At 47.6% G+C, this 60,948-nt stretch overlaps 1 protein-coding gene and 1 long non-coding RNA gene across 20 annotated transcripts; both read left to right on the top strand.

The window, feature by feature from the left end:
* Positions 1 to 1,185: 1,185 nt before the first annotated feature.
* TMEM44 (transmembrane protein 44) lies at positions 1,186 to 50,547 on the top strand. 19 transcript variants are annotated; one of them, XR_015134217.1, is made up of 13 exons: positions 1,214 to 1,748; positions 4,145 to 4,271; positions 6,093 to 6,186; positions 7,287 to 7,453; positions 7,659 to 7,745; positions 12,559 to 12,729; positions 14,098 to 14,238; positions 15,859 to 15,963; positions 28,722 to 28,880; positions 41,473 to 41,505; positions 44,025 to 44,740; positions 48,733 to 48,911; positions 49,072 to 50,547. XR_015134217.1 is itself a non-coding variant. In XM_086320457.1 (12 exons), exons 1-12 carry the CDS (start codon positions 1,594 to 1,596, stop codon positions 44,133 to 44,135), a joined length of 1,440 nt encoding a protein of 479 aa, XP_086176583.1. In that variant the 5' UTR covers positions 1,248 to 1,593; the 3' UTR covers positions 44,136 to 44,951. The 19 variants fall into 19 exon arrangements, 9 of the variants coding, with proteins under 9 accessions (XP_086176485.1, XP_086176557.1, XP_086176520.1 ...); XR_015134211.1 differs by having other exon boundaries at positions 44,025 to 44,840; XR_015134243.1 differs by having other exon boundaries at positions 1,248 to 1,748; positions 15,859 to 16,801; positions 49,072 to 49,245.
* A 6,068-nt stretch (positions 50,548 to 56,615) lies between these two features.
* LOC147379785 (uncharacterized) lies at positions 56,616 to 58,537 on the top strand. The gene is made up of 2 exons (XR_015134258.1): positions 56,616 to 56,752; positions 58,401 to 58,537. It is a non-coding gene; the product is annotated as an uncharacterized LOC147379785 (long non-coding RNA).
* Positions 58,538 to 60,948: the final 2,411 nt, after the last annotated feature.

The raw sequence follows: 60,948 nt of genomic DNA, 5'->3' as shown, positions 1-60,948 counted from the left end.
ATTTCACACCCAGGTATATGCCCAAGAGACTGAAAACCTGTATCCACACAAAAACTTGTACACAAGTGTTCGTAATAGCATCGTTCATAATGTCCCCAAAGTGGAAACAACTCAATTGTCCATCAAGTGATGAAAAGATAAATAAAATGTGGTACACCCATACAGTGGATTATTTTTTAGTCGTGAAAAAAAAATGGGGACTTCTCTGGTGGTCCAGTCCCTAAGACTCCGAACTCCCAAGGTAGGGGACCCCACTTCAATCCCTGTCAGAGAACTAAATCCCTGCATGCCTCAATGAAGATGGAAGTTTCTGAGTACCGCAACCACCGGTGCAGTCAAATAAATAAAAAACAAAGAAATGACCCTCTGATACATGCCACAATGTAGATGAACCTTAAAAACATCATGCTGAGTGAAAGAAGTCAGTCACAAAAAGGTTATCTATTGGATGATTCCATTTATAAGGAATGTCCGGCATAGACAAATCCATAGAGACACAGGCTGCTGAGGGCTGGGAGTGCTTGAGGGGGACGGAGAGTAACTAAACGCTAGTGGGTACTAGGTTTTTTGCCAGGTAATGAAAACGTTCTACAATTCGATAATGATGGTGGCTGCAGCAACTCGGTGGATATGTTAAAAACCACTGGCTTGTACACTTTAAAAGGGTGAATTTTCTATGGTATATGAATGGGATCTCCATAGAGCTATCTTTAAAAATAAAAAAAGAAATGATACAGACAAGTCCTTCTTTAAGTTATTAAAAATCAACAAGGAAAATTTTAAATTATAATAGTTTATTTTCAAGAAAAATAGTCCCATGTACTTGAGTGGCCGTGTGTCTGAATGGGAGGGGGCAGATTGCAAAAATCACGGGGCTCCCTGACTGCGGGGGTCGCCGCCTAGGAGGACTTCACTTCTAGAGCCCCGCTTGAGCAAATGGTGGGGACGCAGGGTGCAGCCACAGCCTCAGAAAAGAGGGTGAGAGAGGATGACGGGGAGCGCGTGCGATTCCTCTTTCCTGGCCGCCCACCGCACCCTTTGTATCGTGCCATTTTAATGATTTCACACCTCTCGAGATCACCAGAGCCCAAGCGGCTCGCCGGGAGCGAAGTGTGTATTGTTTGGCTCAGGAAATGTCGGGTAATGAAGGTGCCTCCCACTGGGCTGGCAGGTCACTGTATTCCGCTCTGGCCTCCGGTTTGGGGGATGGGTGACAGCGAAGGGGTCCGCGGAGCCGCGCCCCTTCTGTCTGCGGGGCAGGGAGCGCAGCCATTGTGCCGAGGCTGCTCCGGGCTCCCGCCGCTGGGGGGCGGCCTCTCGCCCGCAGACCCCCGACAATAGCGGGAGGGGTGGGGAGCAGCACGGTTCCGGAAACTTTTCCCTGGAGTCCTGACCGCCGCCGCCCGCCCCCGGGAGCGCGGAGCTGGGCGCGCCCATCTCCGGCCGGCCGACGGTGTGCTCGGGCTGGCCTGGTGCGGCGGAACAGAACACAGAAGGGGGCGTGCGGGGCGGCAGCGCCGGGGCCGCGGGCAGCAAGGAAGGCTGCACGCGGGTCCCTGGCCACGCGAAGGCGCGGGCACCGGACTGGGCGGAATGGAGCTTGCCATGGGGGAGGCTCCCAGCCGCGCACCGGCGCTCGCGCTCTGGGACTGGGACTACCTGGACCGCTGCTTCGCCCGCCACCGTGTCTGCATCTCCTTCGGCCTGTGGATCTGCTCCTCTTCCTGCTGGATCGCCGTCCACGCGCTGTAATGGGGGCCGGGGCGGCTGCGGGGGGAACGGGGCGCTGGCCCTGCTGACTCGCTCTTGGGCACCTAGAAGGAGGAGGGCAGAAAGGGAGGATCCAAGAGGCAAGACAATTCCAGGGTTGAAAGGAACATTTTGCTGTAGACTGAAATCAGATCCTTCTTTCCGGATTCCACGAACGAGGAGGCTGGGCTGGGAGCCCACAGAAGGCTGGGTGGTATGGTGGGCGGGACCGTGGACTGGAAGCCGCCAGTCCTGGGTTCTCTTGTTAGCCTTTCCCCACTGACTGGCCCTGTGAGCTGGGCGAGGTGTAAAGTCCCTGGGACTCACTTATCCTCACATAAATGGGGATGTTAGCACATAGGACTGAATGGGAGGATCCAATGAGTTAGTGCTGGTAGAGCTCTTCTTAAGTGCTCATTAAACAGCATTATTATTGCTCCCGCACTGCCATCCACCCTTGGCAGAGAACGTGAGCCTGTCTCTCCATGTTTCTGGACTCAGTTTACCCAAGGCCCTCCTAGCTGAGAAGGGGAGAGGTAATTATATAACTCTGGCTACAAACTTTGCCAACACTGGAAGTGATCTGGCTGAGTGATCACCGTAACCTGGGTTCTAAGGGTGATGTCTGGCTAAAGGTGGCCTCTAGGTCTTCTGCCACCCTGTCCCAAGCTCTGAAGGATGGTGCCCCCCACCATGTATTCCCTAGGTGGAGGGGGAGGGAGAGAAGGACCACCACCAGGGAGGCTGGCACCTGCCCACCTTTAGCACTCACTCCCGTTTACTTCAGGTCTGATGTTGTTGGAGAGAGTCTGCAGGCCATGAATAAGAAAACACTTGGAACATTTGCTGAGGGCCTAGTCCTGCCATCGTTAACTCACCAATCGCTGCCACCACCCCGTGAGGCAGGGACTGTCACTGACTCTGTTTAAATGAGGACGCCTGAGGTTCTGACAAGCTAACTAACTTGCCTGAGTGAATGGGTAGAACTGAAACCCCAGGACCTACTGGAAGGGGCAGGCTTGTGAGGTGACTACCCAGACCAGAGGATGGGAACTAAGGAGGCAGTTTACCTGCATTGTCTCACATGTTCATCACCGCCACCCTCTGAGATGGGTGTTATCAGACAGCTTACCCTCCGTTACAGAGCTTCTGTGAGAATGCCCACTGGCTGGGCTGAGAGCAGAGCCTCTGTTTCCACCCTGCCTCAGCTGTGTAGGGGCTGGATCAGGGCCAACTCAGGGTCCCTGACCCCTGAGAACTGGAGATCAGCAGGGCACACGCAGGGCCTCCGCAGGTAAAGTGGAAGGCCTGCCGTTAACTCACCTTTCACCATAGCCCTCAGTTTTCTCCTCTCTCAAATAGGAGGGTTGAAATGAATTATTTCTAACTTGGGTCCAACTTGGAGAGTCTCTAGTGTAGAGTCTTCACTCTCAGTCCTTCAGTTTCAGGACTCAAAATTAACAGTTGACATTCCCACTGGGAGCTCTGGGCTTTGTCTGGCCAGTCAGGAATGTTTGGGAGCCCAGTCGTCTTCTGTCCACATCAATTTGTCCCAAGGGCTGATGCTCAGAACTGGCCAAATGGTCCTAATGATGTGGAGTAAGTCCTACCCTGTGGTTAAAGGAAATGAAACCAGAGCTGCAACTGTGCCTCAGTCTCCCTGTAGAAACGTTGGCAGGAAAACATCTCAGACAAAGTATTTCCAAGATCCGACTGATGATGCTGACAAAGAGACATCTGCCCCTTCCAGCTTGTCCTGCCTTCCTGCACTTATTCCTGGGGGAATGAGAGGGTAGAAAGTGAGCAGTAAGGGAGAGAGAAGCCAGCAGTGGCAATCCAAAGTGCCACAGCATCTTTGAGGAGTCTTCCCTGGTGTGCAAAGAACGTGCACCCAAAATGAAATCAACTCAGATGCAGCTGGCAGAAACTGAGCCATCTCACTGCACAGATGGATTAGAAGGATTTCATGTTAATTGCAAAGAAACAAGTTGCCTTTTTAATTTAGGCAATTAACTCTGCTCTGCAGTAAAACTGCAATGATTGGATTACTTTTATAACTCTCCTGTTTCCTTTCAAAAAAAGAAAAGCTGACAGCTCGTTTGTCAGCACTGAGAGGTGGGTCGTGAATTTGAGGCAGCCAGATTGATAGGGGGAAAGAAACTCCTCCTTTTGTGAGGCCTGGCTCTTGCTGTGGGCTTGTTGGTCAGAGGCTCAGAGTCCTTTCCATCCTTTACTTTTTGCATCTGTAAACTAAGGTCAAAAACACCTGGTGAATATCTGGGGAAGAAAGTGATTCGTAAGGACACCAAGTCACAACTGCCTTTTTCAGACACCTGCTCTGGGAGCCCAGCCTTACATTTCTGTATTCTGTCCACACTCCTGTCTGTCTCCTCAGGCTTCTGTATCTGAGATGTGGGAGGAAATCTGGACGGGACCAGTCAGCGTTGTGGGCTGCGTGCTGCCTCCTGATCAGTCTGTGTGACACCATTGGGGCGATTTTGGCCAAACAGCTCACCATTCAGGTGGGTTGGGCCCACAGGTGACTGTGGCCTCTGCTTTGTTCCTTCCCCACGCAAAGCAGCTTTGACCTAGGGTCTGTGCCCCTGCTGGCCTTTCTGCTCCTCCAATAACCACGTGACTCGCTGCTTACCTCCTTCAAGTCTTTGCTCAAAAATCTCCTCTCAATAAGACCTCCTGACCATCTGTTAAAAATTGTGCCCTGCGTCTCCCACAGCTGCTCCAGACCCCTTATCCTGCTCATTTCCCCCTTAATATACCATCTGCTTTACTTTATTCATTATGTCTATTCTTTATTGCGTGTTAACCCTTACTAGCATGTCAGCTTCATAAGGGCAACAACTTTAATTCAGTGCCATCTCCCCAGCACTTAAAACAGGAGCTGGCACATAGTAGATGTCCAATTAAAAAAAAAAAAGGATGGTTGCTGTTACTGTTTTTTAGAGCCCAGGCACTGTCCCCACTCATGCAGGGGTATCTGAATCCTTTCCCAGGTGGTGATGTGGGCTTTGGAGCAAATGAGAAACATTTCAAGTTTTTCCAAAGTCTGGGACCTTAAACAAATCTGTGTAGAAAGGGGCCTATCTCAAAACACATATCCCAAGGAAGAAGGACCTGTGGGCCCCACTTCAGGAGGCTGGTCCTGGCCTTTTGCCACCCAGGGAGATGCGATGGAGGGCAGCCTGGTGGTCGCACACAGATTTGGAGAGTTCTAGACCCTGCTGTGAGCAGCATTCTATCAGAAACAAATCACCTTTCGTTTTGGAGGCAATTCTCACTAGCTGATAAAAGATAATGAAGTTCAGCTCAAGTCCAATAATAATAGCTGATATTTATTAAATAGTAAGGGTTTTTCATATATTAAATCACTTAATCCTTAAATTATGGGTGCTTGCATCATCCCTGTTTTACATACGAGGTGTAAAAGAGGTGTGGAGAGGTGTAGAGAGGTTAAATAACCATGCTAAAGTCACTCTCTTGTAAGTAGCAGTGTCAGGATTCAAACCCTAGAACACATGCTGTTAAGCACTAAATACAGTGGACCCTTGAACAACACGGGTTTGAACTGTGTGCATTCACTTATACGTGGATTTTTTCAAATAATACACACTATGGCACCCCACGGTCCATGGGTGGTTGAATCTGTGGATGCAGAACACAGGATACAGAGGACCTACTGCAAAGTGACACTCAGAATTTCCACTGCAAGGAAGTGGGCGCCCCAACCCCTGAGCTGTTCAAGTGTCAACTATAGTGTCAGTAGCGAGTGCAAGTTTCGGCAGGTGCATCTTGCTGCTGCTGCTGCTAAGTCGCTTCATTCGTGTCCGACTCTGTGTGACCCCATAGACAGCAGCCCACCAGGCTCCCCCGTCCCTGGAATTCTCCAGGCAAGAACACTGGAGTGGGCCAGGTGCATCTTACTTTCCTCCAATCACTGGCCTAAGCAACTTTCCACAGGTCAGCTCATATCATCTACTTCACACTGAGAGAAGTGCTGTTATTATCCCTGCTTTACAGATGAGGAAACAGAGGCCCTGGGAAGGTCAGTGGCTGGGCCAAAGTTGCATAAGACTACGCCGTACTATGGAAAGTGTGGCGGGCTGGGATCCTGTCCCATCTCTATGATGAACGTTTTCATAATGGCTTTGATCACTTGAGCAAAACCCCATTTCCTCAAATGGAGGTGATAACCAACCTTTATGGGTTGGGAAGTATCCCTGGAAACCCTGTTTCAGTGGAACATATGTGGTGGAGGAGATCCAGAACAAGAGGTACTTCAGTTGTTTAAAGAGGTTTGAACACCAAGACCTTTCCTTTGCTCGCAGGTCTTCACTGGTACCTACCTAGCAGCTGTCGACCTGGTGAACTTTGTGTCCGTTCTCTTCCCAGTCTGTGGCTCCAAATTCAAGTCTAATTCGGGTGAGTGTGCTGCCACCTGTTCCTGACTTCATCACCCACTCATTTCATTCATCAGCACCTCTCCCTGTCGTGCCCGAGCTGGGCCCCTGCCAGGCACAGATGAATGGGCGAGCTCCCCGGCCTCAGCCAGAGCAGGGAGTCAGGGCCCTAAAAGGTAGTCAGCACTGCTAGTGAGGGGTGTGCGCATGGTGGGCAGCAGAGGAGGGGAGGGTCTGCAGGTGTCTGGAGAAGGTGACGTTGGAACTGGGACTGCAGGAAAGGGCCTTCCAGATGAAAGAGCAGCCTGGGAAGAGGTCGGGAAGAAGGAGGGGGCAGGGCTTAGGGGACAGATGGTGATACTCAGTGTGCAAGTCCGGGGGCTCAGGTGAAGCCCCACCACTTCTGGAAATGGAGTCCAGGAACCGGCCTGCACGGCCTCAGGCAGAGCAGGGGCTGGAGGTGGCTGAGATGGGATGAGTAGGCTGGGAATATGTGGGATCAGACATTCCTGACAAGGGGCAGCAACACGCTCGGACCCTTATCTGAAAAGGAAATGCTTGTACCAGGGCGTAATGTAAGATGTCCTTGGGCTCAATGCTGCCCAGAGGAGGAATGCTGTTTTTGGAATTGTTCAGCGGAGGATCTGTCTTCTATTTCAAGGAGTCTTTCAAAGTCGATGCTTCTCCTGTTCACAGTTTTGATGCCTTGGCCCCACTCCACCCACTCATGGTGCATTCACCAAGCTTGTGCGGGTTCTGCTCAGTGCCAGGCTCTGTGCAGACTCTAGAGCTGCCTAGGCACAGTGCCTGCCCTTAGGGGGCTCCAGTCTAGGATGAATAGCACTGTGTGCACGCAGATGTATGTGATAAAGGATAACGCTGACCTGCCTTGAAACAAAACTACGTGAAAGGCTGAGAAGGGGAAGAGCACCAGGCATGGGGGATGGGAGGAATGAGGGGGCACGACCACAGGCCCTTCAAGAGTGGGCAAGGTCTGGCCTGTGGAACAACGTGGGAGCCCCTGCTGGCCTCGTGGCCAGGGTCAACACCAGTTCTTCCCACGCAGCTGTCTGTCAGGTTCCAGATCCTGGCAGCCGAGCAGGATCTTGGTGTCTGTTGCAGGACGGGGCTCCCGGGCGAGGAAGAGGAGGCGGCGGCTCCAGGCCAGCATGTTTGCCCTGGTCCTGCCACTGAGCCTGGGCCCAGGCTGGGCTCTGTGGGCTGCCATCCCATGGGCTTCAGGCCGTGACCGAGGGCCGCAGAGGAGGCTGCTGGGCATCCTGGTGCAGGTGAGGCCAGGCCTGCTCGGGCTGGGGGAGAGTGGTATGATGTCGGGGAATGCGGGTGCCTCCCCTCCACACAGTCCCAACCAGTGTCCTGGGGGTGGGGCCAGGTCTAGGCCTTGCTGGGAAGAACCACCTAAAAGCAGAAAAGGGTGGGCCAAGGGTGCCTGGGTGTCTTCCCAGGGTGCTGAGTGTATCACTGTTCCCACAGGACAATACAGAAATCCTCGGCTTCCTGCTGGGTGGCATCGCGGCCTTGGGCTCCTGGGTTTCCCGGATCCCCCCACTCTCCAGAATCGTGAGCCTGGGGCTGGGACTGTGGGGTCACTCCTGCAGGTCTTAGGGTATCTGGGACCATCCTCCTAGCTCCAGGTCACTGGGGTGGAGAGGTGGTGTCCCCATGTGCCCAGCCGTGTGTGTATGTATGGGGTGGGTATGTTTGTGTATATGTGTGTGCGGGGCAGAGGACAGCTGGCCCCAGCCTCCAGGGATCCTGAGGCTCACAGTGGGAGGGCTCTGTGTTCACTCCATTTCTTGTAGCAAATGAGAAGCAGGTTCTCAGGAAGGAGCCCCTGGGTTTGGATGAACAAGCATCCTAGGAATGAAAAGGTTTGAGGTTTTGGAAGATAGGATTGTTCAGCTCTTGGGCTCTTTATATTCAAGAGTGTCTTGTTGGCAGATATTTTCCCAGTGTCTGGGGTAAAGGAAACCCTATGTTGGCCAATCCCCTGGGGGAAACAGACATGACTTGAGATGTCCTGCTTGCCCTTGGCAAGCTCAGTCTCAAGAAGACACAGAAATGGAAAACAAGGTGTTCGAATGCTCTAAGAAAGAGAATCAAATGTTTGGGGTTTTGGAAAAGAGGGAGAGAAACCTCTGCGTTGTGCAAATGAATGAGGGTGGAAACTGTTGACACCACTGGGTGCTGGAGTGCCTGGGCTGGCAGGAAGGCAGGGTGGGGCCTGAGGAAGCAGAGGTGAGGGGAGGCACTAGGGGCAGCGGAGAGCACGGGAAAGGCCACCAAGGCAAGAGGGCACCTGCAAGAGAGCCACATATTACGTGACCCCAGGAATGTGCCAGCCCATCATTTAGTCTTAAAATAGTCACTTGCCCAAGAGCACTGTGTTTCTTTATATTAATTTATTTATTCAGCAGGGCCGGGTCTTAACCACAGCACTCAGGACCTTTGACCTTTGTTGTGGCTCATGGGATCTTTAGTTGTGGCATGCAAACTGTTAGTTGCAGCATTTGGGATCTAGTTCCCTGACCAGGGATCGAACTGGGGCCCGCTGCACTGGGAGTGCAGAGCCTTAGCCACCTGACCACCAGGGAAGTCCCAGCGCTGTGATTTAATAGCAGTTCCAGGAGAACAGGATTTGGGGATGGCGGGGGCTTAGTTGAGCACTCTGAGAGCAGCAGTGAAACCTCCCAGGGCACCGGGCCTCCTCCTCAGCAAAGGTGTGATCTCCAGAGTGTGGGGAGTACTGTGCTCAGTTCAGCCCCCCTGGGATGGGTCTTCAGGGTGGTGTGGGGGCTGGGAAGCTGTGTCACGTGACAACCTTTGAAGAAATTGCTGCAGTGCCCTGACCACCTGTATTGTAAAAGTTTCCTACGCCTGCAGTAACAAAGTATCACAGACTTGGAACAACAGAAATGTATTGTCTTAAGTCTCAGCGGCCAGAGGCCCGACCCCAAAGTGTCAGGGCCACGCTCCCTCTGAAGGTCCTAGAGAGGGATCTGTTTCAGGCCCTTCCCTGAGCTTCTGCTAGTTCCCTGATTGGTGGCAGCACAACTCCAGGATTTGTGTGGTGTTCTCCATGTGTGTGTGTGAGTGTGCATGCACACGCACACACACCAATGCATGTAGTCTTCACGTGGCCTTTCCTCCATACGTTCCTGTATCTGACTTTCCCCTTTTCATAAGGACATAGTCATCTTGGACTAAGGCTCATTCTAACAACCTCAGCTTAACCTGATCATCTACAAAGACCCTACTTCTAAATAAAGCTACATTTACTAGCTCTGGGAGTTGGATTCCAATGTCTTTTTGGGGAAACTCAATCCAACCCATAACACCAGCCCCCCTAAAATACCTCAGGCCAGCCCCACCTCTGGGTCCCTCCCTCTGCTTCATTTTCTTGATCACATTTATCACAGCCTGAAATTAGCTCCTTTAGCTATTTGCCTAGTGGCTGCCTGGTTCCCCAGCAGAGGGTGGGCACCGTGAGAGCAGTGGCCCTTTCAGTTTTACTTCTTGCTGTGTGCCCGACATTTGGGGTCTGCCCAGGGTAGTGCCAGGAGACATTTCTTACTGAGCAACTGTATCTGGCCTAGAAAATAGGGAGTTCATGGATACCGGAAATGGAGGGCTGTCTTGAGGCAGAAAGAGTAGCCTTGTTCTCTGCAGTCTTAGTGATCAGAACCAAGACCGAAACCAATAACCAGGAGGTTACTGGGAGGGCCACTTCCCATTCAGTGGGAAAAAAGACTCCATGGGTTAGACACTTTGCCCAGTGGCTGGCATGTTGACAGCAATTGGTATTGTTATTCCTGCTTTAGTAGGTAGTGAGCTCCTCATCACTAGAGGCATTCAAGCCAGATGACCCCTTGGCAGGAAGATAGAGGGAGATTGCAGGGACTGAGCTGGGTAATCTAGGGGGGACTGCCAGCCCTGAGTGTGTCTGGCCCAGTGAACAAAAGCCCAGAGCTAGGGTTCCCTCATTAGGAAGAAAGCCAGCAGGACTGGGGTGTAATGGAAGCTGAGCCAGCATGGCCTCAGACCCTGGATCCCCCAGAAGCTGCTTCTAACTTACCCCTGGTGGGGGCACTGAGCAGTCCAGCTGGGTAGCTTTGATGGGAGAAGATCCCATTTTTCCAGGGGCAAGTCCTTGAATGGGACAAGGAGTGTGAAACATGCTCTGATTAGCAGAGCACTGTGCTGATGACATGGGGAATCATTGCTGCTGCAGGAGCGGCTGAGGCATGGCCCACTTCCAACCCCCAGCACAAATTTGCCAGGAAACCACCAGGTGGGTTGTCCCCTCAACCATCAGTCCTGAACTGTTAGGCAGGCCTGAGTGTGCTGGAGAAGCTCCTGCCACATCTTGAGTCACCAAGCCAGTTCCAGTCTTCAAGCAGCAATGCTTGAGGCACCTGCTGTGTGCCCAGTGCCACAAGCAAACAGAGCTCTCTAGCCCTCCAGAGCCCTAGTACCGACACTGACAAGAGCTTGAGTGCTGAGTCAGATGGTGCTGGGCGTGGGTTGGCACCAGAGTGAGACCAGAGGGCTCCTCCGGCTGAGCCCCTCTCAGCAAGTCACTGCGCCTCTGGCCATCAATGTCCCCTGTAAAATGGGGTGGGTGGGCTGGAGGACCCCAAAGGTTTCTTGCTACTGTGGTGCTGCCTGCGTTGTGTGAGGTAGGAAGGGCCAAGGGAAGGGCGGTCACTCCACCTGCAGCCTCTGGGGCTAGCGGTTCAGGGGTCACCCTCCCCAGCTAGGTGCTGTCTGTTCAGGGGTGTTGTGGTGGTGGTTTAGTTATTAAGTCCTGTCTGACTCTGCAACCCCATAGACTGTAGCCCGCCAGGCTCCTCTGTCCATGAGATTTCCCAGGCAAGAATACTGGAATGAGTTGCCATTTCCATCTCCAGCGTATCTTCCCAACCCGGGGATTGAACCCACATCTCCTGCAGCTCCTGCACTGGCAGGTGGACTTTTCACACTGAGCCACCAGCAGGTAGTGAGCCAGAGACAGGGAGGCCCGGGAACAAAGTTAGAAGGGATGCAGAGGGAGACCTAGCACTCCTGAGGAATCTTTTTTTGTTTCCTTTTCCTTGGCTGCTCTGCATGGCTTGTGAGACCCTAATTCCCTGATCAGGGATTGAACCCAGGCCCTTGGCAGTGAAAGCACAGAGTTCCAACCACTGGGAATTCAGTCCTTTTGAGGATTAAAATTAAAATGGGGAAGATCAACCAAAACATGCTTTTTCTCTTGAATTTTGTCCATTCCTTAGGCAAGGACTGCATGTCTCCAAATACAGTCATCTAATGAACAAACTAAGTTTATGTATATATATATATATGTAAACACATGTGTGTATATATGTAGACACACGTGTATATATGTAGACACACGTGTATATATGTAAGCACACATGTATATATATATGTAAACACGTGTGTGCATATAAACACATGTGTATATATATGTAAACACACATGTATATGTATTCTGTTAATTTAAATACCTATGTAATTGTATAAATTGGAAATACATATGTGTTTATATACTTAATGTGTATAGAAAGTGACTTTATACCTGTAAATGGTACTTACATATGGATATTGCATATGTTTCCTTTTTAAAAAACCAATATTCATTACTCATTCTCCAAAAATAACCCCTTGGCTTCAAAATTACCAGAATGTTATCTCTAATTTCCCTGACTTTCCCATCTGGCCTGGTTCAGAGTTGGTGGCCCAGGAAGAGAAGGGTCAGGGCTTGGCTCTCCATAAGTCTATCTCCCTCATGCTCTCCCCACTGAAATGCACGGGCCCCTGCCCAGTGCTGAGTTCCAGGGCACCCAGGCGGTGAGGCCCTCAGCCCTGCTCTGAGGAGCTCTCTGTCTGCTGAGCAGACAGCTGTGTAAGGAGCTGAGTCGTGACCAGGGTGAAAGGCACTCCAGTAGAGGGAGTGTCAGGTGTGAGGGACCCAGAAGAAGGAATTACTTGCTCCCCTTAGGGTGGAGGCGGTAAGGGATGGTTTCCCAGAGTTGATTTTAAGCCAGGTTCTGAGGGATGAATAGGAGTTCACCAGACAAAGGGGGCAACTATTTTTTTGGCCTTGGCTCATGGTTTGTGGGATCCTAGGTCCCTGACCAGGGATCGAACCTGTGTCCCCTGCCGTGAAAGAGTGCAGTCCACCAGACTGCCAGGGAATTCCCGGAAGCAGCTTGAAGCCCAGTGGAAACAACTCCTTTGGGGGCTGGCCTTGGTCAGAGGGCTTGCCCTCCAACCTCTCACATCAAGGGGCCAGGGTCTTAGAATCAACCGAAGGGAGCTGGGTGAGGCGGCAGTGCTCCTCCCAGCCCAGCCCCTTCCTCTCTCTGCCCAGTGCCAGGGTAAGACATTTCCCTCCATCCACCTGTGGACCCGGCTCCTGTCAGCCCTGGCTGGTCTCCTCTACGCCTCGGCCATCGTGGCCCATGACCGGCGGCCTGAGTACCTGCTGCGGGCCACGCCCTGGTTGCTGACCTCGCTCGGCCGTGCAGCGCTGGACCTGTCTGTATCCACCCCGGGTCCCGGGGCTGGACTGCCTGTGTCTCCTCTCCCCTCTGCCCCACCATGCCCTCCTACCCGCTTGGTAGAAAGAATTCTTTCTCAGTGGCCAGGGTGGTGGTTTGAAGCCTAGGGCAGGCAGACACAATTGCAGCGTGCAATTATGTGTTTTTTTCTTTTTTCTTTTTTTTAAATAAGAAGAAGGATCTCTTGACTGGAGCTCTGTGAAACTGCAGAGAGGGAATGTGAACTTCTTGGCCCTGAGCTCAGAGAAGAGCCAGCTCCTGTCTCCATGCTGCTTCCGCTGCTCTGGCCCCACCCACCCTCTGTGAATCTGTTTTCTCACCTTTGCCTTGTCTTTCTCGTGGGCTGGGAAGGGCTTTGAGAGCTGACTTGGCCTGCACAGCTGATCCTGCACGTCCTGTCCTATTTGGTGCTGGAGCCTGGGGTGGGGAAGCAGGGAGAAAAGCTGTCCCCCTTTCTTGTCCCCAGGGGGATGTTGCCCGATGTGCTGACACCCCGGTGACCTTGCTGTGAGGGCCTCAAGGGCACACTAAGCTCAGACAGTGGCGGGTGGAGATGCTGACAGTGGATAAGCCTCGGCTGGCGAGGGAGTGTGTGAAAAAACCCTGTGGATTTAGCATAAAAGTTACGAAAAAGATTTTCTCACCTACATTGCCACAAACTCGATGGCTTAAGCCAAAGGAATTTATTCTCTCAGGTTTGGAGACCAGAAGCCCCAAGTCCAGACAGGGCCACACTCCCTCCAAAGGTTCCGAGAGAGAGTCTCGCCCTGCCTTTTCCGGCTTCAGGTGGGCTCCTGGGGTGCCTTGGTTCCTGGCAGCATAATTCCCATTTCTGCCTCTACCGTCACATGGCCCTTTTCCTTTTGTGCATCTCTGCCTGTCTTCTCTTCCTCTGAAGTTCCTGTTGTGGGACTTACCTTATCTGCCCTAGGCCACTGCCAACCTCATCTTAACTAACTCTTGATATCAGCAAAGACCCTGTTTCCAAATAAAGTCACATTCTGAAGTTCTGGGTGGATATGAATCTGGAGAGGACGCTGTTCAACCCACTACATGTACCGTCCCTCCTAAGCCGAGGAAGATGGTTTTCATAATCCTTTGGTTTAATAAGTATTCACCGGGTGCTTGTTGGAGCACCTGGCTGGGTGGTGGGCCCTGGGGGGACAGAGAGAATTGGACCTGGCTCTGTCCTTAGATGGTCTTGTGTCTGCTCTGAGGCCTACCCTGGAAGGATGATTCTGGGGAGAGAGGGCGTCACTCCAGGGTGGAGCCCTCGGGGTGCCAAGGTAAAGGCAGCATCAGGCAACTGAAATTCTCTGCTTCCTTGAACCTTAACTTCCACTTCTCAGATCATTTTCCTTTCCTGCGTGATGAAGAGCAAGATGAGGCAGGTCTTGGGATTTGCCTCTGAAGCGGGAGAGAACCCTGACACCCAAGCCCTTCTGACCTGTGCAGAGAAGGAGGAAGAAAACCAGGAGGCAATGACCGAGGCAAGGTCTCCCAGCTGGATGGGGCCAACCAGTGTCTGTGCCCAGCGTGGGCAGAGGTGGAGAGCCTCGCCAGGGCCCAGCCTGGGAATCTGGGGGTCCCTTCGGTGTGGGCCAGTCAGTCACTTTAAAGAACTACTGTTATGCCCAATGCTGAGTGCCCTGAGAAAATAGGATCCTCTGTTTTTCCAAGTACAAAATATTTTTAAAGTTTTTTCTTTCATTGCTGCATGAACTTGAACATTTTTTAGCAATGTAGATAAAACAGTCAAATGTCCACTTATGCTATTTGGTAATTTACACATATATTGAAATTCACTTACTATATACATTAATACTTGAGTTTAGAAGTAATGTGCTTTTTGCCCTCGTTTGGTAAAAACTTATGTTCCTACTTTTGCATGCATTTGACACCCACAGCATCACCACCAATAACACAATTTTTTAAAAAGTTGATATTGCTAAAAAGCTGATTTTTAAAGTGTTGTTTACAGTAAGATCCGCCCTTTGCAATTATGTCATATCTGTAAATGTGTCTGTCTCTGTCTTTACTGATTTAATCAGGTGACCCCTGTAAGTAAGGAGAACTATGCTAACTGAGGGAGTTTGTCTTTGTCAGAAGTCCTTGACTGCAAATAATCGAACGAGTGCCTCATGATAAGACAGCTTGTAAAGACTTGAACAGAAAGCACCTCCCTCTTTTCTAAGATAATTTTTTCAGGAAAAAAAAAATCTAGTGTCCTATGAAGACTCTTCACTATTCTCATTTCTTTCAGAGTGGAAATGAGACTCCATGTGAGTGAGCCAGGCCCACTCCTCCAAATGCTCTAGCTTTAACGGCATAATCTGACTGAGCTAATGAAACAGGAGATAGCGTGTACGTATGGCCAAGCTAAAAGGGGAGATACAGGTTCTTGGACCAAAGATCCAAGTTCCCAGGAAGGCTCTGATGGGATGTTATTTTCATTCCATTCTAGAATCTGTTGTGAATTATATTCCAAAAGGGAGCTAAAATATTTCAGGAAAGCCCCATGTGTTTAGTGTTCTGAAGAGAGTAAGTAGAGCCTTCACCATCTCTTCAGCAGTCTTTACAGCTCTGGTTCTCAAAGTGTCGTCCCTGGACTAGCATCGCCCAAGAACTTGTAAGAAATGCAAATTCCAGGGTCCACCAAGCTCTACCAAAACACAGCTCAATTGCTTTAATAAGTCCTCCTGGTGCTTCTGATGCACAGTGAAGTTCGAGAACCACTTCTTCTAAAAGCATTTGTTTAGCACCCACCTACGTGGTCTCCCAGCTTTGCCAAACTTTATAATTATCCCGGGAGCTTTTAAACTCTCCAGGTCAGTTCCACACTGGTTAAATAGGAATGTCTGGGGTTAAAAGCTAAACATTAGCTGTTTTTTAAGAAGCCCAGGTAGTTCCACTGTGCAGCAAAGTTTCGGACCCACCCACCTTCTGTGACATCAAAGAGACAGATAAGATACATCTTATAGGAAGTAGAAAGTGAGTTGTGCCATAAAAGAACAGAAAAAATACTGTAGGGATTCTTTTGAAGAAAATGGAATCCTGTTTTTAGAAAGTGTCTCCTTCTTCCTTTTTGTCTTCCTGTCTCCTTTTGAAAGAACTCGGATTGGGTGCCGCTCACCACACTCCCACACTGCAAGCCACTCCAGAGGATGGCAGCCATCAGTCGCTACATGGAGCTGACCATTGAACCGGTGCAGCAGGCAAGTGGCCATGAGCCACAGCTGGGTGCCCAGAGGGTAGGGGGTAGTCATGGGAGGCTTCTTGGAGAGGTGACACTTTAACTGCAGGAGGGGCAGGATGAGTCAGGAAAGCATGTAAAAAAGAGCTTTTGAAGGCCTTGGTAGGGAGGAGGTGGTCAGATGAAGAGCTGGGAAGATAAAAAGGTGGCGAAGAGGCAAGGTCACAGTATGGAAGCTGAGCATCATCCTGAGGATGACGGGAGTCCAGGAGACTTCAGGACTAGAGACTCAGGGTCAGTCATGCATTTTAGGGCCATCACTCAGGCCGTGCTGGGGGCAGATTAGAGAGAGGAGCCTAAAGATAAGCGGGTCAGTGAGGAACGGCTGCAAGTCCAAGAAAGAGGTGGTGTGGCCTGAACCAAGGTCAGAGCTGATGGAGACGCAGAGCTTCAGTGGAGTCAGTGGGTAGAGCAGTGGGAGCAGTGAGGGTATGGGGTGACTCCTGGGGTTCTGGCCTGTTCGTGGGGTCCTCAGGAGGAGGAGCGGAGAAGGCAATGGCACCCCACTCCAGTAGTCTTGCCTGGAAAATCCCGTGGACGGAGGAGCCTGGTAGGCTGCAGTCCATGAGGTCGCCAAGAGTCGGACACGACTGAGCGATTTCACTTTCACTTTTCACTTTCATGCATTGGAGAAGGAAATGGCAACCCACTCCACTGTTCTTGCCTGGAGAATCCCAGGGACGGGGGAGCCTGGTGGGCTGCCGTCTATGGGGTCGCACAGAGTCGGACACGACTGAAGCGACTTAGCAGCAGCAGCAGCAACAGGAGGAGGAGAGTTGGAGAAAAGACTGAAAAAGGTGGTAAGACATCCACTTCACATCCCACACCCCACTAGGATGTTCCTGTCGAGGCTACAGTGACCTCCTTACCGCTAAATCCTGGGATAATGTCTGTCCTAGTTGAGATTCAACTCGTTCAGCCACCCGCTTCTTCCAGTTTCTGGGGCCCTCCTTGTCCTAGTTTTTCCGACTCCCCACTCCTGGCGGCTCCTCCCGGTGAGCCTGACTTCAAGGTTGCAGTGCCCCAGTTCCACCTCAGGAGGGCTCCCTTCTCTGATCCCATAGCCCCACCTGCCAGCCCTTGCGATCTCCCCTGCCTGTGTCTCCATCCTTTCTAGTCTTGGCTGCTCTGCTACCTCTTCATTATCACCACATGGCATCTCACACACCCCGTGTATAATATGGAATTCTGGATTTCCATGCCCAGACCGGCTCCCGCTCCTCTCCCTATCTTCCTCATGTCAGTGCAGTGGGGCAAACCCAGATCCTCCTCTTCTCCTCACTACATGCTTATGCCCATCTCACCTGTGGGCGAGTCTTGTAAATACTTCATTTAAAGTAGATCCAGGAACTTCCCTGGTGGTCCAGTGGTTAAGACTCTGCGCTTCCAATGCAGGGAACATAGGTATTGATCCCTGTTTGGGGAACTGAGATCCCACATGGCACGGACAAAACCAAAAAATGAATAAATAAAAATAAAGTAGATCCAACCTGGAGATTATCATGTAAGTGAAGTAAGGAAGACAAGTATTATATGATGCCACTTTTATTTGGAATCTAAAAAATACTACAAATGAACTTATTTACAAAACAGAAATAGACTCACAGATATAGAAAACAAACTTATGGTTACCAAAGTGGAAGGGTAGGGGAAGGGATAAATTGGGAGCATGGGATTAACAGATGCACACAACTATGTATAAAATAGATAAATGACAAGATTTTGCTACATAGTACAGGGAACTATATTCAATATCTTGTAATAAACTGTAGGGCTTCCCTGGTGGCTCAGATGGTAAAGAATCTACATGCAATGTGGGAGACCTGGGTTCGATCCCTGGGTCAGGAAGATCCTATGGAGAAGGAAATGGCAACCCACTCCAGTATTCTTGCCTGGGAAATCCCGTGGACAGAGGAGTCTGGCAGGTATAATGAGAAAGAATTTAAAAAAAGAATATAGGCATATACAGGTGAATATGTATAACTGAATCACTTTGCTGTACACCTAAAGCTAACATAACATTGTAAATCAACTGTACTTCAATTTAAAAAGTGGGAAACAAGTAGATCCAGGAGACTTGTCACTGGTTTGCCCCTCACTGCTATTTTTGTCCTATCCCCTCCACTTACAACCAGTAACCCTAAGGGTCTGTTTAAAACGTAAATTACATCTTGTTACTCTTTGGTTTAAAGCACTCCTCTGGCTTCCCTTGTGGCTCAGCTGCTAAAGAATCTGCCTGCAATGCAGGAGACCTGGGTTCAATTCCTGGGTTGGGAAGATCCCCTGGAGAAGGGAAAGGCTACCCATTCCAGTATTCTAGCCTAGAGAATTCCATGGACTGTATATAGTCCATGGGGTTGCAAAGAGTCAGATATGACTGAGTGACTTCACTTCACTTCTGGCTTCCCATTTCACACAGAATAGAATCTAATTTCCTAACACAGACCTGTTAGACCCTCCGAGACCCGTGCTTGCCCCATCCCTGACTGCCTCCACTTTTACCCCGCTTCACTCCTCTCTGGCTACACAGAATATCTCTTCATTCCTCTGCCTACATGCTCTTCCTCCTGATTTTTTTACATGTCTGCTTCTTTCTCATCTTTCTGTTCAGTAAAAACGTCACTTTCTCCGAAGGCCTTCTTCCCCCACCACCCAGTCAAATGGGTGTATTACCTCTTCTGCTGTTTTACTTTCAGTTCAGTTCAGTCACTCAGTCATGTCCGACTCTTTGCGACCCCATGAACTGCAGCACGCCAGGCCTCCCTGTCCATCACCAACTCCCAGAGTCCACCCAAACCCATGTCCGTTGAGTCGGTGATGCCATCCAACCATCTCATCCTCTGTCGTCCCCTTCTCCTCCTGCCCTCAATCTTTCCCAGCATCAGGGTCTTTTCAAATGAGTCAGCTCTTCGCATCAGGTGGCTAAAGTATTGGAGTTTCAGCTTCCATATCAGTCCTTGAACACCCAGGACTGATTTCCTTTAGGATGGACTGGTTGGATCTCCTTTTGTCCAAGGGACTCTCAAGAGTCTTCTCCAACACCACAGTTCAAAAGCATCAATTCTTCAGCACTCAGCTTTCTTCACAGTCCAACTCTCACATCCATACATGACCACTGGAAAAACCATAGCCTTGACTAGATGGACCTTTGTTGGTAAAGTAATGTCTCTGCTTTTGAATATGTTGTCTAGGTTAGTCGTAACTTTCCTTCCAAGGAGTAAGCGTCTTTTAATTTCATGGCTGCAGTCACCGTCTGTATTACTTTATTACCTTTTAAAATGCTCTGCAAGGCACGTTTCATGATCTTTTACTTTTGTTTTCTGTCTCCTGCTTGGATATAAACTTTGTCTGCTTCTGTCTCATCTGCGTCAACCCTGGTGCATCGAGTCACAGGCTCTCAGCATAGGTGTGTTGGAACGAAGAGTTCAGTAGTAGGGGCCCCACTGAGCTGACCTTGGGACATGCTGACACTCAGAGTTTGGTCCTGATAGAGAGGTTTTACTTATTGTTGTTCCTTGGGAAGTGGGTGCAAATAGCCTGTATGTGATGTAAGTGAAGTTCAGGGAGATTCGGAGCACGTTTTCACAATTAAGAGCCTGTTTTGGCCATTAAACTCTTCTTCCATCAGGAGGGTGGGTGGGTAGGTGGGTGATTGGAAGCCCTGGGGAAAGCACAGGGAACCCTGGCAGCATCTGGCCAACACTTTACATTAGAAATTTTGAAATCATGGAATTTCTGAAAAATAATAATGCAAAATAAAAAAGAATGATGCAAAATAAAGAACAATAATGGAAAAGTTGTGTTCACTTAAACGCAAGACTCCCTGTACCTGAGTCTTGAGAGGATGCCTGCTGGGAAACAGACTCTGGGAGAAGACTGTGTTCTCTTGTTCTCTTCCTTCTGTGTCCACCAGAGGGCGAGCGTTGTCTTCATGACAGCTCCCAGCTGGGAGCCTGGAGCCCTGCCTCTAGCCTGGGCAGAAGAGTCATCATTCCCGTGGTGGTCTGTTTATTAGGGCTAACTACCTGTCAGGCTCTGAGTAATTGATAAAAACCAACCCTTCTGGTGATGACTGTACTGGTCATAGTGCTTAGAGTGCTGGTTATAGTGCTTAGAGTACTGGTCTAAGTGCTTTACATAGATTACATCATTTAATCCAAACACCCAACCCTTGAGGTTACCATGCTCATTTTATGGAGAAGGAAAAGGGGCCAGTTGAGGTTAGGCAGCTTGCTCAAGGTCACATGATCTGTTGGTGTTAGAACCAGGATTCATACCTGTCTCTACCCAGATCTGTGCCTTTCCTTACAGTTATACAGCTTCTTACTTGGCATAATGGCTGACACCCAGTAAATGCTTGATAAATGTTTTTTAAAATTATCATCAACACAAATTCTTATAACAACTTGAAGTAGATACAAGTGTTATTTCTATTGTTATAGAAATTGTTGAATTATTATTATGCTAAATTATTATATTTAATACTTTTATTATTGTTTTAGACTGAGGCACAGAGAGGGTTAACTCACTTGCCCAAGATCCCATAGTTAGAAAAATCTCAAAAATAGGTTTCATGCTAAGCATGTCTGATTCCAGGCCCTGAGCTTTTATAGAAAGGACATGATTTTTATGCCGCCATTTCATGCCTGCTATGTTAGCAGATTTTTTTTTTTTTTTAATGAGAATGTCCTGATGGGCATGTTGTGGTTTGGTATCATGATGCCATGTGCTTTAATACACATCCAGTTTGGACTACCCTTTGAAACAGGCAAACGAGCCAGTGAGGTCCCCACTCTTCCCAACATCCCCTCCTGAACACTGGTCTAATGAGAGATTTCCCAAGAGGCGCAGCTGGGGCTAGGCTGGGCCTGAGGGGCCGAGGGCGTGGGGTCCTGGGAGTCCACAACTCGCAGCATTTGAAACTCCGTTTTATCTGTTGACTCAGGTGTGATCAGGCCTGGGGAATTTATAGAGTCTTTCGTTGTTGTGGCTGGGAGGCCTCTGCTCCCCGCCTCCCTATGTCTCTGCCTGTGTTTCCTTTGTGGATTTTCCTCCCTTCCAGCTGACTCTCACAGGGATCTGTGCCCTTGACCTGTCTAGGGTTGCAGCCCTGCGTGATTTGGGGACCAGTATGAGCAGCTGTTCTTCTCATGTGTCCGGGGCGTTTACTAAACCTTACCCTCATGACACCACTTAAGAGGAGGGCAGGCAGGGGCCACCAGCCCTGTCTATAGGTTAGGAAAGTGACGCTCAGGAGGACGAGGTTTCTTGCCAAGGTAACACAGTTAGCCGGTGGACACATGGTCTGGAAGGCAGGTTGTTCCCCCTGTGCTGTGTCAGTGTGATGACTGCCTGGCTCTGAAACCGCAGCCCACAGCCTCGAGGATCTTGTGGAAATCTGTGTGCCCTGTGAAGGGAAGCTGTCTTCTGAGACGGAAGAGAGATCAGTTCAGTTCAGTTGCTCAGTGATGTCCGACTCTTTCCACCTCCATGAACTGCAGCACGCCAGGCCTCCCTGTCCATCACTAAATCCCAGAGTTTACTCAAACTCATGTCCATTGAGTCGGTGATGCCATCCAACCATCTCATCCTCTGTCGTCCCCTTCTCCTCCTGCCTTCAATCTTTCCCAGCATCAGGGTCTTTTCCAGTGAGTCAGTTCTTTGCATCAGATGGCCAAAGTATTGGAGTTTCAGCTTCAGCATCAGTCCTTCCAATGAATATTCAGGACTGATTTCCTTTAGGATGGACTGGTTGGATTTCCTTGCAGTCCAAGAGACTCTCAAGAGTCTTCTCCAACACCACAGTTCAAAAGCATCAGTTCCTCACCACTCAGCTTTCTTTATAGTCAAACTCTCACATCCATACATGACTACTGGAAAAACCATAGCCTTGACTAGGCGGACCTTTTTTGGTAAAGTAATGTCTCTGCCTTTTAATATGCTGTCTAGATTGGTCATAACTTTCCTTCCAAGGAGCAAGTGTCTTTTAATTTCATGGCTGCAGTCACCATTTACAGTGATTTTGGAGCCCCTAAAAATAAAGTCTCTCACTGTTTTCCCATCTATTTGCCATGAAGTGATGGGACCGGATGCCATGGTCTTAGTTTTCTGAATATTGAGTTTTAAGCCAACTTTTTCACTCTCCTCTTTCACTTTCATCAAGAGGCTCTTTAGTTCTTCTTCACTTTCTGCCATAAGGGTGGTGTCATCTGCATATCTGAGGTTATCGATATTTCTCCCGGCAATCTTGATTCCAGCTTGAGCTTCATCCAGCCTGGCATTTTGCATGATGTACTCTGCATATAAGTTAAATAAGCAGGGTGACAATATACAGCCTTGTCGTACTCCTTTTCCTATTTGGAACCAGTCTGTTGTTCCATGTCCAGTTCTAACTGTTGCTTCCTGACATGCATACAGATTTCTCAAGAGGCAGGTCAGGTGGTCTGGTATTCCCATCTCTTTCAGAATTTTCCACAGTTTATTGTGATCCACACAGTCAAAGGCTTTGGCATAGTCAATAAAACAGAAGTAGATTTTTTCTGGAACTCTCTTGCTTTTTTTGATGATACAACAGATGTTGGCAATTTGATCTCTGCTTCCTCTGCCATTTTTAAATCCAGCTTAAGCATCTGGAAGTTCATGGTTCATGTACTGTTGAAGCCTGGCTTGGAGAATTTTGAGCATTACTTTACTAGTGTGTGAGATGAGTGCAATTGTGCGGTAGTTTGAGCATTCTTTGGCATTGCCTTTCTATGGGATTGGAATGAAAAGTGACCTTTTCCAGTCCTGTGGCCACTGCTGAGTTTTCCAAATTGTCTGGCATATTAAGTGCAGCACTTTCACAGCATCGCCTTTTAGGATTTGAAATAGCAAGATGGTAGAAGAGGTGGAATTGTGTTTAGAATCAAACCCCATAGCCGCCAGAGACACTCAGAGGGCTCAAACAAACCTTGTGCGCACCAAGACCCAGAGACCCCACAGAGACTGAGACAGAACTGGGTTTGAGTGTCCCCTGCAGAGGTACAGGTCAGCAGTGGCCTGCTGCAGGGGCAGGGGCTTTGGGTGCAGCATAAGCCCTCTTGGAGGAGGATACCACTAACACACCATAGAGCCGCCAGAACTTACACAGGACTGGGGAAACAGACTATTGGAGGGCACAAACAGAACCTTGTGTGCACCAGGACCCAGGAGAAAGAGCAGTGACCCCACAAGAGACTGACCCAGACTTGCCCGTGAGTGTCCAGGACTCTCTGGCCAAGGCGTGGGTTGGCAGTGGCCTGCTGCAGGGTTGGGGGCAGTGAGTATAGCAGTGCATGCATGAGACATTTTGAAGGAGGCCGCCATTGTCTTCATTACCTCCACCGTAGTTTGAAAGTGAAAGTGAAGGCTGCTCAGTCCTGTCCGACTATTTGCGACCCCATGGACTGTAGCACACCAGGCCTCCCTGTCCATCACCAACTCGCAGAGTTTACTCAAACTCATGTCCATCGAGTCAGTGATGCCATCCAGCCATCTCATCCTTTATGTCCCCTTCTCCTCCCACCTTCAATCTTTCCCAGGATCAGGGTCTTTTCAAATGAGTCAGTTCTAGTTTGGCCCCAGGTAAATAACAGGGAGGGAACAAGCTCCACCCATCTTCAAAAAATTGGGTTAAAGATTTACTGAGCATGCCCACGCCCATCAGAACAAGACCCAGTTTCTCCCTCAGTCAGTCTCTCAGGAAGCTTCCATAAGCCTCTTATGCTTCTCCATCAGAGGGCAGACAGACTGAAAACCACAGTCACAGAAAACTATCCAATCTGATCACATGGACCACAGCCTTGTCTAACTCAATGAAACTATGAGCCATGCCATGTGGGGCCACCCAAGACATACGGGTCATGGTGGAGAGTTCTGACAAAATGTGGTCCATCAGAGAAGGGAATGGCAAACCACTTCAGAATTCTTGCCTTGAGAACTGCATGAATAGTATGAAAAGGCGAAAGGATAGGATACTGAAAGAGGAACTCCCTAGGTCGGTAGGTGCCCAATATGCTACTGGAGATCAGTGGAGAAATAACTCCAGAAAGAATGAAGAGATGGCGCCAAAGCAAAAACAACATCCAGTTGTGGATGTGACTGTTGATGGAAGTAAAGTTCGATGTTGTAAAGAGCAATATTGTATAGGAACCTGGAATGTTAGGTCCATGAATCAAGGCAAACTGAAAGTGGTCAAACAGGAGATGGCATCAACATTTTAGGAATCAGTGAACTAAAGTGGACTGGAATGGGTGAATTTAACTCAGTGACCATTATATATACTACTGTTGGCAGGAATTCCTTAGAAGAAATGGAGTAACCATCATGGTCAACAAAAGAGTCTGAAATGCAGTACTTGGCTGCAATCTCAAAAATGACAGAATAATCTCTCTTTATTTCCAAAGCAAACCACTCAGTATCACAGTAATCCAAGTCTATACCCCACCCAGTAATGCTGAAGAAGCTGAAGTTGAACGGTTCTATGAAGACCTACAAGACCTTCTAGAACTAACACCCCAAAACGATGTCCTTTTCATCATAGGGGACTGGAATGCAAAAGTAGGAAGTCAAGAGATACCTGGAGTAACAGACAAATTTGGCCTTGGACTATAGAATGAAGCAGACCAAAGGCTAATAGAGTTTTGCCAAGAGAATGCATTGCTGCTGCTGCTGCTGCTAAGTCGCTTCAGTCGTGTCCGACTCTGTGCGACCCCATAGACGGCAGCCCACCAGGCTTCCCCTTCCCTGGAATTCTCCAGTCAAGAACACTGGAGTGGGTTGCCATTTCCTTCTCCAATGCATGAAAGTGAAAATTGAAAGTGAAGCCCCTCAGTCGTGTCCAACTCCTAGCAACCCCTTGGACTACAGCCTACCAGGCTCTTCCATCCATGGATTTTCCAGGCAAGAGTACTGGAGTGCGGTGCCATTGCCTTCTCCGAGAGAACGCACAGGTCATAGCAAACACCCTTTTCCAACAACACAAAAGAAGACTCTACACACGGTCGTCACCAAGTGGTCAATACAGAAATCAGATTGATTATATTCGTTGCAGCCAAAGATGGAGATGCTCTGTGCTGCTGCTGCTGCTGCTATGTCGCTTCAGTTGTGTCCGACTCTGTGCGACCCCATAGATGGCAGCCCACCAGGCTCTGCCATCGCTGGGATTCTCTAGGCAAGAACACTGGAGTGGGTTGCCATTTCCTTCTCCAATGCATAAAAGTGAAAAGTGAAAGTGAAGTCGCTTCAGTTGTGTCCGACTCCGTGCGACCCCATAGACTGCAGCCCACCAGGCTCCTCCATCCATGGGATTTTCCAGGCAAGAGTACTGGAGTGGGATGCCATTGCCTTCTCCAGGAGACGCTCTGTACAATCAGCAAAAACAAGACCGGGAGCTGACTGTGCTCACATCATGAACTCCCTATTGCCAAATTCAGACTTAAACTGAAGAAAGAAGGGAAAACCCCTAGACCATTCAGGTATGACCTAAATCAAATCCCTTACAATTATACAGTGGAAATGACAAATAGATTCCAGGGATTATACAGTTCCTGAAGAACTATGGACGGAGGTTCATGACGTTGTACAGGAGATAGTGATCAAGACCATCCCCAAGAAAAAGAAATGCAAAAAGGCAAATGGTTGTCTGAGGAAGCCTTACAAATAGCTGTGAAAAGAAGAGAAGCAAAAAGCAAAGGAGAAAAGGAAACACATACCAGTTTGAATGCAGAGTTCCAAAGAATAGTAAGGAGAGATAAGAAAGCCTTCCTCAGTGATCAATGCAAAGAAATAGAGGAAAACAATAGAATGGGAAAGACTAGAGATCTCTTCAAGAAAATTAGAGATGCCAAGGGAACATTTCATGCAAAGATGGGCTCAATAAAGGACAGAAATGGTAGGGGCCTAACAGAAGCAGAAGATATTAAGAAGAGGTGGCAGGAATACACAGAAGAACTGTACAAAAAAGATCTTCACGACCCAGATAATCACGATGGTGCGACCACTCACCTAGAGCCAGACATCTGGAATGTGAAGTCAAGTGGGTCTTAGGAAGCATCACTACAAACAAAGCTGGTGGAGGTGATGGAATTCCAGTTGAGCTATTTCAAATCCTAAAAGATGATGCTGTGAAAGTGCTGCACTCAATATGCCAGCAAATTTGGAAAACTCAGCAGTGGCCACAGGACTGGAAAAGGTCTGTTTTCATTCCAATCCCAGAGAAAGGCAATGCCAAAGAATGCTCAAACTACCACACAATTGCACTCATCTCACACCCTAGCAAAGTAATGCTCAAAATTCTCCAAGCCAGGCTTCAACAGTACATGAACCATGAACTTCCAGATGTTCATGCTGGATTTAGAAAAGGGAGAGGAACCAGAGATCAAATTGCTAACATCTGTTATATCATCAGAAAAAGCAAGAGAGTTCCAGAAAAAAATCTACTTCTGTTTTATTGACTATGCCAAAGCCTTTGACTGTGTGGGTCACAACAAACTGTGGAAAATTCTTCAAGAGATGGGAGACCAGACCACCTGACCTGCCTCCTGAGAAATCTGTATGCATGTCAGGAAGCAACATTTAGAACTGGACATGGAACAACAGACTGGTTCCAAATCAGAAAAGGAATACGTCAAGACTGTGTATTTAGCGTATATGCAGAATACATCATGAGAAATGCTGGGCTGGATGAAGCTCAAGCTGGAATCAAGATTGCTGGGAGAAATATCAATAACCTCAGATATGCAGATGACACCACTCTTATGGCAGAAAGCAAAGAAAGAACTAAAGAGCCTCTTGATGAAGAAGGAGAGTGAAAAAGTTGGCTTAAAATTCAACATTCAGAAAACTATGGGACCGTGGCATCTGATCCCATCACTTCATGGCAAATAGATGGGGAAGCAAGGGAAACAGTGAGATACTTTATTTTGGGGGGTGGGGGCTGTAAATGATGACTGCAGCCATGAAATTAAAAGACACTCCTTGGAAGAAAAGTTATGACCAACCTAGACAGTATATTAAAAAGCAGAAACATTACTTTGCCAACAAAGGTCCATCTAGTCAAAGCTATGGTTTTTCCAGTAGTCATGTATAGATGTGAGAGTTGGACTGCAAAAAAAGCTGAGCACCGAAGAATTGATGCTTTTAAACTGTGGTGTTGGAGAAGACTCTTGAGAATCCCTTGGACTGCAAGGAGATCCAGCCAGTCCATCCTAAAGGAAATCAGTCCTGAATATTCATTGGAAGGACTGATGCTGAAGCTGAAACTCCAATACTTTGGCCACCTGATGTGAAGAACTGACTCATTTAAAGAGACCCTGATGCCAGGAAAGATTGAAGGCGGGAGGAGAAGGGGATAACAGAGGATAAGATGGTTGGATGGCATCACCGACTCGATGGACGTGAATTTGAGTAAACTCCGGGAGTTGGTGATGTACAGGGAAGCCTGGTGCTGTATACAGTCCATGGGGTCACAAAGAGTCGGACACAACTGAGCGACTGAACTGAACTGAAACCCCAGCCCATAGCCTCGAGGATCCCTGTGGAAACCTGTGTGCCCTGTGGGAGGAAGCTCTCTTCTGAGATGGACAGAGAGATAGATGATAGATAGATAGATATGGGTGCTTGCTAAGTCGCCTCAGTCGTGTCCAACTCTTTGAGAATCTATGGACTATAGCCTGCCAGGCTTCTCTGTCCATGGGATTCTTCAGGCCAGAATACTGGAGTAGGTTGCTGTTTCCTCCTCCAGGGGATCTTCCCCAACCAGGGATCGAGCCTGGGTCTCATGTCTCCTGCATTTGCGGGGCCACCTGGGAAGTCTAGATAGATAGATATAGACAGATGATAGATAGATAATCTCACAAGTTTCTTCCTCCCTTAACCCTTCCCAAGGCACTCTCATAGGCTGCTGGCAGGTGTGTTGGTTAAGCCTCTATGGAGTGCACTTTTGGCAAGTGGAAGTAAGAATGAAAGCCGCTCAGTCATTTCCAGCTCTTTGCAACTGCATCGACTGTACAGTCCATTGAATTCCCCAGGCCAGAATACTGGAGTGGGTAACCATTCCCTTCTCCAGGGGATCTTCCCAACCCATGGATCAAACCCAGGTCTCACGTATTGCAGGCAGATTCTTTACCATTGAGCCACAAGGGAAGACCTACTTTTGCCAAGAGCTATCCAAATGACAAGTGTGCATACCTTCTGACTCAGCAATTCCACTTCTAAGAATTTATCCTGTATATTCAGAAATTTTGAATGTAAAATATAATTTACCACACTCAGTAATGATTGTAAAAGCAAGAGATTGGGAATACCCTAAAACATCCATCAGCAGGGGACTGGTTAAACAGATTGTGAACACCTATACAATGCTACAAAAACAGATCTGCTGTAGTACTATTTCTAAGGCATGTTGTTAAGTGGAAAAGAAAGGAAGATGCATAAGAGACTATAGAGTGTACTACTGTTAGTGGAAATGGGGGGAACGTGTCCATGCATTTGCTCGTGTGTGCACAGAAAGTTTGGAAGGACATGCAAACGAGTGCTGGCTGCCTCTAGGGGGAGCTCGGTGGCTTCGGGAGGATGGTGGAGACCGCCGCATGCTACATCCTTTCCTACCTTTGGAACCCTGAAGGACACGAACGCCCTGACAGTGCAAAAAATAAAGATGCAAACTAAGTCTCTGCCTGCCCTTCCCCACACACCTTGCAGGTGAGCTGCAGTGCCAGCAGGCTGCCTGGCGACGGACAGACAGACACAGGAGCCACGTCCCTGCAGGAGCCCCCCTCCTACCCTCCGGTCCAGGTCATCCAGGCCCGTGTGTCGTCCAGCAGCTCCTCCCAGGTCTCTTCCATCAACTCCGACCTCGAGGTACGTGCGGGGTCTGCTGGTGGGTGTGTGTGTCCTCCTTCACCCGGGCTTGCCCGTGCCTCCATGGTACCTGCATCTCTCTGCTCCTCCACGCCGACCTCATGCCTGCTGAATAGTGAATAAGCATCTTCCAAGGACTTTCGTACACAGTCCGCGCTGGGGAGGACTTTCTGTGGTCAGATGAGTCAGGGAAGCTCTGCACACTGAGTCACTGGAAACAGTCATGTCTTAGAGAAATAAATGCTGAATGACAAACTTTTTAAAGAGGCTCCATGGTTCCCAAACCCATGTGACCAGGGAAGCCTTTCTTCCCCCTCAAGGAGCACCAGCTGCTCCCTGTGGTGCTGTCATGGTGATACACGGAGGCCCTTGGAGGGCATCCTGCCTGGCACTTTCATAAGCTTTGCCTCATTGTGAATTTTTGGATCTGCGAACAAGACACATCACATTCTGTGATACAGAAATGGGTATAACTCTCAGGCCTGTGGTCCTGTCCCTCTCAGCCCCACAAGCTCCCCACAGAAGGAAGTTTCCCTTTGCAGCCAGTGAGAACAAGGAGAGCATCATGGACAAGTGGTGTCAGTGGGGGATACCTTCGGTCTGGGTTGGTTGGGTTCTCCCACTCTTTTGATGTTTAAATACCTTTTTATAACTTGATGATAATAGGAAGTGGTTAGTTGATGCTGAGGTTTTGGTTTTGGTCGTAGTGGCCTTATTTGGCAAAGTAATGAGCCAGAGGTCCCGAGTCAGTCCCCCATACTTGTTGAACTCATAGTGAACCTGGAAATCTGAAAGACTTGGAGCCTGTGATTTTCAGGGGTAGAGTCCAGACCCTGTGGCGTAGGCTCCAGGCCATGCACACCTGCCCGGGCCTTGTGCCCTTCCTTGCCCTGACCTATATGTCCCCCTTGGCCATGGACTACTCCCTTGTCCCCAGGGTTCTGGGCCTTTCTTCCTGGGTCTTCTCTGGCCCAGTTTCCACATGTCAGAATCATACCCAGATACCACCTACTCCCCCACCCCACACACACCCCAGGGATTAGAGCCTCCCTCCCTGGGGTGCCCACAGCCCATACATCTCTTACACCCCTTCTGTTGTGTGCCCTGTGGCCTGGAGGGCTGCAGGGACCTGCCTCCCCTGCCAGGCTGTGCACAGGCTTCTAGGTCTGGAGGCCTGGGCTGCCCTCATCTTTATCTCTCCGTCCCGGACCAAACACAGCTGGTCCCTGAGAGCTTGGGTTTTGAGGGAGAGATTCTATTTCAGACCAGAGACCACTCAGGGTCATGTATCCCCAAGTCCTGCATTCAATGCTGTTTGTTTCTTGGGTTTGATCCAGAGTGGGCAAGACACCCAAGGTGCATGGCTTGGCGACTGGGAGCCAGCAGTCCAGGCTGAGTCCAAGGCTCCAGGGAGAGAGGGAGCCTGAGCACAGAGTGTGTTCAGTGAGGGGAAGGGACGTGTTGGGGAGATGGGGAGGGGGAAGAGGGAGGGAGAGAGTAGGAAGCTATACTCACTCTCACTCTGTGGAAACCCTAACTGAGGTCAGGATTGGACTGTGACCTTGGAAAGTTTGGAAATTTGTCTCTCTGACTGTTTTGGGCCATTTCTGTGTTTTCCAGCCCTTTTCCTTCCTCTCCTCCATTCTCTCTCTTTTTAGACATTTATTTGCTTAACTACATAAATTCCAAGGGGATGGGATCACACTCATAAGTGAGGCAAGTGGAAATGAGTACGTTTGCACTTGTTAAATAAGAAATATATTTTTAGAAGCTCAGCTGCCCCCATCCCCCACCCCGAACCCCTGCCTTCCCCCAGCACAGTCCTCCTGCTTCATTACCTGAAACACATGTACACGACACGTGGCAAAGCCCTGAGTCCTGAATAACTGAGAAGCTCACTAGACATAGACACTGCAGCTCAAATGGGATTATAAACCTCCCAGTTCAGACTGTTGAATATGCGAGCAGGGGACAGTGTAGCTTGTCGGATGTGTGACCCTTCGGGTCTTCTGCTAATCTGTTTATGCTCTTCTTAAAAGTAAGATGTGTTTATTGTAGAAATTTTGGAAGATGTTCAGTTCAGTTCAGGCACTCAGTCGTGTCTGATTATTTGCGACCCCATGGACTGCAGCACTCCAGGCTTCCCTGTCCATCACCAACTCCTGGAGTTTATTCAAACTCACGTCCATCGAGTCAGTGATGCCATCCAACGATCTTATCCTCTGTTATCCCCTTCTCCTCCCACCTTCAATCTTTCCTGGCATCAGGGTCTCTTCAAATGAGTCAGTTCTTCACATCAGGTGGCCAAAGTATTGGAGTTTCAGCTTCAGCATCAGTCCTTCCAATGAATCTTCAGGACTGATTTCCTTTAGGATGGACTGGTTGGATCTCCTTGCAGTCCAAGGGATTCTCAAGAGTCTTCTCCAACACCACAGTTCAAAAGCATCAGTTCTTCGACACTCAGCTTTCTTTATAGTCCAACTCTCACATCCATACATGACTACTGGAAAAACCATAGGTTTGACTAGATGGACCTTTGTTGACAAAGTAATGTTTCTGCTTTTTAATATGCTATCTAAGTTGGTCATAGCTTTTCTTCCAAGGAGCAAGTGTCTTTTAATTTCATGGCTGGAGTCACCATTTGCAGTGATTTTGGAGCCCCCCAAAATAAAGTCTGTCACTGTTTCCATTGTTTCCCCATCTATTTGCCATGAAGTGATGGGACTGGATGCCATGATCTTAGTTTTCTGAATGTTGAGTTTTAAGCCAATTTTTTCACTTTCCTCTTTCACTTTCATCAAGAGGCTCTTTAGTTCTTCTTTGCTTTCTGCCATAACGGTGGTGTCATCTGCATACCTGAGGTTATTGATATTTCTCCTGGCAATCTTGATTCCAGTTTGTGCTTCTTCCAGCCCAACGTTTCTCATGATGTACTCTGCATATAAGGTAAATAAGCAGGGTGACAATATACAGCCTTGATGTACTCCTTTCCCGACTTGGAACCAGTCTGTTGTTCCATGTCCAGTTCTAACTGTTGCTTCCTGACCTGCATACAGATTTCTCAAGAGGCAGATCAGGTGGTCCGGTATTCCCATCTCTTGAAGAATTTTCCACAGTTTGTTGTGATCCACGCAGTCAAAGGCTTTGGCATAGTCAATAAAACAGAAGTAGATGTTTTTCTGGAACTGTCTTGCTTTTTTGATGATCCAACAGATGTCAATTTGATCTCCAGTTCCTCTCCCTTTTCTAAATCCAGCTTGAACATCTGGAAGTTCATGGTTTATGTACTGTTGAAGCCTGGCTTGGAGAATTTTGAGCATTACTTTGCTAGCATGTGAGATGAGTGCAATTGTGTGGTAGTTTGAGCATTCTTTGGCATTACCTTTCTTTGGGATTGGAATGAAAACAGACCTTTTCCAGTCCTGTGGCCACTTCTGAGTTTTCCACATTTGGAAGGTGTAATGATGAAAATTAAGCTGTAAGCCTGTCAGTCAACCAGCAGCAGCTCAGGGTGGTGGGATGGGGTGGTCTCCCTGGCTTTTCAGAGCAGTATTTCTTAAAGATTCTGGATCCTTGATGGTTGAAGGGCAGCAAGAGGGTATTTTACTTGATGAGTGTGATGCCGCATTCACCCACCTGTTCCGTCACTCGCTCGTTCAGCAAGCATGTTCTGAGGGGGGTGGGATTTGAAAGCAAACCTTCTGAAGACAGGTGAGCCGTCCTGACCCACCTCACCAGGTGGGAGGCCCTTGGTAGATTGGCCACAGCCTGACTGTGACCTTGCTCCTCCAGACCACACACCAAAGGGGCTGAGGCCTGTGGTCAGATGCTGGGCCCCATGTCGCCACTTCCTCTGGTTTGCAGCCTTTCTTGCTCCCAGCATTGTACAGTTCAGATGTTTTGTAATGCTGGGCTGCAGCAGCCGGGGCATCTGTCTCTACTCTCTGGCCACAGTGGGCATCCTCGCCCTTGACCTCCTCTTATTGTCTGTGTCTATTGCCAACCAGCTGGGCTTCCGCCTGACCCTCGGGTACAGAAGGGAGCGTTTACGCATTCCCACTGTGAGGCCCTGGAGACACTCTGTGTGGCTAAGGTGATGTGTTTACCTCCTGTGTGGTCTTTGGCCTTTACAGTTTTGTGACTTAACTCTCAGAGGGTGGCTTTGTGGCTTTGGGGCACATACTGAGGGATTTGAAGACCCACTTCCTGCCATGCTGGGGGAGGTGGCGAGAAGAACGGCCCGTCAATACCACATACACTGTATCACATCACTCAGCTCACTAAGCATTTTAAGACCGCGGCTGAGGTTGTGTCATGAGCCACACATGATGTGTTCTATACTCACAAACACTGTTTGGTATAATCCTTCTAACGGCCCGAGGCAAAGACCTTTAAATATTTGTTTCCCAGAAGAGAAAACTGGGATTAAGTGAGTTTAAGTAACATGCCCAAGAAAACATCATCACCATTATCATAGTTATAATTGGCAGACCTGGGGATCTGAACCTGGCTCAGAAGTCTGGCTCAGAAACCCTGTCGTTACCCACTACACCCCACTGCCTCAGCAGGAACTCCCCAGGGCGGTAGGCAGGGCCGAGTCTATTATCTATCGTTCTCATCATACAGATGAAAAACTCTCCATAGGACTCCCTCCACTCACCTGTGCCCTGCCTTTGTTCTCAGGCAAGGCCCTGTCTAACAGACAGGATAAAACATTGGGATTTACCAGGAATTTCAGTGATGCAGAACACACAAGAGAAGGGAGGGATCAGACAGATAAGATGTGGAAACTTGCCTGAAGGGAGAATTGGGTTATTTTCACTGATCCTCGAAGTGTGCACCAGCTGGGCTGGTCAGGGCACCGGATGAATGGCGCCAGAGCCTGAGTGTGACCTATGACTCTGTGGAGAGGTCATTTGTGTGGGCTGCATGGATTTCTGCATGTCTCCACAAGAGAGGGCACATTCCACAGGGACCGTGCCCACTCACTCCCTCGGCCATTAAACACGAGGTAGCCCCACTCCTAGCACAGCTGTCCGAGGGCATCCTGAGCACCTGTGGAGGAGGGGTCAGCAGCCGCAGTCTGTGGGTGGGGGGCTGGGCCCACAGGGAGCAGGACTTTCCAGCCAGCCTCCTCACTTGCCAGGACAGTGGCCATCCCCTGCTTCATGAGTGCAGGGTCGCCCTCGTGTTGAGACTACTCCTGTGCCTTTAAAGGTTTTCCCCTGCTAGCCTCTGGGATGCAAGAAAGGACTGAGTCCCTCTTGGTGAGGAAGGAGCGCTTAGTCATTTTTTTCCCTTCTGTGCTTCTGAGCGATGCTGTCGACCTGGTGTAAGAAGCTTTGTAGGAATTCTGCAGGGGGGCTGTTTCTGTCAATGAAAGAAAGTCTGCATGTTGAGAATGACTGGCTGGAGCCGGCACAGAGTGTGTGTGTGTGTGTGTGTGTGTGTGTGTACAGAGCCAAACACCAGGTATCAGATTGCTGTCTGAAGAGGCTCCAGTCCCAGCCCCCACGTCTTGCTAATTCTGTGCCTGAGGCTCTTGACAACCTTGACAATAAGCACTGCTTGTTCCAGACCCTGCTTCCAGCACCCGCAGGTCAGGACAGAGGCCTCTGATGTTTGTCCTTCTTAAAGCCACATCATTCAATTAGTTATATAAAAAACAATTAGTTAATAAAAAGAACCACACATCATCCCTGGTGGCTCAGACAGTAAAGAATCTGGCTGCAATGTGGGAGACCTGGGTTCGACCCCTGGGTTGGGAAGATCCTCTGGAGGAGGGCGTGACAACCCCCTGCAGTATTCTTGCCTGGAGAATCCCATGGACAGAGGAGCCTGGCAGGCTACAGTCCCTGGGGTCTCAAAGAGTCAAATACAACTGAGAGACTAACACGCCCTCATACACTGACTCTAAAAGTCCTAGTTTTAAAAGAAAATACATATAAGTATGAAGAAAGAGGCCAGAACATTCCAATAGGCCCCAAAGGCTAGAAATCAAGTTCAGGGTGTGGTATCTGCCCTGCCCAGATCTGTGTGCTCCTATGTGTCCTGTGGCCAAGAGAGATGGTATGTCTGGAAGTGTGTGGAGAGTGAGCCGGTTCCCCCTGGGGTGAGGAGAGACTCTCCACTGGGCCCTGAGGGCAGCAGAGCTGAGGAGAAGAGAGGGTGCTGAGCAGGGATGGGGCTTGTTAGGCTCTCACCTGCCTGGTGGCCATGCTTCTGCACTGGACTCCTTGGGTTTGAGTTTCTCCCTTTGTAAACAGGAATCAGGAGACCTCCCCTGCCTACATTACAGAGATTGTGAGGATCAAATGGGGGTGCTGCTGGGGCTCTGCAAGCCTGTCGATGGTTCTAGATGCGGTGCGGTGGACAGCAGGGTGGCTGGACACCCATGCTGGCCCTGAGTCCCTGAGCCAGGCAGCGCGGTTCATCTTTCTGAACTTGCTCTGTAAGTGAAGATAATGAGCTCAGGGAGCTGGTGAGGCTCTGACAAAGCACCGTTCCTGCAGATGCTCAGCTGTGGACCAGGTCATCGTTCAGGTCCCACTTAGCAGTGACTCTAGGTGTGAAGGTGTGTAGCTGGGGGAGGTAGGCGGAGGTTAGTCACACTGAGTCAGTTCTTTGGTTCTGAGCAGCACATGAATAGCAAAATTTCTTCCAAAACCCCCACAAATATACAATGTTATATGTTAGCTATATCTCATATTTTAAAGGGTGAAAAAGATTTTTAAAGAATCAGGAATAGGAACCAAGGTTGCCAGGGCCAAGGTTGCCTGGTGGTCCTAGAGTTTGGCTTAAATACAGTATTTGTAAATCCCTGTGACTGGAGTAGAAACGGCCTTTTTCCCAACCCCTGCTGCCCACCGTTGTGATACACATGGCTTCTCCATCTCGACCCTTCATGCCAACCTTGGCATGTCCCTGCAGTGAAACTGTCATCTTTATTAAGGAAACCAGCCCTCCGTGGGTCAGAACTCCTCTCTCACTGATCCAGGTCACCAGGGGCCTTGCACATAGCACTCCATGGCTTGTGACCCATTTTGCTATCTCACATCCCATTTTACTCAGTACAGACCAGGAAGGAAGAGCTGAGTAGGAAGTTTGAGCTGGTCAGTTCAGTCACGCAGCTGTGTCCGACTCTTTGCAACCCCACGGACTGCAGCTCCAGGCTTCTCTGTCCATCGCCTACTCCCGGAGCTTACTCAAAACTCATGTCCATTGAGTCGGTGATGCCATCCAACCATTTCATCCTCTGTCGTCCCCTTCTCCTCCTGCCTTCAATCTTTCCCGGTATCAGGGTCTTTTCAAATGAGTCAGTTCTTTGCATCAGATGGCCAAAGTACTGGAGTTTCAGCTTCAACATCAGTCCTTCCAATGGATATTCAGGACTGATTTCCTTTAGGATGGACTGGTTGAATCTTCTTGCAATCCAAGGGACTCTCAAGAGTCTTCTCCAACACCACAGTTCAAAAGCATCAGTTCTTCAACACTCAGCTTTCTTTATAGTCCAACTCTCACATCCATACATGACTACTGGAAAAACCATAGCTTTGACTAGACAGATCTTTGTTGGCAAAGTAATGTCACTGCTTTTTAATATGCTGTCTAGGTTGGTCATAGCTTTTCTTCCAAGGAGCAAGCATCTTTTAATTTCATGGCTGGAGTCACCATTTGCAGTGATTTTGGAGCCCCCCAAAATAAAGTCTGTCACCGTTTCCATTGTTTCCCCATCTATTTGCCATGAAGTGATGGGACTGGATGCCATGATCTTAGTTTTCTGAATGTTGAGTTTTAAGCCAACTTTTTCACTCTCATCTTTCATCAAGAGGCTCTTTAATTCTTCTTCACTTTTTGCCATAAGGGTGGTGTCATCTGCATATCTGAGGTTATTGATATTTCTCCCAGCAATCTTGATTCCAGCTTGTGCTTCATCCAGCCTGGCATTTTGCATGATGTACTCTGCATATAAGTTAAATAAGCAGGGTGACAATACACAGTCTTGATGTACTCCTTTCCCAGTTTGGAACCCATCTCTTGTTCCATGTCTAGTTCTAAATGTTGCTTCCTGGTCTGCATACAGACTTATCGGGAGGCAGGTCAGGTGGTCTGGTCTCCCCATCTCTTGAAGAATTTTCCACAGTTCGTTGTGATCCACGCAGTCAAAGGCTTTGGCATAGTCAGTAAAAGAGAAGTAGATGTTTTTCTGGAACTCTCTTGCTTTTTTGATGATCCAACAGATGTTGTCAATTTGATCTCTGGTTTCTCTGCCTTTTCTAAATCCAGCTTGAACATCTGGAAGTTCATGGTTCATGTACTGTTGAAGCCTGGCTTGGAGAAATTTGAGCATTACTTTACTAGCGTGTGAGATGAGTGCAATTGTGTGGTAGTTTGAGCATTCTTTGGTGTTGCCTTTCTTTGGGATTGGAATGAAAACTGACCTTTTCCAGTCCTGTGGCCACTGCTGAGTTTTCCAAATTTGCTGGCATATTGAGTGTGGCACTTTCACAGCATCATCTTTCAGGATTTGGAATAGCTCCACTGGAATTCCGTCACCTCCACTAGCTTTGTTCGTAGTGATGCTTTCTAAGGCCCACTTGACATTGCATTCCAGGATGTCTGGCTCTAGGTGAGCGGTCACACCATTGTGGTTATCTGGGTCATGAATATTTTTTTGTATAGTTCTTCTGTGTATTCTTGGACCTCTTCTTAATATCTTCTGCTTCTGTTAGGTCCATACCATATCTGTCCTTTTTTGTGCCCATCATTACATGAAATGTTCGTTTGGTGTCTCTAATTTTCTTGAAGAGATCTCTAGTTTTTCCCATTCTATTGTTTTCCTCTATTTGTTTGCATTGATCACTGAGGAAGGCTTTTATCTCTCCTTGCTATTCTCTGGAACTCTGCATTCAAATGAGTATATCTTTCCTTTTCTCCTTTACCTTTAGTTTCTCTTCTTTTCTCAGCTATTTGTAAGGCCTCCTCAGACAACCATTTTTGCCTTTTTGCATTTTTTTTTTCTTGGAGATGGTCTTGATCACTGTACAGTGTCACAAACCTCTGTCCATAGTTCCTCAGGCAGTCTGTCTATCAGAGCTAATCCCTTGAATCTATTTGTCACTTCCACTGTATAATCGTAAGGTAGAGAGGTAGAGAGCTGGTAGATAGGTGGAAAGAATGTATGAGAGGTGAAACCGTGTTTGATCCCAAGTTAAGTGTTACAGAACTGCTTAATTAACTGAAGAAATAGGAAGGATGAGATACTGAAGTGTAAGGTGGAAGGTTTAAATGCCTGAGAGGTGCGAGGAAAATAAAAAAGGAAATCTACTTAATGAAATCTAAGACCGAACTGTAGCTAATGTGTATCTGGCCATTCTCAAAACTTTATGATCAGAAAAAAAAAAAAAAAAACCCTTTATAACGGGTCCTGAGTCCAGCAGCATTTCACCACCCCAGTCTTGGGGAAGTCTCTTCTCCCTAAATGTAAGGAGGAAGTTGTACAGATGGTCTCTGGGGGCCCATTCAGCTGCCAGTCTGGAAAGTGACTCTCCTTGGTGGTGGAAATATACCTCAGAGTCTTCAGGAACAAAGAAGTTAGCACATGACCTGGGGGCAGGTTTCAGAACACAAAAATGTGTACTTTCAGCAATGAGGTGAATTGAAATACTGTGTGCTGTGGTTCATGACAGTGATGGAATTGTGGTCCTAAAGACTGCATATTCAAAAGCAGAGACATTACTTTGCCAACAAAGGTCTGTCTAGTCAAGGTTATGGTTTTTCCTGTGGTCATGTATGGATGTGAGAGTTGGACTGTGAAGAAGGCTGAGTGCCGAAGAATTGATGCTTTTGAACTGTGGTGTTGGAGAAGACTCTTGAGAGTCCCTTGGACTGCAAGGAGATCCAACCAGTCCATTCTGAAGGAGATGAGCCCTGGGATTTCTTTGGAAGGAATGATGCTAAAGCTGAAACTCCAGTACTTTGGCCACCTCATGCGAAGAGTTGACTCATTGGAAAAGACTCTGATGCTGGGAGGGATTGGGGGCAGGAGGAGAAGGGGACGACAGAGGATGAGATGGCTGGATGGCATCACTGACTCGATGGACGTGAGTCTGAGTGAACTCCGGGAGTTGGTGATGGACAGGAAGGCCTGGCGTACTGTGATTCATGGGGTCGCAAAGAGTTGGACACAACTGAGCGACTGAACTGAACTGAACTGAAAGACAATTTAAGGGTATACAGAAATGTTTATTCTGTGTTAAGAGAGAAAAGGAATTTGCATAATTTGATTTGTGTGTGTGTGTGTTTCAGAGGGCTGTTCCTTCATTAAATCATAAAGGCTCTCAGGGATAGAATTACGTGCAGTCTTCAGTTTGTTTTTTTAAAAAGTTTCTATACAAAAATGAACAAATTTTGCTCCTGAAACAGGGAAAAGACTACAAAAATGTTAGTTACTTTCACCTTTTTTCGTAAGGGGTGGAGAGAGACCTCCTTTACAAAGATTTGGATTAATCATACTCCTTAGGGACATTCTCATCTACTACTTCCACTAGAGGGCACTCTTCTGAAATTTTAGGTTGCTGAAGATTTTGGAAAGGAGGTTTCAAGGTTTCATTTCAAACCTAGTTGGAGGACTCCAGCTTCTTTGTTTGTTTGCTTGTCTTTAAATACACTGTTTCTTTGGGAATAATTTTAGATTTACAGAAAAGTTACAAAGGTAGTCCAGAGAGCTCTTGTTTACCTTCACTCAACTCCTCCTAAGATTACCACCTTGCAGCAGCATGCTGCATGTGTCAGAACTGAGAAATTAACATTATTACGGTAGCACATTACTGTTAACTAAAGTACATACTTTATTTGAATTACACCAGTTTTTCCATTAAAATTCTTATTCTGTTCCAGAATATAATCCAGTATATCCCACTGAATTTAGTAATTTTTTTAAAACAAACAACAAAACTCACTGTGGTAATCACACATCACCAATTATACTTTACATGAACATCTGTATTTTCTAAAGAAAGATGAAGGTTACCATTCTTTCTTTCACCTCTCCTTTTATTTCCATTACGTTTGCAGAAGTTATATAACTTTTTCAATCCCTATGTTGTCATCAACATTTCCGTCTTTTGCAGTGTATGGGGAACCATCATTTTTAGTAATTTTGTATCTTCCCCAATTAATCTTTTTTTTTTTTCAGTTTATGTTCCCTCCAGCAGGATGTCATTAAAAAATGCATGCTGTGGAATTATAACAATTTTGTTAGGCATAATAATGGCATTGTGCTTAGGATTTTTTTAAAGTCCTTATCTATAAGATACATACTGAAGTATTTACAGATGACATTATTTACTTTAAAATACTTCAGCAAATGAAAGCTTGGGGGAGCTAGAACAAATGAAGGAGGGTGTGTCCATGGGTGTTATTATTTTACTTTTGTGTATGATTGAAAATCTTATAATTAAAGAGTTGTTCAAAAGAAAAAGGCGTGGTACAGCTGAAGTCAGTGGTGACTCAAGTTTTTGAAGTACATTCTGTCCTCCTGCAAAAAGGGGGAAGGACTTCAAGGGGGAGGATGGGAAGGCGGGGGAAGAGGGAGGACCTGGGGAAAAGACGGTCAGGCTTCTTTTTGCCTCACCCACCCCCATATTCTGCCCTCTCTCCTGCTGGGGCCACCACATCCTGCCCAGTGAGGGGTAGGAAGCTTGTGTGGGGGCACTGACCAAGAACCCAGCTTTGGTGCCCCTTCCCTGCCCTCCTCAGAGTCAAGGTGGGGTCTCTGCCCTTTGCCCCGGGCCTACCAGGTGCCCTGGGTGTGAGCTTGGGGCAGAGCTCTGCCAGCACAGCCTGGGACACCTCTCTGCCTGCTCCGCCCCTTCCTCCACCTCTGGCCCAGAGTGGAACTCCCCCCCTCCCCCCCCCCACACACATAACTGAGCCCCGTCTCTGAGCTAGCAGTTATCAGCAGACAAATAGAGGGGTTCAGTAAAGTTTTTATAATCTTAATTCAGATAACACAGCTACACACACACAAACACACATGTCCCAGGCACTGCAGGAGATGCCGGAGGAATGAGAGCAGATGGCAACATTACCCTTTAAGAACCTGAATCAGATATATTTGAGGCTTGGGGTGGAACCAACTGTACAGTAAAGGCTGATTAAAAATGAATCTTGGGTGGAAGCAAATACCTCGTAGTTTTGAAGTGAAGATTTTATTTGCATCTCTCTTTTTTAGTTTTATGGTTTCAAGTTGACTCATCTCAGCCATGTGGTTAATAAATGGAATATTCATTGTTATGTCTAATAATATAAGTCCTAATAATAGTAATTTAAAAATCTGTATTGATAATAATCTTTTTCAAGCCCTTCATAATTATCACAATTATCCTAGTGACCATTTAACTAAATTGGAGCCGCTAGTAGCTGCTGCCTTCTTGCTTGCTGAAGTCAGCTGTTCCTTTGCCTCCAGCCCAGTGGAGGGCCAGGCTTCTGGCTCAAGGAGCTGACGGGCTGGCGCTGATCTCTGCTCTGCTCAGTGATGGTGGCAAACTCTATTCAACACTTTTTTTCTTTATCTCTTTTTATTCTGCAGCAGAAGTATTGGGAAGCCCTAATCTCGGAGCAGGTATGGACAATTGTGCTCTCTCTTTATTCCAGAAGGGACTTCCTGTGGCTTGATTTCAGTTCCTGTTTTTGTGAGCCCCTCTGAGATGGCTGGGCCCATGCCAAATTCCTCTAGGGGAAAAAAATCTGAAAATAAGAGAAGAGTCTGAAAGTTGAGGTTCTTTCCAGGCTTTTTCAATTCAGAGTTCTTTCTGCTTTGTCTGAACCATCTAATGGGGACTCAGAGAAGATACATGACCCAAGGAAGAAATGTGCTTGGAACAAAAGTCTCTGAACAGGAGGAGGCCCAGCAGCTCCCTAATGGCAATGGTGCGGGGAGTGACTGTGAGAGCATGGATCAACATTCCCCCCTGTTGTCGCTTGGAGACCTTGGGCAGCTGGCTCCTGTCTCCCTGCCATCCTCGCCTCCAAGTGACAAATGAGCACATGATTCATGACAGCCACCTGTGCCTGTCACCTCCCAGGATTTTTTTTTGTTTTTATGATCAGAGAGTAGATTATCTTTTGCTCAAATTCTCTGAATGCCTGGATTCCAGCTATGTTTTTATTACTTAAAATGACATTTAAAAACACATTATTCTGGGAATTCAGAAGGAAGAGATTTAAAATGTTTTTGAAGGTTTTAACCCAGTTTAAAGAGTGCACCTCATCAGAGTTTCTGTTTCCTGGCAGCCGAACTGCTCAGGAATAGCAAGGATGACTCTTAAGAAGACATTTTAGGAGCTGGAGCAGCGGTTCTGATACATCAGGGTGGCTAAGAATCACCCTAGGAGTTTGTTCAAATGCTAAGCCTTAGATCCCAAACTACAGATGGGGTCAAGGGAGCCTTTTTGGTAAGCACCCTAGGCCCTCCTGGTGAGGCTGGTCCAAAACCAGATCCAGCACGTGGGTCTCCGCTTGAAAATAGAATTCACCCATAAACACACTGTCCATTCTCAGAGAATGGACCAGGCCCCTGCTTCCACTGCTAGGCAACTGGGTCTTGGAGGCTGAGGGGCCAGGGAGCTCTTTTACTTGGCATCTCTGATAACGTCTGGAAGGGATTTGGTTAGAGGTATCCCTCCAAGTCTGCAAACACAGATGAGAAACCAGCACCGCAAGGGCCTGACACAGCCTCAGACCCAGACGAGGGACTGAGCTGCACCAAGCAGATCAGCTTGGGCCCTCACCAGCAGAGTGACTGGGAGATGAGGTGGTCATTTTAACGTGATGCAGTTTCTCATGACCAAGTAGTAGAATCAGTTCAGTTATTACCAGTAAATCACGAATTAAATTGGACTCTGTTCAGAGCTACAATTTGTGTTTTATAACTGGCAGGCTGCAGGCATTTGTCTGTCAAGTGACTCAGGGAGCCTTGAGGACCTTGTCCTGACCTTCTAAGGACTGGATTGTTTGGTTCGTGTTTGAGCAGCTGGAGGAGCATTTTTCTTGAGTGCACATCTACGCCTGGCTCTATTTTCTTGCCCAAATAGACTGTCTGGCCTGGGCTGACACATCCTACATGGCCTTTGCTTGTTGCTTCCTGGGTCTTTTGATACCTTCAAATGCAGCCTTGTGACTCAGAATCACCAGTCATAGAAACTCAGAAATGGGAGCTCATATTATCTAGTTCCTGATTCAGACTCCCAGTTCACACATGGAGAAATGAAGACCCACAGCAGAACCCCACATACCTCTGTGGCTGGAATCAGTAAGGATTCCCTTGCTTTTGGCCCACACACAGAGCTCTCTCTCTTATCCAAACTATTAGAACAATAGGAAGACTGTATGCCGCTTCATCAGTACTTGTGTGCTCACCTGTTTTTTTTTAACCTTTTATTCCTACTCCTGCAAATTTCAGTTTCCCATACTTGTCTGAGTCAGTGATGAAATAGTCACTGGCAGTGACCACCACTCTGGATTAGGTTTTAAGTGTTTGTTTTTGATGAGTTAGCTGACCTCAAGTTCAGAAGAAGCACCATATGGGGAGCGGGGGGTGCCCTACTCTTAAGGGGCTCTGTTATCTACCTGAGGACAAGGTAGACACTCAGGCAAAGGGCAGGACCTCCCATGATCAGCCGCAAACCAGTGATACAAGCAGTACAGAGAAGACGGTAAGAGCTCAGTGGGTGTCAGGGTAGGCTTCTTGGAGGAGGAGAGTCTTACCCAGGCCATAAGGAATAGGTTGAGTTTTCCTGGTCTTTTCTAGGATTGAGTCTGGCATAGAGATGGAAATTCTCAGGATAAAGGGAACGTGCCTCAGGCTCACTAGAGAAGGACTTGGTGAAGGCAGGGGGAACAGAGAACAGGAGGGGAAGTAGGACTGATCTATTCAGGGTAGCTGTCCGTTAATTCCTTGATTTAGAGTTACACTTGCCCTATTAGGTCCTAGAATCACAGGCCTGGTTCCCCTGTCCTTATCTGTTTGTTCTTGTCTGTGCCTGGGCCTTGAGAATCAGGACTGGAGCTGTTGTTGGGGGAACTGTAAGAGATAGGACGGGTCTAGTCCACCAAGGTACCTCTTGTGTCTTTTTTCCACAGTGGGATCCTGAAGATGTAAACCTTGGAGGGAACAAAGACGTCATGGAGACACTCAGATCACAGGCACACAGATGGTCTGTGAAGCCAGTGGACTTGCCCTCCGATGAGTAACACTTTCTGGAGCCAACTCAGCAGCTCAGAGCCCAGGGTCAAACATTTGTCAGGAACTGAGCAGGGATAACCTTCAGGGACAGCCGTAGTAGGAATTAAGCTTCTACCGAGGCTGCCCATGAAAGTGAGGAACCAGGAGCTGTCATGGAACTTGGCTGGTCTCCACTACCGCTCAGAATGGAGCTAAGACTTTGGGCCCAGTGGACAGACTTGAACATGCCCAAAGTTTGTTCTAAAGATCGGCAGTTTGTCAAAAACCACTCGTGCTTTGACATATAATCTAAAGGACTTTGGGCCCTCTTTTCCTTTTCCCTTTGGAGTCAACCATACTCTGAATATCTGCTGTGAATGAGTTCATCTAACAAGCAGCTAATATATTTGGATCTCAGCAAAGTCCCATTCTGCAAGACCTGGCTAAGCCTAGCGAGCGGTGGGCCCACATTCTGGGTGTCTAGGACACAATGACAAGTTCTGATGGGACCTGACTACTGCCTTCCAGTAACCCACTAGAGTTTTCTGCTGAAAGTTGAGAGAGGACTGTTTGATGAACCAAGTGTTTACAAGATCACTGGTATTGCAAAGGCAAGCAGAGCAAATTGCTCTAGGTACGAGGACTTGCTCCAATCTGGCAAAGTGTGTTCTGGAGCAGGGTCTGCAGGTGAAGGGGACTGTCTGCTTTAGAGGGTAGCTGAAAGCACGCAAAGGGTAAGAGGCATGGCCGGAGGTGTTAAATTCAAGCACCGAGATCCCCTTGCAGGTTTATTTTGGAGCTAAGGTGGGAGAAACACTGGAATGAATAAATCCTGATTGAGAGAACTACAGTATTTCACCATGGAGCTCAGGGATACATCTGAATCCCAGCACAGCCTCCAAAGTCAGCCACGAGGGGATCTGGGAGAAATGCCAAGAAACACAGCTCTGCTCTTGGCTGGCCCCTGGCAGCCTGTGTGATTCAGCTGCAGCTGCCCAGTGGCTCCTAAGGGGTAGTGCAAGTCCCACCAGCATGAAAGAGGGGGTGCCTCTGGGAAGCAGTTCGGTTTCACAGGTCTCTGCATAGATTCTAATCAATTCCCTGTGTGACATGTGAACTAGAAGTGAACCTAAAGCCACCCTATTTATCCAGTTGCTTTGGACCCTGGTTGTCTGGTAACGGGGTTTGCTAAGTTGGTTTTGCTTTGTGATCTTAATCACTGAAGCTGTACTTTGATGGAAGATGAAACTTTTGAGTTGGGGGCAGGGGTAGGGGTTAGGAGAACATTCCAGAAGATGAAACCACACAGAGAATTGGAAGCAGGGAAGGGGGGAATCTAGCCAAGGAAAGAAGACTCTGATGTAGCCAGAATGGAAATAGAGAAAGGGTGAAGAGGCTGGAGAGGAACTGGGAGTTGGTACTTAATTCTATAGCTGACTGGTAGCTACAGGAAGATAAGAGTAGGAAGCTGACTGGCATGCCTCAGATCAACCACAGCTGATTGGTCAGTTTTCCATCCCTACAGCCACAACTTTTCAGGAAGCAGAAATGTACAGTCATGGATACAGTACCAACTTGGGGAGTGTGTTTAATCTGATTGGTGACAGCAGGGAAGAAAAAGTGTTTATTCTTGGAAAGGTAAAAGGCATGGGAATAGGATGACATCCTTGGAGTTTGCCTTCAGTATGTCCCCTCCCTCCAAGGGAAGACTGGCTTATGCTCCCAGAAGTTGGTTGGATCCTGATGGGAATGTCCATTCATTCAATAACATCAAGTGATCTTGCTGGCTTTGACCAGCACAAATTGCTTGAGCTGTAGATGTTGACCATCTCTTTAGATCCCATTGTCCCAGCCTCTTCCTTCACAAACCATTTCTTATTATCATTGTCCGAGCTTATCTCAAAACAGACTCCCAAGTCTCTTCATCCAGAGTGAACATTTAAACTGAGAATTTTGGAAGCAAAGTTTGGCCTCATTGTTTAATAAGAACCTGTTATTCAAAGCTCTGTAACTCTGGAGCCTTTGTGAAGAAGTGCCAGCCAAAATGCCTTCCTCCTAGTAAGAGGATTCTTGCCCTGGGCCTCTGTTGCAACTCCATCCCTAACTGTCAGTCAGACCAGGATGATAATGGGAGTTAATTGCCCTGAAGACTCAAATAGCAGTGCAAAGAGGTTGCCTACACTAGGGAGAAGCTGGGAACCAATTGTGTAATCCTCCTCTCCTGCCCATTCATCTGATCATAAGAGATGGTGTAATAGTAGTTGTGCTGCCTATTATCTGCATGGCTTGGAGCTTGTTACTTAAACGTGGTGAACTCTTGGGGTAGGCTGAGAATAATAGCTATCTAGAAAGCATGTTGTGAAGAGTAAGTAATATATATGGAATGCATAACACTACTAACACTACTACTACTAAGTCACTTCAGTCGTGTCCGACTCTGTGCGACCCCATAGACGGCAGCCCACCAGGCTCCCCTGTCCCTGGGATTCTCCAGGCAAGAACACTGGAGTGGGTTGCCATTTCCTTCTCCAATGCATGAAAGTGAAAAGTGAAAGTGAAGTCGCTCAGTCGTGTCCGACTCTTAGCGACCCCATGGACTGCAGCCTACCAGGCTCCTCTGTCCATGGTATTTTCCAGGCAAGAGTACTGGAGTGGGGTGCCATTGCCTTCTCCAATACTAACACTAGATGACTCAAAGTAGACATTGAAGAAGGATTAGTTTCCTTCCTCCCTTTAATTCCTGGCCACATATGTCCGGAAAGCCAGCTGGTAACCAAAGAATCACACTGTCAGATGGAAGAAACTTCAGAGGAGTGAAGAGCCTGACAACTCCAATAAGTGATTAAGTGGTCATCCGGCCCCTGCTTAAGCTACTCAAAAAAAAAAAAAAAAAAAAATTCACCCATTTTAATCTCCCAAAGAAAGAAATCTGTGATTTAGGGAGAACTGTATCAGTAAAATTTTCTTAAAATCTGTCTAGACCCTGAAGAACCAACCCCCTTATCTCCCCCAGTACTTGAGTATGGTGAAGAGACGTATGAACAAACACCCGATGCACTCACATGTGATTGTTACAGTGGGGTATGGCTCCCCCAGAGCCAGGAGAGCAAGAAGCATGGCTGGGCTCCAGTTCCTAGGTCTGCTTCAGTGAGAGACTTGTCAAGTCATGTCCCTTTCTCCTTACAATTTCCTCATCTGTAAAATGAAAGGGCAAATCTCTGTCCCTTTTTCCCTTTTATGAACATGCCAGTGAATTCTTTCCTACGGAAGACTGACATGTTCATAAACTCTCAAGAAAGAGGCATTATCAAGAGAAATTTTAGATACACTTTAAAAACAGGTTTCATTATATAATATGCACTTCTCTCTGTTTGAATTTTACTATCCGTTTAAGATAAAATCCCCCTTTTATGAAGAGTCCAAGTTTTGCTGTAACAAGAGATCACAGCATATGACATTAAAAATGTCTGCAGTTTCCTTCCAATACTGAAAAGTCTTAAATATGAGATATGAATAATATTTTCCACAGTGACAGAAAACGAACTCTGTATCAATCATTTAGAAAAAGAAAAGCTTTTCTTATGTGATTGCAGCAGGGCTAAGTCCCTATCCTGGGTTAGGGGCGCTCGCCCCCTTCTCACCCTCCACACTGCCTTAGTGGGGCAGTAAGTGGCCTCCACAAGTTGTGACGGGGAGGGAGGCCCCTAGTGGCACCATGAGAAGTGAATCCCAGCTGCTACTTGCTACCTTTCCCTCTGTGATTCTGCCAAACCCCAGCAGCCTGCGATCTATTCAAACCACCGCCCGCCGACTTCCGGGAAGAGAGGGCCTGTGTGGCTCGGCGCGTGCGCACTGTGCAGCCACCGCCTCACGCGAGTCGTGAATTCTGCATGTGCCAGCCCCTCAGTCCCCGCTGTGTGCGCGTTCCTACCTCACCGCCACCGCGCCCGGGCCTCGGGGGCACTGCAGAGGACGGCTCTTGGGGTGCATTTCACACCGCTTGTTTTCTAAGGGGATAATCTCGAGATTACCCTTCTCAAAGTATTTGAGATCCTTCAGCATCCTTTAGGATGTACTGCAGAGCAGACTCTGTTTTTAAATATATTTAAAATACGTTTTTTGTTTTTAATATCGCAGGTACACGGTTTTTAAAAAGAGAATCAGACTGTAACAAAAAGCTTGTAAAGGAAAACATCAGCGCCCTGCTCCTCCCTTGTACCCATAATGGTCCACCCACCCACTCTTTTTTTTTTTTTTTTAAAGACTGCTTTGTTCTAGCAGTTTTCTCCTTTCGGTTTGATTTCAGACGTGCTTTCCCGCCGTAAGTTTCCAAGATTATACTGTTTTTGTTTTGTTTTTCTTGGCTAGATTCTCTCCAACTTCCATTAAGTACAAGCTAATGAGACACCACGGTGTGTTGAGAACTGTTTGTCGAAACTCTTTACATCCTGCTTGTTGCTGTGGAATCCTTCGTGCCAGGGCCCTTTCCTCTTGCTTTTTCCTGATCTAGCTTCCAGCTTCTAAGTCCTGCCCACGACAGGTCGCACCTGCCCTCAGAACAGCCTAGCTAGTCCCGCCTCTGCTCTGGACTTGACCTTGACCTTCATCCTTTGATCTCTCCTGCAGGTGTCCTAGTGCTTGGAGCATCACCAGTGCAAGTCTCAGAGATTTTCTAAACCCACAACCGGAAAAGGGCTCTTCTACACTGCAGCTGCCACTGTCTTTCCCAAGGACAGCCTGACCATGTGTGAGAAGAGCTATGCCACAGGCCTTTCCTTCTGACCAGCAAGTGCACTGTGGAATATGTATGTCCTAAAGCTCTTAAAGCTCTGGTGTGTGTGATATCTGTTCAAATAATAGGCTCTTAGGCTCCACCCTAGTGATTTCCTAGATCTGGACAGGGCCTGGGAATCTTTGGGGGTTTGCTTTTTGTTCATTTGTTTTTGTTTGTTTGTTTGTTTGCAGCACTGAGGTATGCAGGATCTTAGTTCTACCAGACATGGAGCCCCCTGCATGGAAGTGCAGAGTCTGAACCACTGGACCACCAGGGAAGTCCCAGGGTCTGGGAATCTTTAACAAGCTCCTCAAGTGATCCTTTGAGAACATTGCCCTAAGGAAATTACTTTTAAAGTCTTTCTATTTGTGTGAGATGTTTTCATAAATGTATTTAGAACAGGCACAAAAGTGATAAAGCCTCAAAACCCCACTTGTTTGGAAAGATTAAACATTATACTTTCATGAACAAATGCTATTTGGGTATTAGACCTAGAAGATCACAGAGGAACAGATCTGAATTACTTGAAATCATCTAGTTCAGTGCCTGAGTGGCTTGCTCATTCTCACAACTTGAATTCCCAGTTCCAACATGGAAAGAAAAATCTGCAGAAGACAATGAGACTTTCTATAGTAAGGGGATTATATGGATTCTTATAGTAGTGGTTTCTTTACTATAGAAGCAGTTGAATACATTCCCCAGTTTAAAAGTATTTCCCCCTAAATTCTCTTCCCTTTCAAGTTTGCAGCATAAACCTTTGGTTCCAAGAGAAACCCCTTGGCTCAAGCAGCTGCTGTAGTTCCAACTCGTTGCTGATCTCATCCCTCAAGACTAAAGAACAATAAAGGGAGACCAGATAGCAGTGATTCTCAAACCAGGGAAAACAGACAGGAGAGAGCCCCTGAGAAAATATGAAAGCCTAGTTGTTTAAAAGCAAGGTGGGAAGACTAAAAGGACAGATTTTTTTTTTTTTGGAGAGTTCTGTAGTATGAGCCCCCTGGTGGCTCAGATGGTAAAGAATCTACCTGCAATGCAGGAGACGTGGGTTGGATCCCTGAGTCGGGAAGATCCCCTGGAGAAGAGAATGGCAACCCACTCCAGTATTCTTGCCTGGAGAATTCCACGGACAGAGGAGCCTGGTGGGCCACAGTATATGGGGTTGCAAAGAGTCAGACACGACTGAGTGACTAACACTTTCACTTTCTTTAGTATGAATAAGAAAAGAGGCATATCAAAATATATATATATGTTAATATACAGAAGTAACTGTCATGGATATATTTGTAAATGTTATGCTTTTAAATACTTTTTGGTGCTTCATTAACATTTAAAAATTTTTTTATTGGAGTATAGTTGATTTACAATGTTGTGTTAGTTTCAGCTGTACAACAAAGTAAATCAGATTTACTTTCAGATTCCTTTTCAGATTTTTTCCCCATAGGTTGTTGCAGAATATTATAAACTTTTAAAATTAGTATTGTTTATCATATAAGTATACAAAATAAACTGAAGAAAGTTATGAATACCTATATGCTCCCCCGAATAACATTCATGTAAACATTAGAAGAGGGGAAGCTTATAAGTAACTATGTATTGTGCATGTATTTTCATCTTGCTCTCTGTGTGGATGTAGAAATTATATTTTCATTATACTTTTCAGTATTTTATACCTTTTTCATAATGAGCATTTTTTGGGGGGATTAAAACAAAGTGATCCATCATAATAATATTTGACAGGCAAGGACCTCAATAATTGCTAAAAACTCATGAGAAGACATTCACAGGGTCACAAAGTACCTCTTGTGTATGAAAATTCAGTTAACAATCAACCTAAGAAGAAAAAAAGGGAATTTTATTTGAACCAAACTGAAGATTATAACCCAGGAAACAGATTCTCAGAAAGCTCTGAGAGCTATTCTTTCTGTTAGAAGTCATTCTTAAGACAAAGGACAAGACAAAGAACAGTAAATACATCAAAATGACATACTAATGTTTTGCATAAAGTTCACCAAGGTTATGTAGTCCAGGGAAACGTGTGCAAAGTGGGCTTAAAGTCAGCACGACCCACTACAGAATTGGGGAAAAGTGCTAATCTTCAAGGAATTTACATGACTAGTGTTGGAAACAAGGGTAAAAGTGAACGTTACAGTTAATAGGCGCTCCCATCACCGAGAAGTTCTGGTGTATGTGTATTGCAGATACTCACTGGACATTAAGGAGAGGGAGGAGTTGCAACTGGATGCAGAGAGAGGATTTTATGTTTAAGTTTTCTTGTCCTGTCTTAAAAGATAGATTTTATTTCATCACACCCTGCTAATTACTTTATTAATTACAAATGGAAATAGATTCCTGTACAATGATGAAATCTGCATATTACTGTGGGGGTGATGTGAGGATATCACCTTAATCAGGATATGACGTTCACATTACCAAAATCAAGGACATTGGAGCGTGTGCTGCATATTAGCTAACATTATTATTTCATTTTCTTGAGAGTGATAATAGTATGGTTGAGTAGGAGAACCCCCTATTCTTCAGATAGACATGCCAGCTATTTAGGAGAGAAGCAGCATGATTTGGCCACTTTGAAATGGTCAGACAAGAAAAAGTATGTATTGTTCAGCTATATATGAAGACTAAAACAAACGTGATGAAATGGGGTCAACTGATGAATCCAGGTGAATAGTATAAGCATGTGCATCGTATCATTCTTGCAACTTTTCTGTAGGTTGAAAGTTTTTCAGAGTAAAATTTGAGGGCAGAAGTACAGTCAGCTTCACCAAGAGGTGGTTCTCCATCACGCTTGCCTGTAGAGGACCCTGAAATTCTAGGGCTTTGTGAAGGAAACTGCTGGATTACTAGGGACTGCTGTTCAAGCAGCTTCCCTGTGCAGCTGGCTTCTGAGCTGGCTGATTGTGGGATGATATCAGGCCATAAAGGGTGAACAGATTCCAGTTTATCTGGTACTGAGAGAAAAATAGGCCCTGTATCTTAGACAGCCCTGATAAGGCACCTCCATGGATATGAGTAATTGTCAGACCCAGGGGATGAACCAAGGCTGAGAAAGCTGAACAATGGAAAGCCGGGAGCACAGTGACAAGGAAATTCTTCCCCTGAATTGCCTTTTCCTATTGAGATAAGATAGTATGCAATAAAGCGCCAGACTCAGAAGTGCTGCCACCAGTCCCAGTGGGAGTGGCTGGCACTGAGCCTGAGCGGCAGCACGTGTGAGCCTGGTGCTTTCAGCACCTGGGTGGTCCCTCAAGGGCTTGCTCAGGCCTGCCGCACAAGGGGCGGGGCGAAATCAGTGACCTCAGACCCAGAAGGCCTGGGGGCAAGTCCTGATTCCACCACTCACCAGCTCGGGGACGATTCTCTTATTCTTGTTTGCACACACAGACACAAAAATATTTCCTTTTCTCCCGTCTGCCTTACTGATAGGTTGCAAAACCCGAAAACAAACCATAAAAGGGTTTTTCAACTCCCAAAGGCCATCAAACTGTCAGTCATTATCATGACTCCCTAAGCATGAAGCAATTTGATTTGTAGCTTTCCCTCCTCTTCAGGCCAGACTCACCTGGATGTCTTTTAGACCCTGAGTACATTTTAAAAAATTTTATCTTTAATTAGAAGATGATTACTTTACAGTGTTGTGCTGGTTTCTGCTGTACAACAATGTGAATCAGCCATATTCATATATCCCCTCGCTCCTGAGCCTCCCTCCCACCCTAGAGTACATTTTTATTATGAGATTGTATGAGTAAAACCTTTCAAACTTCTGAGGAGGCAGGATGGAGATGCTTCGAGATGCTCTAACTTCTGAACGGGCAGAGTGGCTGAGGATGTTGCCCCTTTGATATACCGTAACTGGGAAATAGATCCCCATAGGCAAGCCGTGACTCATCCACACTGTTCCGGCTGAGTCGCTGTCCCCGCTGAGCGAGCATGGGTGGCCCTCTGTCAGAGTGCCATACAGGAGGGCCTCCATGTCAGCCTTGGCGTCTCAGGGGCAGTAGAGCAGAGTGGACAGAGTGGAAAGGGAGCCATGCCTGTGGCTGACCTTCAGGAGGAGAGGATTGAGCTGGTGCAAGGAAGAACTTGCCTTTGGTCTGTCCCAGCTGCAGTGGAGGCCAGGAGTTCCCGGTACTCAAGGTATCCCACGCAGCTCCATCACCCCTTCTCTGAAATGTTTTGGGGAAGGGGCATTACTGACTAGAGATGGATCAGATGATATTCCAGGGCTCTTCCAACTTTAAGAATCTAAGCTACTTTTGACTAGCAAGGAATTTGGATTATCCCATCCTCTGCTTATTGGTCATGTGACCTTGAACATATTAACTTTCTTTTCCTTTTTTTGTTGTTGCACCATGTGGCATGCAGGATCTCAGTTCCCCAACCAGGAATTGAACTCTGGTCCCCTACATTGAAAGTGCAAAATCCTAACCAGTGGACCTTCGGGGAAATCCCTGTTTTTTAGTTTCCTGATCCTTCATTTCCTCAGATGTAAAATTAGATTATTAACATCTACCCTAGTTACCTCCTAGAGTAGAAGCATCCACACAAGTAAGTCATGCTTCTTGGTGCAGTCATAAAATTTTTCCCAGCTCTCTCGGTCCTCTGCCCACAGTTCCTGGGTGGCCAGGAGACAGCCTGGACTGGCATATTCCATGGGTCCAAACAGAGGTCACAAATGCTCAAGGGGTCAGCACTAAATACAATTTCACTGACCAGCCTCCGTCCTTGCTCAGCACCTGGCCCTTTCTGGCTTCCCCCTCCCTCTGTCATCACCCTTCCCTTCCTCCTTTATCTTCTGCTCAGTCAGCTAGGCTTCTGAGAGAGGAATATGTCTCAGACACACTGCTGGGCCAGGGAGCATGTGAAAATTACCCAGTCCTGCCAGCATGTCTTGCCTGGTGCGGGGGGAACACAGAAGGAGGGTTGTGCTGGGGCTCCCAGGGTGCAAGCCTTTGTGGGAGCAAGGCCGGGAGGGCCAGCTGGACAGGAGAAGTGTTCACCAAGAATAAGACATTTGAGACTGTCTTTTAACAGACTGGTTTCCAAGTACAGAAGGACAGCAGAGGGCATGAGCACAGAGCACGTGGTTGTGAGCCTTGGGTCCCCTGGGCTTGGCTTCTCTGCGCCCAGTCTTTAGCCAGCTCCTTCCCTCTAGGCAGCCCCCACCCGCAGCTTCCTTCTAAGCAGGAGGATTTGGAAACTAGAAACAGTTCCTGGGAACACTGCTGCTGGGTCAATGAGGGTGTAAAATACTACTGTGAAATAAAGACAGTAATTCTCAGCCCTGACTGCACATCAGCATCACCTGTGGTTTGTTTTCGGTTTTGTTTTCAATTCACATTTCCTGGCCCCACCCTTCATCTACTCTCATTCAGTAAATCTGGGGCTGCTGCTGCTGCTGCTAAGTCGCTTCAGTCGTGTCCGACTCTGTGTGACCCCAGAGATGGCAGCCCACCAGGCTCCCCCATCCCTGGGATTCTCCAGGCAAGAACACTGGAGTGGGTTGCCATTTCCTTCTCCAATGCGTGGAAGTAAAAAGTGAAAGTGAAGTCGCTCAGTTGTGTCCGACTCTTGGCGACCCCATGGACAGCAGCTTACCAGGCTCTGCTATCCATGGATTTTCCAGGCCTAGGATCCCCTAATCAAGAGTTTCACTTAACTGCAGTTTTCTAAGAATCCTAAAGACTCAGAAGTTCCAAAAAACAGAGGAACCATGGTGAGATTAGGTGGGATTAGTCTGGCCTTCATTTCCAGAATGGGCGAGAATAATGATGAGCAGTCCACTAAAAAATCTTCTCTGAAATGGGAATAAAACCAGCTCCTACCTCATAAGATAGTGGTGAACACAGAGAACATAATAGCATGTAGTAAGCACTCAGAAAACAGTGGCTAATGTTATGGAGGCAGCGAGGCCTGTCTGGCAGTTAAGGATGTGGGCTCTGGAGCCAGACTGTCCGGTTCACAGCCTGCTGGCTACTCTCATATAACCTCCGTGCCTCAATTTCCTTTTCTTTACAAAAGGGTGATAATAACTTCCTCACAGAGCTGTTATTACAGGAATGAATAAGGGTTTGGCACTTAGATCGGTGCTGGTCTAACCAAAGGAATATTGCGTATATCACGACTTGTGCTGTGACAGCTAGCAGCCTCATGGTGTCACTATTGGGCACCGGTCCTGCCGCCTCTTCAGCTGGTGCCCGCGATGTTCCCTGCAGCTTTTCAGGCCCAACCCTAGCCCTTGGAGAAGGAACCACTGCCTCCTGCCACCCCGCTAACTGTGCTCTCCCAACACAGCAGTTCGCCTCCACAGCCCCCTCCCAGGACACCAGCTGGCTCCACAATGCTGAGTCAGACCTGATTCCACCCCACCAGCTGGCAGAGCCAGAATCGCCCTACCTCCTTCCCTGCAACGATCTACCCGAGGGTTCGAGGCTTCTTTGACAATCTTGGAACCTAAAGCATCTGAGCACATCCCTTTCCCTAAGAAGGCTACTGTTTTAAAAGAAGTCATTTGGGCAAGTCATGGGGTTCCCATGCCCCTCTTTGCTCAGAAGGCTGTCTGTCCTCCGTGGCCCCAAATGACTGGTCCTCATTAGGGAGATTCCCGAAGAGATTAGCAGGTGCGAACACATAACCTTCTGGTGAAACCACTGCCAGGGTTTCTAAAGCCCTTTTTTTTTGCTTTTTAGAGAAGAGAGGAGAATCTCCCCCGCACCCCCATCTACCCTCTGCTTAGAAATCATATGTAATTGTTTTAAAACTCCACACATGATTCTGATATGCTGTCAGGGTTAAGAATCACTAAAGTAAGAAGACAGAGACCTAATGATTATTAGAACTCACCTGTGCCAGTGGGAGGCTGGGGGCTTACTCCCTGGAGCCTGCCATCCCACAGAACATTTCAACCCAAGAATGCCAGAGTTAAATCTGTCCCCGAGATCAGCTGGCTGAATGATTCCCAAACTCAGTGCAGCAGAATCACCAGGGCCTGCCCATCACACAGATCCTCAAGTTTTAAAATTCAGGAGATCTGGGGGTGGGAGAGGGGGAGGAGTCTCAAATCCTCATGAGATGCCAAGGAAGGGATCTGTGGGGAGGGTGTGGGCAAAGAGGGTAAAAGGCTGCCCACACAGTGGTGCCTAAGCAGGGGCTTATGTGAGGCAAGGGGGCTTCTCAGGAGGGCTGAGACAGGAGGAGTTGTCATCTGTGCACTTCTCAGCGTTAAAACTCAAATCTCTTGCCAAATAATATAGCCCCTATCTGGCTATCAGGGCATATTTTTCCAATGAAAGAAAATATATGTCCAAAGCAGGAATCCCAGTATCAGAACACTCCGTGGGAGCGGAGGTGAACCCCTGGGAACGCAAGCTGGGAAGACAATTGCTGCCACCGGTCAGTGAGGAAAGCCTCGAACTCCGATGACCTCATGGCTCTTTTCTGTCGCCGGTGACTGGACACACCCTTCCCCTCTGCCCACCTCCACCCACTAGCATATCAGACAGATGACCGCATGAGCCCAGGGGAAAAGTGTTCCCGTCGATAACACGACATTCTCACGTGCTGCTGCCGCCACTGGCCTCATCTCCCAAATGTCCCATGATGTCAAGCTGAGCAAGCCTGGCTGAGGTCAACAGGAGCTCTCTCTCTCCCCGGAGATGCAGGAATTTTTGAAAAGTTGTCTAAGGGCAAATGCCTGGTTGTGCCTTGAATTTTTCCTGCGAACACTTTAGCTCTGACAGTTCGAGTCACTTTTGCCCCCTGGCTCACTGTGCCTGGTTTTGTTTTTCTGAGCAGTGCTCATAGTGAGAAGAAAAATTGCTCCAGAGGCATCAGGGAGGCAGCCTGTCCAGCCGTGAGGTAAGTGATTGCCCAATCAAATGAGGCTCACATGCTCATGGCCTCTGGATTCCACCCCTCCAAAGGAATCTTTCCCTCTCTCTCCAAATTCTGTAAGTGATCCCAAGGTGTCACCTAAACCCCAAAGAACTCAGTTAGTGATAAAGAAGTCAGGGGGCCAGAGCCTCCTGGGTATCACTATTTCCATCAAAATACCAGAGGATCTCCCCAAAAAAGTCCTTTCCCCACATTATCAAGCTCTCAAACCTCTCTGATGGCTCCCCAGCCCTCCCCAGTCTCCTACTTGGCTAAATATTTGGGAGCTGAAACAATAGCCTCACTGAAGCAGTGGTGGGCAATTACTGGAAAGTCATGTGATTGCCCGAATTCAACCAATTTGTCAAAGACCATTTTCCTTTCACTCATCACCTCCCCCACGATAAGATAGGGTCCCCAGAGCACAATAATCCTTTCCTGAGATACAATGTAGAGGCTCCTGAGAAAAGAAACAAAAGTGAGGCTAATTTTGGCTTTTCTGGGACTAAAGAAAAGCAGGCAGACAGGCAAACAGGCCTGGTTCAGCTCGAGGAAGCTGCTCCTTGTTGGCTGCTCCAGGGTGTCTGCTTAGGTCACCAGGGAATTTGGAGAACAATGCAGGGGTGGGTGGGTGGGATGGAAACAGACCTGGCCCTGGTCACCGTGACTGAAGCCTCGTCCAGGCTCTGAAGAGGTCTCTAGAATGGCAGCCCATGGCTTCAGACTTGGATATTTTTTAAAATTATAAACTCCTTGCTGCTTTTCCTCTACTAAATTATTCATGAATTAAGACTTGGGGATTCCTTACAGACCCAGCCAGTGGTCTTCAGGCTCTTCAGGGCTCTGTGAAAGCCCTAAAGTTGCAGGTGGATGTTGGTCACCATGGGCCCTTTTTCCTGGGACAAGGACCCTAGACTTTCCTCTGATTCTCAGAGGGATCTGCTGTCCCCAAATGGTGTATCTTTCTTGGCAGAGCATTCCCCCCCTCTCCCACTCCACCCTCAGGCAGAACTCCAGTTCTTTGTGGCAGTGGTGGTCAAATTTCCATGGGCATTAGAATGACCTGGGTATCAAGTTAACATGTAAATTCAAATTCCTTAGGTCTGGGTGGGACTCAAGAGTCTGCATTGTTGACAAGCTCTAGGTGATGCAGCAGAGAAGGCAATGGCACCCCACTCCAGTACTCTTGCCTGGAAAATCCCATGGACGGAGGAGCCTAGTAGGCTGCAGTCCATGGGGTCCCTAAGAGTCGGACACGACTGAGTGACTTCACTTTCACTTTTCACTTTCATGCACTGGAGAAGGAAATGGCAACCCACTCCAGTGTTCTTGCCTGGAGAATCCCAGGGACGGGGGAGCCTGGTGGGCTGCCGTCTATGGGGTCGCACAGAGTCGGACACGACGTAAGCGACTTAGCAGCAGCAGCAGCAGGTGATGCAGAGGCTACTGGTCCTGGAGCAGAGCCTGAGGGCAAGCCATCATTCTTCTTCCAAGACTGGGTCTTGGTTGTGGCCTCCTAACTGGTCTCCTGTGTACCCTCCCGCTGGCCACAGGAGTGACCTTGATGCACATTTCTTTTCTTTTTTAGCTTTTATTGAAGTGTAGTTGCTTAACAATGTTGTGTTTGTTTCAGGTGTACAACAAAGTGATCCAGTTCTACAAATACATATGTCCTCTGTTTCGAAGCACATTTCTAGTCGTGTTCCTCCCCTTCCTGAAAGCCTCTGTGCCCTCCATCTCTGTTAAATAAAACGCCTCAGAATCCATAAACGAGATGTTGATGATTTGTCTTTATTCTATACTTTCTCTCATTGTATCATGCTCAGTTCAGTTCAGTCGCTCAGTCGTGTCCGACTCTGTGACCCCGTGAATCGCAGCACGCCAGCTAATTCCTTCCATGCTGGAATCCATAAGAGCAAAGACTTGGGAGATGGGGGTGTCATTATTCCTGCCATTTTGTGACCATCTAGTCTCCAGTTTCTTCATGTGTAAAATGGGAATAAAAATACCTACCTCAGGAGCTTGCTGGTGGCTCAGTGTCTAAGACCCCATGCTCCCAATGTAGGGAGCCTGGGTTTGATCCCTGCTCAGGAAACTAGATTCCACATTCCGAAACTAATAGTTCACATGCTGCAACAAAAGCTCAAAGATCTCGAGTGCCGCAACTAACACCCGGTGAGTGTGTGTGTGTGTGTGTGTGTGTGTGTGTGTGTGCTTAGTCACTTCAGTAGTGTCTGACTCTTTGCAACCCCATGGACTGTAGTCCTCCAGGCTCCTCTGTCTATGGGGTTTGCCAGGTAAGCATACTGGAGTGGGTTGCTATGTCCTCTTCCAGGGGATCTTTCCCGTGCAGGGATCAAACCCATGTCTCCTGCATCTCCTGCATTGGCAGGCAAATTCTTTACCACTGAGCCACTTGGGAAGTCCCCTGAAGCCAAATAAATAAATATTTTAAAAATACCCACCTCATAGAGTTACCGTGAATAACAAATAAGATAGTGTATATAAAACACTTCGCATAGTGCCTACATAGCAAATGCAGTGACTGTTGTGACTTAATCATAATGTGCCCAGAGTTTCATTCATCACATGATTCCCTGCTTGGATTATCCCCCCAGTTCCCCTTTTTTGCCCACATCAAATGCTACCTCTTCCTTAAATCCTTCCTGACACTTCCCCCCCTCATCGCCATTCAATCCTTCACCCAGTTATAACACTATGAGTGACTTCTTTCTGCCTACTGCAGTGCCCAGCCTGGTTTGGGGCCCATATTGATAACAGTCATTAGTAAAGTTTTATGAAATTGAATTGTGCTCTTATTTCTTTTTGTTGTCTATGCATAATACATACCTGTAATACTTATTCCTTAGCTACAATAGACAGTCTGTATTATCTTTTAACTAGAGAGATTTATTTGGTTATTTCTTTTTTCCCCCCGAATTAATTTGATCCTCAGTAGTATCCATCACTTCTGCCCTGAAAAGTTGCAGATCTTAAAAGAGTATAGGATTAGCATGGGGCATTACCTTCTGTTGGAATCAATTCACTTAACCAACATTTACTGGCATCTGCCAGTAAATAAATTTTTGTCATGAAGCTGATTGCAACAACACAGGTGCTGTAGCCTTCCTTACAGAGGTGCTGGCTCTGGGACAGCTTCTGCCACTCAGGAGAGGACAGGGTCTATGCTGAGACCTCGCTCTGTAAGGGGGAGGACACCCGCTGTATGCCCTCAGGGAGCCCATAAATGCAGAGACGCTCCGCAATAGACCCCTTAGGTAAGGACCCCTTGAAGCTCTTTCCCAACTCCAAAATGATTTGGGCTAATTCACTGAAAAATCAATCCTTTTGAGTATTTGTATGCCCATCCAAGCCTCAATTCCCTAATTATGAAGGTCCTCATTCAAACGTCTTTACAGTTTACAAAGGTCTTTCACATAACACTAATGAGATTGATCTGTGTCACAACTCTGAAGGGTAAGCAGGGTTTGTTTCTAGATTCCTGTTCTGAAGTTGAGGGGCCGAAAGCTCAGAAGAATCAAAGGATCGACCCAAGGTCTTGTGGCAAGTACTTGAACCTCTCAATACCCATATCCAGACGGATGACTAGAGGCCCCAAAATTCCTGTTATTGTGACGGGATTCCAGGTCTCATAGCTAGGGAAAGATGGAGCAGGAGAGCAATGCTTAGTGCATCTCCTGAAAGAGAGGAGGGGACCAGGTGAGGTCTCAAGGCCATAGGCCTGTGGGAGACTTCAGGCTAGAGGGAGGGTAGCCCTTCCAGGTGTCAAGTACCAGGAGAGAAGACAGCCCTTAGAATGCCCCCCAGACTTTCTCCCTTGCTCTGAACTTTACAGACCACTATTGGAACTTTACAGACCACTGATGGAACCTTCTGGTCTGCTGGGAAAGAGAACGGCCTCAGCCACATGGGCCCAGGCAGGGAGACAACCAACAACCCTTCAGGGCCCCTCTAGGTACAAAAGCCCCCCTACTTCCCCTGTTTCTTGTCTGTGGCAAAAGGCTTCAGTCTCCTAGGCTTTCCCTGAATTCAGACGAGCAGACACAAGCAGTTAGTAATTAGGGTAGCGGAATGCGGAAACAAAGGAAAAGGAGTCAAATAAGAAAAGTAAAGACAATTGTTCCTCCACAAAACAGAATCTGAACTCTTCCTCAAGGGAT

The sequence above is a fragment of the Bos grunniens genome, chromosome 1 (genome assembly GCF_055505025.1).
Source record: "Bos grunniens cultivar Pamir isolate PY7600 chromosome 1, Bosgru_T2T1.0, whole genome shotgun sequence".
NCBI classification, from domain to species: domain Eukaryota; kingdom Metazoa; phylum Chordata; class Mammalia; order Artiodactyla; family Bovidae; genus Bos; species Bos grunniens.
The sequence above is the reverse complement of the archived record's forward strand: the minus strand, read 5'-3'. Positions and strand labels throughout refer to the sequence as shown.

Coding starts and splice junctions, on each gene's coding strand:
- TMEM44 (XM_086320457.1), top strand. CDS start 1,594: ATGGAGCTTGCCATGGGGGAGGCTCCCAGCCGCGCACCGGCGCTCGCG. Junction 6,187..7,286: donor CAAATTCAAGTCTAATTCGG/GTGAGTGTGCTG, acceptor TGTCTGTTGCAG/GACGGGGCTCCCGGGCGAGG. Junction 12,730..14,097: donor GTGCAGCGCTGGACCTGTCT/GTATCCACCCCG, acceptor TCCACTTCTCAG/ATCATTTTCCTTTCCTGCGT.